The following is a 72,089-nucleotide window of genomic DNA, read 5'->3' on the forward strand; positions in this document are numbered from 1 at the left end:
CCCTATGATTCTATGTAAAATGTGCATTTTGGTTGTTCCAATAAAGGTATCACTGTTTTTTTGTAGTTTTTTGGGCTATGTGGCCATATTCTAGAAGAGTTTCTTCCTGACGTTTCACCAGCATCTGTGGCTGGCATTTTCTTTCTCTGAAGATGCCAGCCACAGATGCTGATGAAACGTCAGGAAGAAACTCTTCTAGAACATGGCCTCATAGCCCGAAAACCCACAAAAACCATGGATGCCGGCCATGAAAGCCTTTGACTTCACAAAGGTATCACTGTTTTGTGGGTTTTGGACAATGCTGTACTTTGCGACCCTAAGGCCCTATCGTTTGTATCTATTTATGGTGACCCTATTGTGGGTTTTCCTTGGCAAGAGTTTGTTTTTTGTTTGTTTTTTTAATTTATATACCGCTATTCCAAAGATCATAGCGGTGAACAGCAAGTAAGCTAATTAGCAAGTAAGCTAATTTGCCCCCAACAGTCTGGGTACTCATTTTAGCGACCTCGGAAGGATGCAAGCCTGAGTCGAGCTTGGGCCCTTTTGCTGGTCTTGAACTCGCAACCTTGTGGTTTTGAGTAAATGGCTGCAGTACAGGCATTTAACCACTGTGCCACTAGGGCTCAGAGCAGGGTTGCCATTTCCTTCCCCTGAGGCTGAGAGAGTGTGACTTGCCCAAGAAGGAATGGTACTGGGGCAGTAATAGAAATGTATTTAGAGAGATCTTGTAGCACTTTTGAGACTAACTGAAAGAAAGAGGTTGGCAGCATGAGCTTTCCTGGACTAAGTCTACTTCCTCAGATTAACACAGATATCTTTGAATAGAAATGTATGATTAGCCTCACAGCTTGTATTCATTAGACTAGAGTGGTATTGTTGTGTGTTTTCAAGTTGTTTCTGACTTATGGCGAACCAAAGGTTAACCTGTCATGGGTCTTGTAAAGATTTATTCATAAGGGGTTTGGCATGGCCTTCCTCTGAAGGTGAGAGACTGGGACTTGCCCAAGGTAACCCAGTTGGCATCCATAGGGCAGCGGGGATTTGAACCCTGGTCTCCAGTTGTAGTCCACCACTCATACCAGTACACCAGACCAGTATACAGGCTGCTTTCCATTTTGAAGGAAACTGGTACTATTCCCCTTCTAACAGGTAGATACTCATGACAAGGGAATGGAAGCAAAGGAACATGAAGTTCCTAGGTCATGTATATTAGGGGTTGTTTTTTTTTGCAGTGTCTTTGGTACTCTTTTGTATAGGTCACGTCAAGAAATTTAGAACTACTTTCTTTCTTTACTTTTTTCACAGGTATTTCCCATCTCTCTGTTAAAGCAAGCAAGGAGGACAACCTAATCTGTTTTTTAGGACTAAAAGACACATGAAAGATGGTGCCAAGGAGGGCAGCGAGGCCTGCCTGGGGCGCAGGAGGCGAAGCTGGAGGCAGCGCCTCCCCATGCGCCTGCGCCACCCTCCTCCTCCGCCCGCTCTCCCCCAGGCCGCGCGGAGGAGGTGAAGGTGGGCAGAGGCAGCACTTCCTCTGCGCGGGGAGGGGGAGAGGAGGTGGGGGAAGGTGGCACAGGCATGCGGAGAGGCGGGGGATTCCCCCGGGATTCCCCCCCCAGCGAGGCCCTGGATGGGGCTCTGCGATCGCGGAGTCCTCCGAGGCCTGGCATGGGTTTGGGAGACGCTGCCTCCCAAGCCCTAGCCAGGCCCTGGATGGGGCTCCACAATCGCGGAGTCCTCCCAGGCCTGGCATGGGCTTGGAGGATGCTGTCACCCAGGCCCCAGCAAGGCCTTGGACAAGGTTTAAAAATGTAGGAACTTTTTTTTTTTTAATTTCCTGGCCAGGAAATTAAAAAAAAAGTCCTATATTTTAAAACCTTGTCCTACATTTTTCCCGGTTTGGAGGTCCCCAGGGATGGCAACCCTACTTTTAACTGATATATATTACCTTCAAATATCTGGATGACAGTTACTCTTATAGATCTTAAATGAGTCCTTATTGCCAAAACCATTGAGGAAATTCCTGAGTTCTGTAGGAACCAAGGTGTTTTATCTCTGAAACTGTTAATGCAAACTTTGCCGAAGCCCGTCCAGAGGTTATGGACTTTGGGTTCTGGGCACTTCTTAGGATGGAATTCCATGTTTATCATGATTGTGAATTCCCTTGAAGAAACCAGAACATCTTGATCATTTCCTCAATTCTGTATTCTGTTCAGCTCTGCTAGTCAATTTGGTCTGATCTCATAATGTTTGTAAAGTATTTATCATTTGAAAGTCATTTACGCCTCCATTAGCTGTTCAGCTATATGATTTCCTAGACTAGGAATCCTCAGTCCTTCTGGCGCAAAGTTCTTCTGAAGTTCTTCCTTATTTTCTTGATCAGATCTTTTTCTCAAACTTAGGACCCAAGATGCTGATCGGTTGATATGGTTGCCCCTTCTGGAATTTAGGAGCTTATTCCTCACAATTGCCATATATATATTGTATATATATGGAGTTTCTGACAGTTTTACAATTGTGACCACACCAGCAGTTTCCCTTTTTTGATGTTCTGTGAAACAGGTTTTTCTTCTCATTGCTCTTACAAGCCTTGGTCTTTGTTATAAACTCTGGGTGGAAATCATGTATCCTTCCAGATAAAGTTGCACTGCAACTCCTAGCATTCTTCGCCACTGGAATATACTGGCTAGGATTGCTGGGACTTGTGGTCAAATGACATCCAGAGGGCCACAATTTTTCCAATGATTATAAAGCTCCAAAAGGAACAAGCTGTGGATTGGATATTGTGGTGCTTATGCTGGGGAAGACAAAGGTCTGTAACTGCTTCATTTTTGATTAATCTGAACTAGAAGTTGTCCTATCAAAAACAGAACATTGACATTGCACTCCTAATGTTCATATAACTGCTTTTCATGTGAGTGTTTCAGTTTCCTCTAGTGGAATGGATTGTAGTATTGTATAGTACAGTATACTAAAAGGTTGTTCCTTCATAATATGTTATGTAACCCCAAAAGGCATGAATAGTGTAGGTCATTTTATCCTGGAAGACAGGAATAAAAATATACCATATTAGATGAAATAATGCCTCCTGGCCTAGTTGTTTCTTTTATGAAAGTGATCTGAAGGTGAAATTCCACATGCAGATGGATAACAATGCAAAACCTGTGAGATTCCAGATGCTGTTGGACAATAATTCACCTCAGGGCTACCAGTCCTGAAAAACAGCAAGATGAAGACTCAGCAAATGCAAATGAGAAATCTCCCAGGGTCAGGGGTTATCCAGAAGACAATGAGCTCTAATAAAGCAGACATTAATCCTCCTTTACAGACCCTCCCACCCTGAGGCCTGTCATTAGTAACAGAACAATCCACATGCAAATCCCTCCTGCCTTCCCAGGTCACACAGTATATATATAACCAACTCCTTTTCAGGCAAGTATTCTCTGAAGATGCCAGATGCCACAGATGCTGGCGAAACATCAGGAAGAAACTCTTCTAGAACATGGCCACATAGCCCGAAAACACCCACAAAAAACTATGGATGCCAGCCATGAAAGCCTTCGACTTCACATTCACCTCATCCTTGACCACTAGTCATATTGATGGAACCTGAGTGTAGGATCATTTGGAAAACCACTGGTTTCTCTCCCAAGTCCTACCCTTGGTTAGGGGTAATGTGCTTCATCTGCAATATGTGGGCTATGTATCCAGTGTGAAGATATGCTGGAATTCTTTCCAAGGGTCCTGGGAAGAGTGAACTTGGGCTGTCTTGCATGAAACAAATGTAGCTTCCCTGTTAAACATGCAGTCTAGAGGCTCAGGTCCACACACACACACCCTTCCACTCTCTCATCCATCCTTATGAGGGCAAATATTTATATCTGCTGGAATTTTGTAAGTTCTTTGGCATTGTTTTCCGTTGCTTCATCCTTTACATCCTTCATTTACATGCCCCTTAGTTTTACCCTCACCTTATCCTCGGGTCGTATCAAAATCCATAATTTTAACCCCCAAACCTGCCCTCGACTCATACATGAGGTCGACTTATAGTCGAGTATATACTGTACATTTTTTTAAACGTTTATTTATTACAGTTCCGCAAAGAATAAATCAACAAACACAAAATGTTCAAATAGTCTTGGGATAAGAGGTAAGAGAAAAACACATATAGGGGACACCTAACAGGCAATTTCATTAGTGTAGTTAGGCAGGCAGGATTGTATGCTTAGGATGAATGCAAAAATTTGCTGAGGGAGCCTTTCATGATGGGGTCAGGTTCAAGGAGAAAGTGTCTCTCCATAAATCAGCAGTTCCTGACGTGAGTTAGCAGTAACATAATAAGAGTTAACCAGTATAAAAGGAGTGTGATTTCTTTTGTCCATTACAGCCATGTTGGCTATATAGCCAAGTACAGTATCATCCAAAATCCACAAAACAGTGATACCTTTATTGGGCCAACCAATATATATCCTGGAGACCAGGCTTCAATTCTCCACTCAATCATGAAACCCATTGGGTGACCTTGGGCAAGTCATACTCTCTCAGCCTCAGAAGAGAGCAATGGCAACTCCACCCTGTTTGAAGAAACTTGCCAAGAAAACCCCCACAGTGGCACAGCTTTAGGTTTGCTGTAAGTCAGAAACAACTTGAAGGCACACCACCACAACAACACACCTGAGGTAATAGAAAGCAACAGAGAAAACGACAATGCCTTGACAGGACTGAGACATCTCATAGGAAGTCCTTTTTTTTTGCTAATGGATTTTCAAATTCCTGGACTTTAAAATACATTTTCCCTAGTACCACAAGAGCCAGCATGGTGCAATGTTTGCACATTGGATTATGATGCTGGAGACCAGGGGTTGATTCCCTGCTCAAAACCCACTGGGTGACCTTGCGCAAGTCACACTCTCTCAGCCTCAGGGCAAGGCAATGGCAAACCTCCTCTGAACAAATCTTGTAGAGAAAACCCCAGGATAGGTTTGCCTTAGAGATGCCATCACTCACAAACGACTTGAAGGTACACAAATGCAACAAACCCAAGGTGATAGAAAGCAACAGGGAAGAAGGAGAAAACACCTTCATAGCAGTGAAACATCCTGGATCTCATAAGACATACCTGGACTTTAATCTGCATTGTTTGACAGTTCCACATGGCCAGGAGGAGAAGTGACCTGCCTGCATAGATATCCCTCCATACGCAGGACTAACATCTTGACAAAATGCAGGCCTGCTGAGACTAACATCATCATACACACACACACACACACACACACCCCTCTCCTGTATGGTTTTTAACACCTTTGCCTGATGAAGAAGCCAGTGTAACTTTGAAAGCTTGCAAGAGGTATAATGTGCATTTGAGTGGGTCCAATAAAGGTATCACTGTTTTGCTGATTTTGGGTGTTACTGTACTTTGGATTAGTATGTTGTTTGAGCACCTTTGAGACTAGCTGAAAGAAAAGTTGGCAGCATGAGCTTCCCTTGACTTCATTCTCTTTCCTCAGATGCATTTGGTGGAGTGGAAGCGAGGCACAGACATATATAAACGAATAAGATAAAGTAACGCATCTGAGGAAGTAGAGTTAAGTCTTGGAAAGCTCATGCTGCCAACTTGTTTGTTTCAGTTGGTCTCAAAGGTGCTACAAGAGCTCTCTGTATACAGATCCCACAGGCTATGTATCTTTGAATTCTGTACTTTTGGATTGTGGGTGTTATTCTATTTTGGATTGTGTTAACTGTACTTTACTATAAAGGCGACAAATAGGGCTACATCCACACTGGAGAGATAAACCGGTTTGAAATCTCTTTAACTCTTTGTTTCACTCTTTGCTATGGAATTCTGGGAGTTGGAGTTTGTTGTGGGGCCCAGAGTGCCCCACAACAAACTCCAACTCCCAGAATTCCATAGCAAAGAGCCAAGCAAAGAGTTAAAGCGGATTCAAACCGGTTTATTTATGTAGTGTGTCTTGGACTTATGTTTCCTTCACAGTCAGGGCTATACAGTAAAGAGAGCTGAGGAAGAGTCAAGCAAAACAACAGCCTTTGCTGTTCCCTGAGGGAAATAAAAAGCTCCCCCATTTTGAGTCCTCCTTGGAACTAAGCTCCAGTCCGCTTTAAGGCGAGAGGGGCGTGGCTTTGAGGGGGTGGCCGCTCTCGCGAGGCTTGGAGGCGGAGCTCTCGCGAGCCGTAGCCCCGGGCTCTGATTGGCTGAAGCGGGTTGAATGTAAGATGGCGCCCAGGGAGCTGTGAGGGGGAGAAAAAAGACGCGGGGCCTGAGGTGGCGGCGACGGAGCCGGGCGGCAGAGGGGCCGGGGTGAGGCGGAGCGAGGATGGGAGCCGGGCCAGGGAGGGCTGGGCGGCAGCGGCGACGACGGAGGGAGGGGGAAAGGAGGCAACGGTGGCTGGAAAGTAAGGAGCCGCAACAGTAACGGAGAAGAAGGGGAGGGGGGCCGGGCCGAAAGCGCGCTCCCGACAGCCCCGGCTGTTGTGTGGCGTCTGTGTGTATGTGAGGGGGGAGGAAGATTGACGGCTCGGAGGGCGGGGTTAGGCCCCTGCGGGGAGACCCCGTTAGCCTTCCGAAAGGCCCCCTCCCTTAGCGTTTCCTAAACTCTAGGTTTCTGTGTGTGTATATGAGAGAGAGAGAGAGAACGAGCGCGCAGTGAAGGGTATGCGCATGCGCGCGGCGGCAAGAATCCTGTGAGAGGAAAGGGGGGAAGAGAGAGAGCGAGACAGATCTTGTGTCTGCGCATGCGCACTCCTGGAACGGCGACGCTGGGAGAGACCGCGAGAGAGAAGAGTGCGCGCCCTCGCTCTTTCCCCAGCGTCGTCGTTCCAGGAGTGCGCATGCGCAGACACCAGGTCTGCGGCCCTTTCCCTCTTCGCCTTTTCAGCCCCTGGCAGTAAAGCTTTGTGAGAGGAAGAAGAGGAGGATGCTTCTCCCCCTCTTCCTCCTCGGCCAGGAGGCTGTCACATCCGCAAGGCAGGGTTCTCCTTTGATGCTGCGCGGGCCTCTGCCTTCCCAACCTCTCTGTAATTGAATATTTCGTCTCTTAAAGAGAGATTCAATGGCTGCTGGTTGCTGCAGTTTGCACTACTACGGAGTACAGTACATGTAAGGCCCCATTAGGCCTCCTGAATGGTCCTGGCAGGTAAGTACTGTTGCTGTGTAAGCCCATATATGCCATATATACTCCTCTTCATTATTATAATAATAGAATCAGACCCCAAGAAGGGCCATCCAGTCCAAGGCCATTCTGCCATGCAAGGACTCTAAGTCAAAGCATCCCTGACAGATGGCCATCCAGCCTCTGCTTGAAGACCTCCAAAGAAGGAGACTCCACCACTCTCCAATGAGGGGGTGTGTTCCACTGTCAAACAGCCCTTACTGTCAAGAAGTTCCTCCTAATGTTGAGGTGGAATCTCTTTTCTTGCAGCTTGCATCCATTGCTCTGGGTCCTGTTCTCTGGAGCAGCAGAAAACAAGCTTGCTCCCTCCTCAATGTAACATCCCTTTAAATATTTAAACAGGGCTATCACACCTCATAACTGTCTCATCTCACATCATATCACCCTTTAACCTCCATCATGTCGCCTCTTAACCTTCTCTTGAAGAGACCCCAAGAAGTCCAACCCTTTTCTGCCATGCAGGAACTCACAATCAAAGCACCCTGTGTGACAGATGGCCATCTGGCCTCTGTTTAATAACCTCCACAAAGAAGGAGACACCACCACTCTTTACTCAGAAGCCGCACTGCTGTGAGCACAAGCCCCATGCTATTGAATGGGGCTCAAGCTTATGCACTGTTTGCCTTACACGGGAGGGGGGAGTCCGGAACGGATCCCCGGGCGAGGCAAGGCTCCACTGTATATACAGTGGTACCTCGGGTTACGAAATTAATTCGTTCCGCGGCTAATTTCGTAACCCGAAAAACCTTCGTAACCTGAATTGCCATAGGCGCTAATGGAAAAAAAGCCGCGGCTCCGCCGCGGCTCCATTGAAAATAGCGCCGAGGTTTTTTCGTAACCCGAAAAAACCTTCGTAAGCCGAAACAATAAATCCCTATGGGATTTTTTCGTATCCCGAAAAATTCGTAAGCTGGGTAATTCGTATCCCGGGGTACCACTGTACATAGTTGTTTCAGCTCGTCACAGTTTTACAAGCAGGTTTCTAGATTTCACCTTTTTTTAAAAAAAGAAAAGGGACTATCCCCTGCACACTGTTGCTGCTGCTGCTGCTGTGTGCCTCCAAGTCATTTTTGACACATGGTGACCTTGTTGTAGGGTTTTCTTGGCAAGGTTTTTTTCAGAGGGGAGGTTTGCTATGGCCATCCTCAGAGGTTGAGAGAGAGTATCTCACCCAAGATCACCCAGTGGTTTTTTTTTTTTTATGCTAGAGCTGGGAATCAAACCCTTATCTCCAGAGTCATAGGTCAGCAGTCTAACCACTATGCCACACTGGCTCTGTCTTCTGCACATTATTCTGTCTCTAATGACTGGTTAAACCATTCATATGATCAGCATAGAAATAGGTGGAAAGAAACAACTGAGAGGCCTTTTTAGGCCTCGGTGAAACAACCTATCATGTTGATTTTATTTTTAGCATCCCTTGTAGCTTTGTGGTCCCATAAAGATGAACAGATTTATTGGGGCATAAGCTCCAGGTGACTAACTGCCATATTTTGGCCACATCATGAGAAGCCTTAAGAGTTTTAGGACACAAATATCAGAAATACAGTGTGGGTTCTTGGTGAGTCTAGATTGTTCTCATACTGCCAGTGTGTTTGTTTTTAATAATTTTAAGCACTCTGAATTATCTGATTTTGCTGATCAACATGATCTGACCTTACACACTTAACATTTACTGTACATGAAAGTACAGATATCTAAGAGTTGTTTTTAGGAATCCTTTATTTGTTTAAAAAATGAAAAAGCAACACAAAGCACATTTTGCAAAAGTCTAGTAAGGATGAAAAATCAAGAAAGAATAGCTCCAGTATTTTTTTTTTAAATCCATCTATATGTTCCTAGCTGCACTGGTACTGCTAATGCTATAAATGTATATGTATGTCTCTAAACATTGGTGATGGCAATAATGCATGACACAACAAGTGTGTTTTCTCCCTCTGAATGGTCTTCTTGAACACTAGACTACATCTTAGAATTTACTGGCAGTGGTTATAGATAACAAAACAAATGACTGTTCCAAGACTGGAAGATTTCAATGAGGTATGATAGTCTATGTTGGATCATCTTAGGTCAGCATAAGGGTAGGTAGTTTCTGAAAAATTGCCATGGTAGATTTGGCATTCAGAAGTTTACACACTTCTCCCCCAACCTAAGATGCTCTGCAATATTTATATTTGTAATCACCGTGGTGAAATTATGAAGGAGAAAGTACAGTGTATTTGTGAGAGAGACAGAGAGATAATATTAAAAAACTGCAATATTACATTTCTGATCTGGTGTTCTCCCCGCAGCAGTGCTAATGAGAATTGTGGGTTTGAAAATGAAAATTGCTCCCTGCTTGCAGGTTATCGAAGATACACATGCACAAGGGGAAAGTAATGGTACCTTTTGTACTCAATTGAAAAAAGAGAATGTAGAAGCAGTATAAAAGTATTCCATTTTAATATTGGTGTCTTAAGGATTCAGGCACACACAACATGATGTAAGTTTCTGTAATGCTGACTGGTAAACTAGTGCTGGCTGAAGAATTTGTCAAGATTTATGCCAAGGTAGACGATAGCTTTCCTGGATAACTTCCTGTCAACAAACATACATGTTCATCTACTCCTGTTTGGGGTGCAAATTTACAGAGCTTTACAAATAAAATGTAATAATAATAATAATAATAATAATAAGTCAGCAGAGATATACTGTTAGCCCAGATTTGTAAGTTTCATTTAAATGATCTAATATTAGTTCCCACAATATGTAAAAGGCTTCTTCCCCCTTGGGAGTGGGAAGGATTCTCATTTGGCATACCATGTGACCTGACTCCTCAGAATCAGCATAAATAGATGATTGTCTAGCTGATATGTATGGATTTTTCTATGCTGAGAGCTGTGTGGGGTAGTGGAATGTCCAGCCCTGTAGTTCACTGGAGTGTGTGCTTCAGTGCCCATGCTCTCTTTCCCCTTGCCTTATCTGAATTTTGAAGGGAAATAGCAATAGCAACTTCATTTATATACCACTTCATACTGAACTAAATACTCTAAACGGTTTACAACTGTAAGCTAATTGCCCCAATAAGCTGGGTATTCATTTTAGCAATCTCGGAAGGACACAATTCTGAGTCAAGCTTGAGCCCTGGCTAGTATTGAACTTGCACCCTTATGGTTTTGAATGAGTGGCTGCAGTACAGACATTTAACCACTGCACCACCAGGGAAATGATGAAGGATTGTTCCTTTCTTACATGGCTCAAGTCCACACTATTTGGTAGACCGTATCTGTCTGTATAACTGGCCCAGGCCCTGAGATCCTCTAGAGAGGCCCTTCTCTCCGTCCCACCGCCATCACAAGCATGGTTGGTGGGGGCATGAGAGAGGGCCTTCTCAGTGGCTGCCCCTGGATTGTGGAACTTGCTTCCCAGGGAGACCAGAATGGCCCCTACTTGTTGGCCTTCTGCAGGCAGACTAAGAACTACCTGCTCAGACAGGCTTTTAAAACAGAATGCTTGTAAAGGAACGGCTTGGGATGTTGTTTCATTTTTATCTTTTTAAAATGAGGGGTTTTATCTTTTTAAAATTTATTTTATTCTTTCAGTAGCTATCTGTTTTAACATTGTAATAATTAATTCCTTTTTAATGCACCTCTTTTCAATGTTTTTAATTGTACTGTTGGGTTTTTTTTTAATGTGAAGCCTCTCTGAGTCCCAGTTCTGGGAAAAGAGCAAGATACAGATAAATATAACAACAACAACTGGGCATATTCCGAAATGTCATAGCAAGTCTGTCTGTATCTGTTTCAGTGATGTTAAGATGTGGTTGCATGTGTCAACATTTTGTACTTGTATTATTTTTTTTATTTCAGCTATACAGTCTTATGCATTTTTTTAGTAAATGCCATTTCATTTTTATAGTGTTCCAGATTAAGATAACTCTTAAACTTTACTATCTGTAAATGCTAATTTGATAGTATTTGTAATTCTGCAAATAAAAGGATGTTCTTCACTCTTACCTTGTTAGTATTGGAGGCACCTAACTGCTGGATCTAAGGCCAGCCACCTCAGCCCTTAAATAGTACTACTTAACTTTTTTCAGTTCAACAGTGAGATACCCAGAGTAGTTAACTACTTGTGAAGACTATAATAAAATGTAAAGATAAAAATGTTATTTGAGTGACTTAAACTATACATTTGATTTATGAGAAGTAGCAAAAATAAAACAATGAACTGTTTTGTTAACTATTCAAGCATCTGTTTATATCTTTAGCTACTTCCTTAGATATGCATTCTTTTAAAGTAATTGGCATTTAGTAATATGTTTGGCATTAGGTTGTACTTTCCCCCCACTATGAAATCTAATACTCATTTGAAAAGATTATTCAAATCTGACAATACTGAGAGCATAATTGTGAAGTCTGTTTTTTAATGGCAATATAGCTTGGACTGCCCCAAATGCTTCTCTTTATTTCTGATTGTGGGGGGGGGGGGGAGAGAGCACCATGTCAAAGATGTTACATTTAATTTCTCTTGCTCTTGGGAATTGTGTTTACTGGGTCAGCAGCAAAGGGAATAGCATCATAGCACAGAAAGCAAGGCATCATAAGTTTGCCAACTGGAACCTTTATTGGAAAAGTAAGGATCTGTTTTTCTTTCCTCATTGGAGCATTTTAATTTTAAAATTCACTAGCTAAAATACAGGACCAATATGTTTCACTTATTATTTGTTCTGAAAAGTAGTGAAGTTGTAATAGTTAGCTATAATTTACCGAGTTTTGCATAAAATGTGTAATATGCCCCTGTTCCCAATGTTAACTGTTAAATAATCCCGATGTTAAAAACATGAAATGACTAACAATGAACTTCTGAGGTTTTCCCCCCAAAATATTATAATTGTATCCCTTATCTTTTGGATTCATGTGCATCTGGCATAGTATGTTTGTGGCAATTCCTGGCTGATCTTTACACCTATTAAACTTCATATACACTAAACAGATTCTTTTGGAGTTGGTTAATATAATAGTTAAGCCTAAAACAAATGTAAAGTTGGGCATGCCTGAGCTCACAGAAGTCATACCTAATACGTATTTTCCGGTGTATAAGACGACCCCCAACTTTTCCAGTTAAAATATAGTGTTTGGGATATAATCACCATATAAGACTACCCCTCTTCCAACGCACACCAAATAAAAACATCATATTTGATTTCAATCTGGTAATTTTAATTCAAATGCTTATGACATGCAGATACTTAGCAGGAACACTTGTTGTATACAAAGCCTGCTTAGATTGGTCAGCTCTCCCTGCCTGCCCAGCCCTCCCTGTCTCCAAGACTATCAGAGTGGTATTGCAAACACGGCTTTTTTCCCCATACCCCGGGTGTCCCGGATGCCTGCAGCTTGCTCCGCCCTTCAGTTACATATGTGGCAACTGCACATTCTCCAGTCTGGCTCAGATGTTTCAGCACCCGCCCTATAAGATGACACCCGGTGTATAAGACAACCCCCAACTTTTGAGAAGATTTTCCTGGGTTAAAAAATAGTCTTATACACCAGAAAATACAGTACTCTGTTTAAATAAGACATGAGGCCCCATTTATGTATTACCTGGCTTAGCGCAGGTGCTGCCCTCTAGTTATTGCTTCTCTATGGTTCTCTGGAATTATTACGTGTGTAGTGAGAATGGATCCTATAATTATTTGTGATGGCAATTTCTGACCCAGTTTAGGTGAACATTACTAGTATGGTTTGTGATCCAATCTTATAATGTGGTTTGAAGTTGCAGAAATGACCAGGAGTAAGTGTGAGAGCAACTGCCTTCTTGCTCTAAGTAATGTGTGAAAAGGTCCTGAATCTGTTTAATTTAACAGAAACAAGCACCAGAAGGCCCAAGATACCATTTGCTGCTCTCAGCAGAAGTTAGAATCTGAGGCCTTAATTTGATTCCTGCAGCAGTGGGATGAAGACATATAGCATTAATGCATGTATTGCTTGTAAACAGCATCAAAAATGACATATGACTGCACACATTTCCCTCTACCTTTGTAGAATAAATGCATTAAATTTCCAATGAAGAAATACATGTTTGGATGTTGAGTGGCTTTGAGGAAATGACTACAGAAGTGACTGATTTTTTGGTGACATAGGCTTTCTCATGATTCAATATATGTAGTGGTCGTTCTCTGTCTTTGAGGTTTTCTTTTCCTCTAATTGCACACAATTGTTGGTGATGGAATGCTTAGTGACTAAAAAATTTAGTATGTACATCACATCTTATAAACTGCAGCTTGTACATTTTATAATTCTCTAAATATTTCAGATTATTTGTAAGCATTAACTTGTTTTTATTTTGAGAAAAAATTCACACAACCTGAAAAGCTGAGTATCTAATAGGACTGTTGTATATGCTGTACAGCCTTCTATTCTCAACTCATACTTTGAATAAATAAACAAAAATCCCGGATACAAAATAAATAATTTAAGAACAACCTACTGTACATATATATTTACTTTGAGTTTATTTTCTTAGAATTTAACTTTGATGAACCTGAATGAGAGCTAGAATTGAAGGAGAACAGAGTGTGGAGATAAGGTTTAGGAGAACTAGATGGCAGGGAACGATGAAGATTATAAAGTTCTTGGTCCCCTTCTACCTGAGTTTTTGCCATGTATTGCTCATGGTCATATGTTTTTGCTAGCATGAGAGCTAGGAACCTTTTTTTAGAAAATAAATAAATAATTTGAAGTTTAGATAAACATGCTGTCTAGGTATAAGAAAAACCACGGATAGGGCATTTTCTATACTGCCAACTGCATAAACTCTGGGTCAGTAAGAGGCTGGAACCGTAAAGCTAGTGAGGTGGTTGCCAAAACAATTCATTTTTGTTTGGTGATTGGATAAATGAAAGTCCCATTAGTGGAGTATTCAAACAGTGACTGTACAGATGCATCTCCTCATTTTAGTGAGTGAGTGTTCTTCCATGTGAAGATCTCTTAATAGGTTGGACACATATTTAGGCATGAGAGACAAGGCTAATGAAAGTAGGTCCCTGCTCTTTCAGATCCTTGAAAATATTGCATAAGGCATCAGGACACTTTGCTGACTGGTGTCAAGCTGTGGTGCGAGGAAGAAGGAAATTGGTAGGAGCACCTTCTGTGAGCAGAGCTTTGTTAATGGAAGGTATCTTCACCTGATTTGGAGGAAAACCATTGCACCACATTCCACCCACATTGGTCTCCTTTCAGTAGGCTGAAAATGGGGCTGCGGTTGAGTGGAGAGAAAAAGAACTATGCTCCTTAGCTCCAGTTTATAGATACCTAAATCTGGATCCATCCCATTAGACCCCTGGTTATGTACAGGTTTTTTTTAAAAATGTAAATAGAAATCCCTATATGTAACTGGCCTTATTGCTATGTTTTGCATGCAGAAAATTAACAGGTAAAGCTTTTCTTGGTATAGGCTGACTCTCCCTTATCCAGAATTTCAAAATCCAAAATATTCCAAAATTGTCCACATGGGTGGCTGCAATAGTGACACCTTTGGTTTCTGATGGTTCATTGTACACAAGTTTCATGCACAAAATTATGAAAAATACAGCCTAAGTGTCTATGAAACATAAATGAATTTCATGATTAGACTTGGGTCCCAGTTCAGGTAAATATTCAAAACAGCTCTGAAATCCCAAACACTTCTGGTATGAACATTTCAGCTAAGGGAGGCTCAACCTATATAGAGACAGGCAGATGAATCTCTTCTAGTAATGGTGTGCATGCATGTATTTGAGAAGCACAGCCAATAGAAACTAACTTAGATATAAACACAGGTACACCTACACTGCCTATTTTGTCAGTATACCATTTTGGTTACAACTTTTAAACTGAGGCAGAAATTAAAAGATAATATAGTGTTCCTTCCTAAACTTCCCAGGTTTGTTTTATTTTGTGGGATGTTTTGGGGTGGGGGCAGGTTAAAAAAAACCTGTCCCATCTGTTCAAAACTAGGTATAATGCACCCTAAATAATAATCTGGAATTATAATACTAATTGATGAACCTGCCTATGTTAACCTGCTGTGCATAATTCTCCTCATCACAGGAATGTACAAGAATCAATGCAGAGCAGTAATTCACATCTCCCTCTTGCCACCATGAATACACCCAGTTTTGTCTGATTTTGGAGGCTAAGGAAAGTGTGGTCTGATTAGTACTTGGCTGGGAAACTACCAGCAATTTTCAAACAGGACTAAGAAGGACTGCTAAAAATTGTGGAAAGCCACTGCCTGCTCATGTTGATAATAGAGGGCTAGTTGAACCAGTCATTGATTCAGTATAAGGCAGATTTCCAAGGTCCTAGATCTTTGAGACTTACCTGGGTGTTCTGCATTCCACACTTTCAAGAGATAACTCGCTCTGTGTATGTTTAATGGAAGCTAAAATCCTTGGTTGTTAACTGCTTTCAAGTCAACTTTGACTAATGGCATCCTTATGAATGAGTGAACTCCAAGTCAGCCTATCATCAACCGCCTAGCTCCAGTCTTAGAGACTCAGGGCTATGGCTGCTTTGATTGAGTCTATCCATCTGGAATGCACTCCTCTTCTCCTACTGCCTTCTACCTCACCAAGCATTGTAGGCTGCGTCCACACTGCAGAAGTAATCCAGTTTGACGCTGCTTTAACTGCCATGGGTCAGTGCTGTGGAATTCTGGGAACTGTAGTTTGTTTGTGGCACCAGAGTGCTGTGGTGCCACAAACAAACTACAGTTCCCAGAATTCCATAGCATTGACCTGTGGCAGTTAAAGTGGTGTCAAGCTGGATTATTTCTGAAGGGTGGATGGACTCCATTGTCTTTTCTAGGGAGTCATGTTGTCTCATGAAATGTCCAAGATACAACAGTCTCAGTTTAGTCATCTAGAGAGAGTTAAAGTTCAGTTTGTTCTAGGATCCATTTATTTGTCTTGTCAGCAATTGGGGGTATCCATAAAACCTTTCTCCTTTACCACATTTTACATTCCTCTCTGCCAGGGTCCTTGTCTTCAGTCCAGACTTCTGGCTTCCAGATAATTAGGCCTTAACTGTGCAAATATATTCACATTCTCTTTAAATTCTGTGGGGATGTGCTTCAGGTTGTATTTCAGCGTGATGATTGGTTTAGTGTTCTTCAAGTTTATTCTAATTTTTGATATTATAGTTTATGGTCTGTATCACAATCTGCTCCTGAACTTGTTTTTTTCCTAAGAAATGAAGTCTCTCCATCTGCTTCCAATTAGGTGGTCGATCTGATTTCTGTATTGACCATCAGATGATGTCCATATGTCCAGTCACTTCTTGGGTTGCTTGAATAATGTGTTTGCCATGAACAAACTGTTAACATCTCAAAACTGAGTCAGTTGGTCTCCTGCTCATTTGTTGATTGTAGGCCAAGTTTCCCTCAGCCTTTGATTTTGCTCTTTTTCCTATTTTTGCATATATTTTTGCAGTCCTCTTTTAGTGTGTGATCAGTTCCCTTCTGGACTCCAGCATAACCTCTTCTCTCCTCCTTCCACCTCTGTAGTTGGAGCATAAACATGGATTAAGGTTATATTGATGGGGTTTTCACTGAAGTCTTATTAACATTATTTGGCAGACTTTGCATTATATCCTTTCACTGCTTTTCTACATCTCTCCTCACTATAATTACCACCTCATTTCTTTGTTGTGTTCCTTCCGATCTGGGAATCTTATCTTCTTGCATTATCTGTTTGTTAATTTTGATTTGTCTCATCATAGGCTTTTTGTGGTAAAACCCCCACTCTTTCATCTCTGAAAGAGCCTCCAGCAATGTCACTCCCCCACTACTGCTGCTGCCCAGTAGCTGTTTGGCACATTTAGTGTTTGGCTCCTAGGCAAAAGCCTGTTTGAAATGGGAGACCCAGTAGCAGCACTGCTGCTCTCAGCATAGCCTCTTCCCTCACAGGAGCATGTAATCCCACCAACCATAGAAAGGTTGTGCCAATGGTGGGTTAAAATCATCGGAGCACTGAATTCTTGTGCAAGTTTCTACTCCCCTAGTTGTATGCTTCTACTGTGTTTGTGTTGGCACTAGATTTTTGGTTTCAATTTTTTAAAAAAAATCCACATAAATAAGTCTTTTTATTGAAGCAGTGATGCCCACGTAGCAGTTGTAGTTTTTCATTTCTTTGAATTAGAATGCCTGTGCAGATTGTTTCCCATTTGTAATGTAGAAATTATGACAGAAATGTAGTAACCCCTGTTTTGTTTTTTCTGTCATTCTCTCTGTGTGTGTGTGTGTGTGTGTGTGTGTGTGTGAGAGAGAGAGAGAGAGAGAGAGAGAGGTAGCTTGTACATCATGTTTATTACTAAGAAACTTTTTGTTCATAAAAATATATTTCATTTTATACTATAAAGAGAATTGCTGTCTAGTGAGATGGTAGAAACTCTGTAAATATTTGGATTCCCAGTTTATAGGAAACTTTATGGCTTATAAACAGGGCTATTTGTTTATTTAAGATATTTCTATATTGCCTCTCAGCTCCTGAAGCGATGAACAAATAAAACAGTTGCATTTTTTTCAAAATTGCTTTATTTGGCTTGCTTTAGCTTGATTCACTTGAGGTCAAGATTCTTGTTAGAAGCCATTCACCTGAGGTTGAGATTTCTGTTGGAGGCCAATGGGAGAGATGAAAGGTAGCATAAGGGAAATTTAGCAGATAGCAGCATATTATCGTAAGCACGACTTTTTAACAGGTTAGGTGCTGCTTGGGAGTGGGTGCACTTGATGACCTGAATCTGATTCATAAAAAAAGTTACAAATAAGGTAATGGCTACTCAGTTGATAGCTTGGAGTTAGTAAATGTTTGCTTTTCTCTTCTAAGGAATCCTGAGGACCTTGCAATATGAATAATTCCTTGGAAAACACCATTTCCTTTGAAGAATACATCCGTGTAAAAGCACGAACAATCCCTCAGCATAGGATGAAGGAGTTCCTAGACTCCCTTGCCTCCAAAGGCCCTGAAGCACTGCAGGAATTTCAGCAGACAGCTGCTACTACAACCATGGTTTATCAGCAAGGTGGAAACTGTATTTATACAGATAGCACAGAAGTGGCTGGATCTTTGCTTGAACTTGCTTGTCCCGTTACAAGTGTCCAGCAACAAACCCAGCAAGAGCAGCAAATACAGGTGCAGCAACCCCAGCAAGTTCAGGTAATCTTAAAAAGATGTCTTAACTACTGTTTTCCATCTTTGTTCAGGTGTATGCAGATATTTGAATTCTAGGCAGTGTAAACAACAGTGCTAGAAACAACTGATCTTACATTTCCTTCCTTTGGTCTATGAAACAAAATAGTATAAAAAGTAGTACATTGTTTATGAGTAGTCTTCTAGGTAGGATAAAGACTGTATTGAGTTGTATATGTCATAACTGTATGAATCAATTGCTATACAGTGGTACCTCGGGATACGAAATACCCAGGTTACGAAATTTTCGGGATACGAAAAAATCCCATAGGGAATTATTGTTCCGGGTTACGAATGTTTTTTCGGGTTACGAAAAAACTTTTGGCGCTTTTCGGCGCAAACCGCGGCTTTTCCCCATTAGCGCCTATGGCAATTCGGCTTACGAAGGCTTTTCGGGTTACGAAAGCGGCCGCGGAACGAATTAAATTCGTAACCCGAGGCACCACTGTATATCTAATATGAATGGGAAACATGTTTTCAATCTTTCCATACTATTTGTTGTTGTTTTTTGTTCACAGTATAAAATTGTACAGTACAAGTAGCTGCATATCGACAAATGTGTTTTTTGATCCCAAGAGGAAGCTGCAAACAAGTCTGAAGCAATGTGTGTGGTTTGCAAACAGATGGATCTTAGAAGACTAACTTGATCATTATATAAATACATTTCTGAATTCACAAACTCATTTCTGAAGAACAAAGAAATAAGACCAGTCATTTAAGAAATATTATGTTTCAAATACCATTACAGCCGCCCCTCCTTTTTCGCGGGGGATCCGTTCTGAACCCCTTCGCAAAAATGGCTTGAATATAGGGGCGGGGCCATGGGAGCACGCCTTGGGCACGCACCCCACTGTTTCCTCCATTCATCCCTCACGCATAAGTGAGGGATGCGAGTTTCAGAACCATGAGAACGGAGGATGGACTGTATTTCAAAACGTATCTGCTTCTTTGCAGGAATGGTGTACCTGAATTTTCATCCCTACTGTGCTTCAGAATTGGGATTTGAGGTGCATTTCACACACATCTTGATTACTTTTAATGCTTTTAAAGATAAATAATAGCCATTATTCTGGTGACTAGATACACTTAGTCATAAACAACAGCTTACTGTAAATTCTGAAATATGAGGTATTAATGGGATACCTTAGCCATGAAGTAAAGATTCCATCAGGGCTAGGCTGAAGATCATCATCAATTTATTTAGAGACTATATGTGAAAGGGATCTGGGAGTCCAAGTAGACCACAAGTTGAACATGAGTCAACAGTGCGGTGTGGCAGCTAAAAAGGCCAATGCAACTTTAGGCTGCATCAATAAAAGTATAGTGTCTAGATCAAGGGAAGTAATATTCTGCTTTGGTCAGACCCCACCTGGAATATCATGTCCACTTCTGGGCACCACAATTAAAAAAGGATGTTGAGAAACTAGAGTTTATCTAAAGGAGGGCAATTAAAATGGTGAAGGGTCTGGAAACCATGCCCTACGAGGAAAGACTCAGGAAGCGGGGGATGTTTAGCCTGGAGAAGAGAAGGTTAAGAGGTGATATGATAGCTCTATTTAAATAATTGAAGGGATGTCATACTGAGGAGGGAACAAGCTTGTTTTCTGCTGCTCCAGAGAACAGGACCCAGAACAATGGATGCACGCTCCAGGAAAAGAGATTCCACCTCAACATTAGGAGGAATGTCCTGACAGTAAGGGCTGTTCGGCAGTGGAACACACTCCCTTGGAGAGTGGTGGAGTCTCCTTCCTCAGAGGTCTTTAAACAGGATGAATGGCCATCTGTTGGGTATGCTTTGATACAGATTTCCTGCATGGCAGGGGGTTGGACTGGATGACCCTTGTGGTCTCTTCCAACTACTGTATATGATTCTATGATTCTATCACTGTATATGGCACTTTACAAGAAAAATAACAAGAAAAGCAGTTCCCTTCCCTCAGACTTACATTCTAAAGACATGACACATAAGAAAAGGGGATGGCTGTGGTGGAGGGGATTAAGTCCAAAAGATATTGCCTCTTATTCTCTCCCTCCGAGGCCATGTTGATATCAGAATAGAGGAAGAGAAAGAACACTGAAGTTGAGGAATTGTTCGGCTACACAGGGAGCACATAAACTTCTTCTAAACCTTCCTGTTCATATGTGGAAGGAGTGAGAGATGCATACTTAAATTGTTTAGCAGACATGTATGTAATTTCTCTGTTGTCTCTCCCTCTTTCCATAGTAAGCTTTGACAACGTGGTTTACTTTCATTGCTTTGTGTCTACTGTCACAGTCCTGTCTCTTTTTTTTTTTTTAAGCAGCGCTGGCACAGGCAGCAACTGTCAATCTGTAGGCCAAATGCTACCTGTGGGCATCCACTTCTTACCATATATGACACTGTGGTTGATATCATTAGTTCTGAGTTGTGGAATCAGTTCTCGGAGAAAAGGCCTAAATGCAGTTGTTGGTGCAACTACTAGAGCCCTGTTGAACCATTGGAATGTAAATAAATGTTAGTCTATCAAGTTACTTTATGCAAAGGGAACTTGTAGTACATTTGAGACAAACGGTGAAAGAACTTGTAGCTACAGACTCTTTCACACAATTAGTCTCAAAGGTTCTACAAGATCCCTTTGCATACTGATATTCCAGATTAACACAACTGGGTTTCTGAATCCTACCCCACATTGAATTCCTGTTGATTCATTGGGCATACTCTAGTTGAACTAACTGAATTTTGATGTTTATCTTTATCTAAAAGGAAGAAAAGTGATACTGATTCTTTAGTACTTGAGTTTATCAATACCTAGTAACTGGAAACTTTTTTTAGCTATGAGTAGTGTATTCCAACCTTGGCTTACTAATTAATGCTTAGGGTTGTTTTTCCTTATAAAAGAATTCTACTGCTTAAGAACTAGTATATATTTTGGCCACTAAAAAAACTTTGAAGCATAGTTTCTGCTAACAGCTTAGGAGAAAATATTCTTACATTTCAGAACTCAGGATGTTGGTTGCAGTAATTGATGTTGCATGTGTCAGTAAAACTGAATTATAGTAGCTAAATGTTTCTGAATTTGGTTCAAAAACTCACAACTATTTTCTGGTGCCTGAATGGTGTTACAATAGAGCTCTCAGTTAACTTGCTTACAAAGGGTTTTGTTTATATTAGAAAAATGTTTCCTGTCCATTAAACCTGGGTGCTCTTGACACTTTAAAACACAGCCATTCCTAGGCAGAAGCACTTACAGCACTGAGGATTTTAGTTCCAACTGCTATATTGTTTGGATTCTACTCTTAAACATGTATATTACATGTGTGTGTTTGTGTGTCAAGCTGCTTGTTGATGTATGGCAACACCATGAATTTCATAGAGTTTTCTAGGCAAGGACTACTCAGAGGTGGTTTTGCCAGTTCTTTATAGTGTACAGCGCTGGTTATTTTTGGTGGTTCCCCATCCAACCAGGGCTGACCCTGCTTAGCTTAGTGACTGTATATTAAATAGTAAGCAAGTACACTCTGAATGCAACAGACATTGAATAACTGTTACTGAATTTATTGTACTGATAGAATGTATTCTACAGAATGCTTAATGTGCCTTCACATATAAATTAAATTGATTCAATCCTGTTTATGAATAGTAATCTGCATGTAGCAACAGGTTTCTGTAGACAGAATGTTGCTACTACCATATGTGCTAGAGGCTACTATAATTCTCACCATTCAACCATTCAGTATAGTGATGGGTGAGCAGTGCAGACCAGTTCAAAACAAGTTTTAGTATTTGTGGGCTGCTGACATGCTCCTTGAATGCTTGCATGTTAATGAATCATAGTGGGGCTGAGCAATAGCAATGACATAGGATTGTATAAGGTGAAGACGTCATCTTGGCCTAAACATGGCAGTGTATCACATTGGAAATTAAAAAAAAGCTCTATTCCTTTTAATCTCTAAAGGCACTAAACCAGTCCTACATATGCAGCCAACACTTTGGTGATACTCATGCACCTGAATAGAAGTTTTCAGTACTGAGCATATTCCACCTACATTCAAGTACAGCTAAAATGTTAGTATACAAAAGTTAAAAATGTATTTAAAACATAAATTGGCTGTTCGACAGTGGAATGCACTCCTTCCTCGGAGGGTGATAGAGTCTCCTTCCTTGGAGGTCTTTAAACAGAGGCTGGATGGCCATCTGTCAGGGATGCTTTGATTTGGATTTCCTGCATGGCAGGGGGTTGGACTGGATGGCCCTAGTGGTCTCTTCCAACTCTATGATTCTATGATTCTATGATTCTATGATTCTATAATAAAAAGATCAAAGTGCAGCACACCACATCAACATCATTAATATAATCAGTAAAAGAAAAAAAAAACTTCTCATTTTTAAGCTCTTGACTGAATGCAAGATTTAAAAAAAAGTGACATAAGATTCCTCCAGTGAGTCTGATGAGATTCTGAAGTATGAGTGAAGAGCCAAAGGCTTGCCTAAATACATAAGCATATACATAGTTTGCCTTTTCATTCTCAACTTTGCTGGTGTGTCTTGCTTGTATGCCTTTATGAAGTCCATTAAAAGGCATTGTTTGATGTGAAAGGAAAATCGTTTTGTTCTAATCAGTGGTGACTTATTTATGGATGCAGATTTGCTTGATGCTGCTCTTAAGTATGAAGTGTGCGTGTGTGAATCTCTTCTAAGTTGTTCTTTTGATGTCGCCATACCTATATGGTTTGAACTGGGTGGGCACCTTGTGGCCTTCTAGTTGTTTGTAGACTTCAATTCCTACGAACCCTAAACAGGATAGCCATTACTAAGGGTTTGTGGAAGTTGCAGTTCATTAGCATTGCCACGTGTAGGCTTCAGAATCTCATCAGAACAATTGTAGGCCCTTTATCATGTCAGTTTCCCTTTTTGTTGTTGTTATTGTTGTTGTTGTTTTTATGGTGTCTTGTATTCAGTTGTTGAAAATGAAATCTTGTTTATGAATATGTACAGTCTTCATTGAGATCATAGGTTTTTTTCCTTTCACTTCTTATTTATAAAAGTTACCCCTATGACCCTGCAGTAGAGTGGGGGGGGGTTGTTAGTTGAATATGTGGAAGCTATTATTCGGTCTCTGGCTGGCTTCATTTTTTTGACAGGAAGCATTATGATATATAAACTCTTTTGTCTAGTCACAGAGTCACTGGTGTAGGGATTTTGGAGTTAAGAGTGCTAACTGTTGAATCCTTGGTTTTTCTTTTCCCCAGGTGCAAGTTCAGGTTCAACAGTCCCCTCAGCAAGTCTCCACTCAACAGCTCTCCCCCCAACTCACTGTTCACCAAGCCACAGAACAGCCGATACAGGTCCAGGTGCAGATCCAAGGCCAGGCACAGCAACAGACATCCCAGACAATACAGGGTCAAGCGCTTCAGAGTCCTAGTCCTTCTCAGTTGCAAGCAGCTCAGATCCAAGTGCAACACGTGCAGACTGCTCAGCAAATACAGGGTGCAGAAATACAAGAAGAACACATACAGCACCAGCAGATCCAGGCACAGCTTGTGGCAGGACAGGCTATTGCTGGGGGCCAGCAGATCCAGATCCAAACAGTTGGAGCCCTTTCCCCGCCTCCACCTCAGCAAGGCTCACCACGGGAAGGTGAGCGGAGGATCAGCACCGCTAGTGTCCTCCAGCCAGTAAAGAAGCGCAAAGTGGATATGCCTATTACTGTGTCATATGCTATTTCAGGGCAGCCGGTTGCCACAGTCTTGGCCATTCCCCAGGGCCAGCAACAGAGTTATGTATCCTTAAGGCCGGACTTGTTAACGGTGGATAGTGCCCACCTCTATAGTGCCACTGGGACCATAACCAGCCCTACTGGGGAGACTTGGACCATCCCTGTTTATTCTGCGCAGCCACGTGGTGATCTACAACAGCAAAACATAACCCATATTGCCATCCCCCAGGAGGCCTACAATGCTGTCCATGTCAGTGGCTCCCCAACTACATTGGCCACTGTGAAGCTGGAAGATGATAAGGATAAGATGGTAGGAGGTGCATCTGTCGTCAAAAACTCTCACGAGGAAGTGGTGCAAACTCTTGCTAATTCCCTTTTCCCAGCACAGTTTATGAATGGCAATATCCACATTCCAGTGGCAGTGCAAGCAGTGGCAGGGACCTACCAAAATACAGCCCAAACAGTTCACATATGGGACCCGCAACAGCAGCAGGCCACCCCACAAGAGCAGGGGCAGCAACAACAACAGCAGCAGCTGCAGGTTACTTGCTCAGTAAGTAAACTACTCAACAAAGAAAATGTTTGCCATGTTTAATATTCTGACTGAGGAAGGAATGGTTGTGATCTTTGTGAAAGAGGCATTGAAAAGTCATGGGTGGAACTATCAATGTATTGTGTCCAGGATACCTAAATTATGTACACAGATCAATACATGAATTATTTTATGTGAAATCTTCATTTACAAACTACTCTGGACCAAATGTGTCTATGCTTTTGCGATATTTGGTGTCTTTGTAGAAAGAGGTGGACATTTGACAGGTTGGCATCAGATAGTCACACATGGCACAGATGATTTACTGTTTTCTACTGTACAAGATTCTGCAGAAACCCTTGTACATTTTTGCATGTGTCTGCAGACACATGCAAACAAATATTCCCTATATTCCCTTTGAGAATGGGCTCTGTTTTTTTGCACTGGAATGTTTAGGAATGTGGACTGTTTGATCTAATCCTGCATAATTGCAGAAGGTGAGTAGTATTTTCTGGGGTGATACTAGTAGGTGAAACAGTAAAGATTTCTTATTTTCCTTCTGCTCTCATTTCAACATTTATTGAATTACCTGGCAGGATAAAAGAGTTTTGTTAGGCTTAAGTCAGATCAGTGGTTTACAAAACAACTGCTCCCTAGAATTTTACATACTAATTCTGAGAGAAATGTATGCCTTGGTTAGAACCTGGATTTGTATGAAAAGGCATGTCTTTGTTGGAACTATTCCCACTCTAGTACATCTGAGTAAAATAGAGCTGTATGAATCAGTAGGGCAGAAGTGGACAGACTTGGTTCTGCAAGACTGACATAAGTGTAACATAGTGTTTTGAAAAGGTGGAAACAGAGTTGTGGGACAAAGTGCCTATAAGAGCAAAGGCTAAGTCAGAAGTTTGTTTCTAGTAGAACTCATCCACAGATCCTTTTGAACATGTCTACTCCTGTTCCTCTCAATTCTTGCTAGCTTAATTAGAGAAATCAAAGAGTCTTTTTACTGCTTTTGTTAAGCTCATTTTGACCCCCTTCTTGATCTACTGCTGATTACCTGGAGATCTGTTACTAGAGCTTTCTCTGCCTTCTGCCTACTGCTAGTGTAGGATGCAAGTGTTTTGGCTAAGATGGGATCATTAAAATACTTAGGAAGCACAATGTGTAGCTGAAGCAGATGTTGTTGAACCTAGACCTTGAATGTGTGCCCTTCCCCATAGATAGAATGGCATCGTCAATGTTACAATAAGATGTTCACAAGTTACAATAAGATGAGATTCTAGGGCAGTGATGGCGAACCTTTTAGAGACCAAGTGCCTAAACTGCAACCCAAAACCTACTTATTTATCACAAAGTGCCATGTCCGTCTGGCTTTATAATAATGCGAAATCTGTGCTGGGGCAACAACACATGAGCCCACAGGGAGGGCTCTGAGTGCCATCTCTGGCACGCATGCCATAAGTTCGCCACCACTGTTGTAGGGGATCACGGACTGGTTATTTACCAGCAACATAACAAGCCATAGTTTATACAGTACCTGGCTTATCATTGGAGATTGAAGCTAAACTTCCTGCTTCACTTTTCTCATTAAACAAAAAGGGAGGTGTCAGTTTATTTAGCTGCTCCTGCTTGCAGGAAGAGCCAGGTTGGAACAGTTGAGTGGAATGAGCCAAGATTATTTAGAATTCTGTCTTGTTGTATTATTGGGTATGCCCAGTGCTAGGAGCAGTGTATGCTGTTGAACTCTATTTGGAGTATCCATAAAGTATGGGCTAAGGATTGTGTAAAAAAACAAAAGAAAAAAATCTATAAATAAATAAATCTATAAATATTTGTCAAATAAATCGATTTGACTAAAAGCCCCAGATATGGTCTGTTTACAGGATTGATTATCACTGGTTACGCTTTTAAAGAAATGCATCAAATAAGATTTATAATTCCCCCCCCAAACCAATCCCAGGCGGGTTACAAACGGCCCTCAAGGGGCCATTTTCCCCAGCCGCCATTCGCTGCGTAGGGAAGCCCCAGCGGCCAGACCGCGAGGCTTCCCCGCGCAGCGAAAAAGGAGCGCCGAAATGGCGCTCCTTTTCGAAACGCAGAAGTGACGCCGCAAGGGGCGGAGCGTGCCCTCATGGCGTCACTTCTGCTGTGACACATCTGGACGCACAGCGTCCAAGACGTCAAAATGGCAGCGCCCATGTGGATGGGCGCCGCCATTTATGACGCGCTCCGCGCATGTTGGGGCTAGGGTGGGTTAGGAAGGGGCAACTCTTCCTAATCCTAACACACCCCTTCCTAACCCTAACACGCACGGAGTGCGTCATTAGTGGCGGTTTGTAACCCGCCACAGTTTTAAAAATAATTTGGTTTAAAAGAGTTTTCATTCTTTTGGAATTGACCATTTAGAATAGCAACTACACTGGTACCCCGGGATACGAACGCGCCGCGTTACGAATTTTTCGGGTTACGAAAAAAAATATTTAATTAATTATTTCCGGGTTACGAAGGTTTCCCCGGGTTGCGAAAAAAAGCCGGCGCTGTTTTAAATGGAGCCGCGGCGCAGCCGCGGCTTTTTCCCCATTAGCGCCTATGGGCTATTCGGCTTACGAAGTATCCCGGGTTACGAAAGCGGCGGCGGAATGAATTAATTTCGTAACCCGGGGTACCAGTGTACTATGTATTAATGCTAATTAGTATCAATCTAGCCCCAGTATTGCATGGAAAGGTTTTTATTTTATTTTATTTATTAATATTTCTTTATATAACTCGTCTTTCTCCCCAAAATGTGGCTCAAAGTAACTTATACAGTGTGCCCTTTCCTTATGCGGGGGATACATTCCGGGAACCCCCCCCACCACACACACACAAGGGAAATACAGTTTGCCCACATCATACGTGGGTGTGCTGTACGCAGCTTTTAGCTTACGCTGAAAACTATGCACCAGAAGAAGCAATGGCACGCGTGCACAAGCCCCATTGTTTTCAATGGGAGTCCAGCATACTCGGCATTTCCCTTACGTGGGGGTGCTTGTTTCCAGAACAGATTCCCCGCGTAAGGGAAGGGCACACTGTACCACATAAAAACAATGGGGCTTGTGTCCGTGGTGTGGCACGCATGCCATTACCTCTTCCGGTGCACGCCTTTCAGCGTAAGCTGAAAACTGTGTATGGTGTGCACATGTGTGACACAGGTGCACTGTAGTTAGATAATAAAACAGGTGCAAATATTTTAAAACTAAGCACAATTTAACGTACACAAACACACAAAGAAAATACAGCTGTCGCCTAGTTAAAAGTCCCAGGGAGGTCAGTTTCCCAAGGCTTGCATTAATAGGGTTTTTGCCTGCCACTGAAAAGGCAAACAGAGGAAATTCACCTTTCTTCCTTTAGGGGGGAGTTGCAGATTCTGGTCATGACCTTCAAAAAGCCTTTAGAATGTTTAAGCTAAATATTCAGTAAAAAGATAGGGAGAAGAAGAGATGCAATAATCTTTTTCTTGAAAAATTACTATATCCAATGTATACTCAGCTAACATAGAAAAGAGCCAGCATGTTGTAGTGACTGAGCATTACTAGAGGCATTGGACTGGAAAAAAGGGTTCACATCCCCACTCAGCCATGAAAATGCCCTGAGTGTCCTTGGGCAAGTCACACTTAGCCTCAAATAAAGGCAAATCTGAACAAATCTTGCCAAGTAAACCCATTGATGGGTGACCATAAGTTGGTTGGTAACAACTTGAAGGCGCACAACAACAACAGGCATAGACTCCTTGTCTCAGTGGAACTTATATAATGTGTGTACACGCACCATGTATTTACTGTAGATAGGACATTTGATAGGATTTTGGCTTATGTTCTAACACTTACTGTGTGAATGTACCTATTCTGACTATGGTTACTACAGCTGTCTTCGTAAATCAATAGTTCATTAAACCATGAGTGACTTTTTTAAAATCTCATTAGCTTAAAACAGTTTACTTGCTTCAATTTAATATAAAGAATAAATATTGGGAATTACTGATCCCATTGTGTGCTGGTGTTGTTGCTCTGTTTTTCCTCTCTTTCCAGACCAACTGGAAAGGAGGCAGACAAATGATATTGTCAGAATGTTTTAATAAAAGTTGAAACATGTTTTTAAAAAAAGAATGCTTATTGGAATAGACATTTCACTCATAGAAAGTGACTTTATGAAAGCAGAGTTATCCTGAAAAATTGCCATTCATTCTGCTAATGGTGGTGTCAGACTGACTGCAAATGATTCTTTTTCAGAGACACAGGATTTCTTAGCTGTTGATTGAGCAGAAGCTCTGCAGAGTTTTGCCTTCTGGGCCTTGCATCTTTCCAGTGTAACAGAATCTGTATATGAAACTCAAAGAAGGAGCCCCACAGGCTTTTCAGAGCCTTGGCGACTTAAAGGTGTATTACCACCTCTGCTAGAGCCAAATGCCACCATATAATTTGATTTGCTGCATTGAAATTGGCTTCTCTGCACCATCTTGAGGGGATGCTGGCCTTGAAAGTAGGGGTGACGTAATGGCAGGAGTATAGCCAACACCTTTGTCAGGCAAATTAGCTGTAAAAGACTGGGGGACCTGTCTGTCTACAGAAGTGGCATTTTTAAGTACCTTCTTACATTTTAATTCTTAATACCCATTTATTTCTTAATACCTGGTATATCTGTAAGGCAGTAGCTTGACAGCTTTTGAACTTATAAAAAATTCAAATGCAAGCCATTTCAGTTTAAGGACCGGGCTCTTACAAACTGGAAGCAATATTTAAATGCAGTTTCTGCTGTGTCACCAATAGCTGCTAGTCTCCCCTGTGATCCTTCTGGGAAGACTTCACTCATGTGCTTTTGAATCTCTTGCACTGAAGCATGCACTAGTCATGCTGGTTTTGAATGCTTGTGGACAGATTGGAGCTAAAAGGTCTTCTTAAAGGATCATAGTTACTGATATATCTGGTGGAAAACAGATTTGCAATTGGGTCACAAAGATCTCCCATTCATAGGGTTGTCTAAGTTGCAGCTGGCTTGATGGGCAAATAACAACAGCAACTATAGAAAAATCTAGTCTGTATGATGATGATGTTGTTTGCCTCCAAGTCATTTCCATTTTAAGATGACCCAAAGGCAAACTGATCGTGGGGTTTTCTTGGCAAGATTTATTCTGAGAGAGTATAACTTGTCCACCCAGCGGGTTCCCATAGCCAAGATGGAATTCTCTGATATCCAGAGTTATAAAACAGCAAGGAGATAATTTTATTCCTTCATATTCATGCATCAGAAATTGTATGAGTACATACATAGTTTGAATGTTGAACTGTGACTCAGGAGTAGTGAAGAGAGTACTGAAAAGCATGAAAAGTAAGCAGAAAGCAGTAATGGGACAAGCACCACATGTTCTGAGATGGTCATTCACCCCCCCCCCCACCTCTCCTCGTGATCGAGGCGGGATTACAGCCATAAAACAATAACAACATCTGAAATCCATATAGGAAAACAATAACATCGCTCAAAAAATACAGTTCAAAACAATAAAATCATCATTATGAGAACAGGTCTTCTTCATGGGCCTTTAGCAGAAATTACTGGAATTGAGAACCCTTTCCAAAACTGGACCAATGGTCCTATGTTTTGGAGAGTGTTCTCCAGTGATTTCTTGAAAAAGGCCTTTTCCTGCTGAGGCCAAAATGCGTTGAGCATTCTAAAAAACGAATAAATGGTTTACCATCTCAGAGGACGTGGTGCTTGTCTCCTTACTGTGATTCCTTGATAATATAGGTACACATATTTAGTTTAATAGTGAGTGTATCCACATTTAGTGGAACCTAAACCCAAAACACTCTGGAGAAATAACCTAGTTTGACACCACTTTAACTGCCATGGTTCAATGCTAGGGAATCCTGGGAATTGTAGCTTATTGTGGCACCAAAATTTTCTGACAGAGAAGGCTAAATGTCTCACAAAGCTACAGTTCCCAAAATTCTTTACTGCAGTATGTTTTGGACCCTAGTTAAGCTTGTTTTGCTTAGCTTGTAATGTCTGATGGCATACTGTAGAGTTTACAGCGGGCAGTACTTTGAAGTGACAGAGATTTGAGTTGATAGTTGTAATAGTTGAATTTGCACTAATAATTGTAATTTGAAGTGACATGTTTGTGACTTCAGAGGAAATTGTCGTTTTTTGTATATAGTTTTAATTTTCTTTGCCACTGTATTGGCTTGTTATGTGAACATTTTTTTGTAAATCCTCAGACAGTCATAATTTAATTGCTTGCTTTCCAACCAGATAAGGAAACTCTTGTTAAACTTGGTCTTTTGGGGTTTTTTGGAAACTAAAATGCAGTCTATTTCAGCAAGATTTTTCAGAGGCCTAAGTCATACTGTAAATTTGATTTCAAATGTTGAGCAAATCTGTTGATCACAGGTAGAGAAAATATGGCCCAAGACCATTTTTTTCCAGGAAAATCGTTTTGCAGTGCTATACAAAGGTTCACATAACCCTGTTGCATTGCGGTTTAGGATATTGGGTCAGGGGTTCTTAAATCTGCAGGGCCTGAAACAGGTGAGCAGATGCAAAATGCCGAGCTGCAATCCCTAGATATGTGTGTAAAAAAGCCTACTAGTGTAGATTAGGTAAATTAGCCTGTAAAGGATAAAAAAAAGATAGATCACCACATTTGTCTATCATTCCAATTGTTTTTATAGTAGGATGTTAATGAGGGTGGGCATTAAAAATATTCATAGCCTTTGTTTTCCTGTTATTGTCCTTGTTCCAAGTATTTTTAAAAGGTTGCAGTTGTAAACTTACATAGCTGTCCAACTTGTTTATAAGAAACCAGATAATTTATTTGTGAAACACTTCTACAAAAGTGTGTTTTACTGTAAAGTTTGCCCTTTAGCTATTGGCAGACAGATGATAATAACCATAATCATTTGCATTGTCTAAAGCAATTAGCATTTAGCTTTCCCTCAGTAAGAGACTTTTAAAGTCTCATTATTTCTAATTACTAAGGGAAATCAATTGCATTGGTCTTTAAGTTGCTGCTAGATACTGGCCTGGTTCAAGCATAACTGGCTGCTCCAACACAGAACTGTGTGCTCATGTGAAACAGACAACAGGCTTGATCTTTTGGCACCTATCAGCAATGGAGACTCATTTAAAAGAAAACAAACACACCAAAAACACTCCTGTAGGAATGGAATTCTAATTCAAGAAGATAGTTTCTCATAGATTATATGAGGTGGTGTATTTTACTACCATAACCTATAATGGTACAAAATAAGAATACAGTGAGCTCTCCACATTTGTGACATTGACTTTTGCAGCTTTGATTATTCATGGATTTGAGTAATATTTTCTCTCTAGGAATTTCTCTGTCCTCCAGCACTTCTCTGCTGGAAGTTGACCATAGAATTGTGATGGAGAACCTAGGGCAGTGATGGCGAACCTATGGCACGCGTGCCAGAGGTGGCACTCAGAGCCCTCTCTGTGGGCATATGTGCCGTCGCCCCAGCGCAGAGTTTGCCAGAGTTTGTTACTAGAAAGCCAGAGGGACATGGCACTTTGCAATAAATAAGTGGGTCTTGGGTTGCAGTTTGGGCACTCAGCCTCTAAAAGGTTCACCATCACTGAACTAGAGATTCCTAGAGAAAACACTACTCTAGGCATTTCCAGGTCCTCCAGCACAATTCTGCTGTCAGCCTCTGGTGGATTTGGATTAGAAATTCCTAGATAGGTGTTGTCTCAGGTTAAAAAAAGTTTTATTTTAAAAAAATTGCAGTTTTCCCACTTTTACAGGGTCCTGCGCCCCTAGCCACAGCGAATATGGAGGGCCCACTTTATATGTGCAAATCACACATTTAACATGCAGCCCACATATCAGACCTCAAAATATATAACATAAATACTTGAAGGGATGTCATATTGAGGAGTTGCTGCTCCAGAGACTAGTTCTCTTCCAACTCTATGATTCTATGATTTGTAAAATGTATGAGGAGGAAGATTATACAAGGTAATGCGGTTACAATTGTTTTTATGTAATCATTAGAGTAGCTTGTTGATACAGAGCAATGGATGCAAGCTACAGGAAAAGAGATTGCACCTTAACATTAGGAGCAACTTCCTGACAGTAAGGGCTGTTCGACAGTGGAACAAACTCCCCCGGAGTGTAGTGCAGTCTCCTTCCTTGGAAGTCTTTAAACAGAGACTGGATGGCCATCTATCAGGGATGCTTTGATTTGGATTTCCTGCATGGCAGGGGGTTGGACTGGATGGCCCTTGCAGTCTCTTCCAACTCTAGGATTCTATGATTTGTAAAAAGTATGAGGAGGAAGATTATACAAGGTAATGATGTTACAATTAGAATCATAGAATTGTTTTTATGTAATCATTAGAGTAGCTTGTTGATACTTTCAGTTCTCTAGAGGTACATTTTAGTTAAAAATTAACCCCAAAAACCTGTGTCGACTTATCCATGGGTCATTGTAAATACTGTACTGCAACTCATAGAGAAAGGTACCATCACCTAGTGATAGGCAAGAGTGTAATGTGTCCTGGAAGCAGTGAACCCCCCCCCTCTCTCTCATCCATCCAGCCTTTAGGGTGAATACAGATAGTTATGCCTGCCAACATTTTGTAGGTTCTTTGGCGGCATTTTCATTTGCTTCATCATTTAGATCCTTTGTTGCATGCCCCTACGTTTTGCCCTCAACTTATCCACGAGTCATAAAATCCATAATTTTGTCCCCCAAACATGCGCTCAACTTATGAGGTCAATTTATCATCGAGTATATACAATCATCTAAGCCTTGATGACTTAGCAAGACCTTCTGCCCAAGGCAGAACTGCTGGGAAAGTAGAACCGTCTCAGTCAGTAGTGCAGCAGGAAAAAAGGACTTTCTCCTTCCCAGGTCTACTACATTCCCCTTACAACCTATAGAGGGAAAAACATTTATAATTTAAAAACAGTCACAAACATATTTTTTACAATATGCTCTCTTCCTCCACCAATGGATTTTAAAATGTCTTTGGAAAGAGTTGCCCATTTCAAGAAGGGAAAAAACCTGTTCTGTCCAGACCTCAACAACAGAGGCAGGTCTTTGTAGTTTTGCAGCATTGTAGAGTCTGCTGTAGTCTGTTGAATGGATGTGGGTTGGTGATTGGTTGGATAGCTAGATGAAAATCTTGTTTTCTGTTAGCCTACCCCAAGTAAAAGTTTAAATACTAGACCCCCATGATGAGATGACATAACTATCCCTTTCCTGTGATTCCTGAATTGAGAAATTGGATTAAAAGCTACCTACAAACTAGGATTGTAAACCAGAACATTGCAGAAAATATTGTAGAAAACAGAGAAACAGGGGGGAAAGTTGCGTTTATCATATAGTCATGTTGCAAAAATCTTGTGGTTTGTTAAGAGTGGCTTGCTAGGCTTGAACTGGAGACTGCAGCAAACTGACTTTCATAGTAGAGTAAAGTATATATTTAAAAGCATGAACCTCCATTGTTGCCCTCAAAGGCACCCATTTTGCATCTCTTAAGTAAAATGACTGTTTCTTATGTCTGCTCCAAAGCAAGGAGGAACCCTGCCCCAGGAGGATTTTCCTATTAAATTTTGAAAAGAAGGAAATAGGTTTGGAAGAGACATGTTAGCTGTGCTAAGGAGAGTTGGCTCATGAGAGAATTGTTGTCCTTTTTTTGTCCCTACTTATTCCCACATTAACAGGTGTGTGAATGTAAGTAAAAGACACTCAGGCTAAGCAGTTTTATACACTCACTTCATTCAAACAAAAATCCATCAATGATACCTTTATTGGCCAACCAAAATGCACAATATACAAGCATTCAAAGTTCCATGGGCTTCTTCATCAGGCAAGATGTTACAAACCAAAAAGGAGGGGGGGGACAATTAGGAGGTGTTAGTCAGATGTCTGTATATTATTTCAGTCCTTCCTAAAGATGTTATGATGGGGAGGATATATTTTGTGCAGGCAGGCTTCTCCTCCTTCTGGCCATGAGGCAGTAGGGAGATTTTCAAAGTCCAAGAAATTTAAAGTCTATTTTGATCTCAGCAGGGACCCCTCTTTTGCCGTCCACTATGTCTCCATGCCAGTGAAGTCACAGGCCTCTTTGTAGGCAGACTCCCATTCATTATTGTTCATAAAGAATACAAAATGGGAAATTGCATATAGGGGAACTGAGTTTTTTTCCAGTATTTTTGATGAAATTAAGAGGAGGCGTGAAGAACTGCTGTGTATTGGATGGCTAGACTTCAGACCTCAAGGATCAACTTTGTGTTTGTTTTTTTCTACAATCTCAAGATGTGTTAACAGTTCCGGTTCAAAATATGTACAGTTATAATTAACAAAGTCTGGCCATGGGAACTTGTTTTCATTACCACATCTGAATGGAGCTAACAGGCCTTCCATTATACACACACACAAGAAAGAGAGAAAGAAAGAAAGATGCTTTTCTTGTTACCCAGACTGTTTTCATTTTAGCAGCATAGTGGGATTTGGGGGAAATAATTTTGTTACTGTTGGTGTTAAAACAGTTGGTTCAAAAATCTTTGCTGTACTGCAAATCAACCAGAGATCTGCTGGTAGGTGGGGCACCTACCTTCTGTTATCCTGCTTTACATGAAGAATAAAGAGCTAAAACAAGCTGAAGAATACTCTTTTCCCATGAAGATTGGTGCATGTGTGCATACATGGACACACCCACATGTATGCATGCATATGTTCATGTGGCTGTTGAAATATTAGTTCCCTGGAGCATTGTTTGATCAAAATGCTGTTTATATCAAAATAGATCAGAATAGTATAATCCTGCTAATTAACTGTGTGGGTGGCAGAATAGTTTTGAAATGTGATTGAAAATGTACTAATACAGTATTAATAAATTATACAAAACTTACTTTTACTTTTACTGATTTAAGTGACTGGAAATAACTTTTCCCCACAGGCTCAAACTGTTCAGGTTGCTGAAGTTGAGCAGCAGTCACAGCCTCAGCCTTCACCTGAACTCCTCCTTCCGCAATCTCTCAAGCCAGAGGAGGGGCTGGAGGTGTGGAAGAGCTGGGCACAGACTAAGAATGCAGAGCTGGAGAAGGAGTCTCAGAACAGGCTTGCACCTATTGGCAGTAAGTTCTATAGGAAGAAGTAGTACTGCTCTAACTTTTCCAGCTATGGAAAAGGAATTCTTGCTTATACTGGGCGAAAGTTATCCTTTCCCTTTAGGCAGCTCATGCCAGGTTTTCAGTTGTGTGCTGACCCGCCTCACTCTTTTTGCTGATTTCATTTTTACTTGTCTTGTTAAATTGTTAAATTAATTTTAATTATTTTGCTGCTGTGTTCCTATAGATTGAGAGCTTTTTTTTGTTTTTAATTAGTTAAAAATGAGTCTTGATAACTTAATGGAACAACTAACCTTGCATGTGTCCTAGGTTTTCTGGCCTCTAGAATTTTTTCTGCATTGGCACATTACCACGGTTAGACAAAACACTAAAGTCACTTGTTTATGTTTGTTGTTAACCGTCTTCAAGTTGATCTTGTCTCATGGCAATCCTGTGGATGAGACACCTCCAAGAACCCCCCCCCCCAAATCCTCCACTGCTCTGCTTAGGTCCTGCAAAATTATACCCATGACCTCCTTAATAGAGTCCAACCACCTAGCATGCAATATTTCCCTCCACCTTTCCTAGAATTACTGTCTTTTACAATGAGACATGCCTTCTCATGATATGGCCAAAGAATGACAGCTTCACCTTAATCGTCTTGGCATCCAGGGAGATTTCAGGCATGATCTGTCCTAGGGCCCATTTGTTCATCTTCTTGGCCATCCATGGTATCCTCAGTACTCTTCTCCATCACCACATCACAAATGAATTTATTTTCTACTTATCCACTTTCTTCACTGTCCAGCTCTTGCACCCATACATGATGGCTTGTATGATTCTAACTTTTGTACTCAGTTGTATATCTTTACTCTTTAGGATCTTTTCTAGTTCTTTCATAGGTGCCCTTCCCATTTCTAATCTTGTTCTGGTTTTTTGACTACTAGGTGCTTGGGGACAAATCCTTTCTTGGAAATGCCAGTGTATTCTTACTGGGAAGATAGTGAAGGAAGCATGATTAGATCTAGAAATGGCCTTCTGAAAAATGTCAGTTAACAACTTTTTTGTTGTGGTTTGTAGGACGTCAGCTATTGAGATTCCAGGAAGATCTCATATCATCAGCTGTAGCAGAATTGAATTATGGACTGTGCTTAATGACCCGTGAAGCTCGTAATAGTGAAGGCGAGCCATATGATCCAGATGTTTTGTACTATATCTTCCTGTGTATTCAAAAGGTATGATATCATGGAAAACAAGTGATTAGAATTTATAGCTATATATTTGTTGTGATTAGAACGACTATGTTCAAACAGCATATTACTACTCAGCTCTGTTTTTGTTTAAGAAGTGAACTAAGGGTACAAACTGAACAAAACATAAGTTTTATGCCTGCAAACTGAACAAAACATGGATCTTATGCCTATGTAGCTTGTCATAAAACAAGTTGCGTACAGTGAATTTTATCTTAAACATAGATTTAGAGATACACACAATATATCATACATTAGAAAGCACATAACCATGAATCCACCCATGAAATGCCAGTACTTCCATTTTGACAAATACAGTGGACTTTTCTCATCCATAGCAGTTTGGTTCAGTCCCCCCCCCCCCGGGCTAGGAAAAATTCTGGTGCTAAAGCCCATATTAGTCAATGGGCTTTATTAATGTGGGTGACTGTGTCAGCATGCCTATGGCCCTGCCCCACCATTGGTTAATATGGGGCAAGGCACCATTGATTAATATGGGGCAAAACTCCAGCCTGTAGATGGTTAGCCTGCTGATATGGCAGGCTCATTATAGTTTGTTTCACGCTATGTAATTTAATTACAATTACTGATGTTTCACTGCCAGTGCAATTGAATTTTGTTCTTCTCCTTACTGCTGTGCTTGAGATTGCCTCAGAACTAATGCTAGAGGGTTTCCCAGCCCTCTGAAGCAGATTTTGGGGGTGCATAGTAATCTGCAATAAAAAGGGAATACCCTATCTCCCCCATTTTTTGGAATCTACTATGGCATGTCAGCATGACGTGGTGGTTTAAGTGATGGACTAGGAGTCTGGGAGACCAGGGTTCCAGCCCCTACTAGATCATGGGAGCCCTCTGGGTGACCTTGGGCAAATAAAACTCTCTCAGCCTAAGAGGAATGCAGTGGGAAACATAAAGAAATCCTGCTGAAGGAAATCCTATCTTACTGTAGCATAAGTTGGAGTAATTTTGAAGGCTTTTAAGAACATCACTTTTCCTCCAGCAGAAGTACAGCACTGTGTGTTAAGTCCTTAAGAGAAACACTTCTGTGTTGGTGTCATGTATATAATAAAGCTGAAATCTTCACACTTGTCCAGTTTTTATTCTTTACCTTTTATAAACCCACTTATCTCTTTTCCAAACACCACAACAACTTAATATACAATTATATTGCTTTCATTTACATATGTGTATAATATTGGAATAACATCCTTTTGCAAATTGTCCCCTTAAGCCTCTTGGGAGCCTGAGAGGTACTTTGAGACAATTTTTAAAATCATCTTCAAGTTTTAGGGTGCAGGGAAAGTGGGGGTGGTGTGGGCTCAGGAGGTCTGAAAATGGTCCTGGTATGGTCTGCACATAGTCTGCAGGCCACATTTTTTCCATTCCTGACAGTATTACTATACTCCAGACCCTTCGTGACCAAGCTTTATAGACTAGTTATTTAGATACATGGAATTGTTGTGCTCTGTGGATTTTTCACAGAAGGACTTGGAGTAGGATTAGAGGTATAAAAATTCGGAGATTCTGAAGCCATGAAGGGGAAAAAAGTCTGTGGGGAAATTTAAATTAATGCTGTACTTTTTATATTAAACCCAAACATGTTTTACTGTTTGTGCACTAAAAAGTGCTCCATTGGTTAACATATAAAATTGTACAGTTTGACATGTTTTTTTAAAAATTAACATGTGAAATTGTGGGCGTTCTCTGTGCTAAAGAGAGAACAGTTGAAAAGTAGGTTACTCAGATTTATGTGTAGTAGATAGTGTATTGTCAGCAAATCGTGCAAGTAACCAGTGAAGCTTTGGACTACGAAGGAAAGGTTCAGTGTGTAAGTGACTTGACTATACATTTAATATACTGGTTCTGTTTTTAATAATTAAGAAAATGTACATACAGGCACATCACTTTAACTCTGAAGGCAGCTTGCAATAAAATGAATATCTTCAGTAGCTGTTGAACAAACAAAAACAGTAAAAACAGATTTTATGGGTGGTAGCCATTGTCCAGAGCCAGCATGGGGTACTGTTGGACTAGGACTCTGGGAGACCAAGGTTCAGAACCCTGCTTAGCCATGGAAACCCGCCAGATAACCTTGGGCAAGTCACTTTCTCTCAGCCTCAGAGGAAGGCAAATGCAAATTTCCTCAGAATAATTTATATCAAGAAACTTGGAGAGGGTTGCCACAAGTCAGAGTTGGCATGAAAGCACATAACAAATACAAAATCATTGCTGTCATTTTAGATTTTTCTTTACATTTATTATTGACATTAGGTAGATCTTCTAGCCACTATGTATTAAATGCAGTCGTTAAAACATGTACACTTTGACTACTGTCTTGATGTTTCATTTTTAAGGACTAGATTCCTGTGGAGAAAGTTTTGTCTCACCCATGCTACTGTTTTTTGCAGTATCTATTTGAAAACGGGCGTGTTGATGACATCTTCTCTGATCTCTATTATATACGGTTCACTGAGTGGTTACATGAAGTTCTCAAGGATGTCCAACCTCGTGTCACTCCTCTTGGTAAGATACTCTTCAGCCCATAGTAATTGTAGAAAAATACAGTGGGTCCTCGCCTTACGCGGGGATCCGTTCTGGATCCCTCCGCATAATGCGAATTCCGCCTATGCTCAAGCCCCATTGGAAACAATGGGGCTTGTGCGTGGCGGCGCGTGGGGCGCAACGGGTGCGTGCGCCCATTCAATTAAATGGGACGCACCACCCCTTCCGTCCCCGCGCGTGCCCCGTGGCTTGAGCACATATACTCAAGCCGCGTAAAGCGTGCCCGTGTATGACGCGAGCGCGCTGTAATGTGAAACATGATGGAGTTTGATTTTTTAAAAATACAATAATTTAATATGAAGTAGGCAGCTGGTGTTTGGGCAATGATCGTCTTTATAGTGTCCCGTTCTTGATTTTCAGCTGAAAATCAGGTCTTACATTGACTAGGTGGGCAGGTTGGAAGATATGTGGTTAATGGCAATGCCATTCCATGTGATTTCTTTTATCTTATTTGCATCTTGGGGTCACTTTTTTCACTGAAGACAGAATTAAAAAGATGAGAGAGCTTGAGGCGGGGGCTGCAAAAAGATACTGGAAGTTTGAGTGTTGGATTAGGACACTGGGAGAGAAACCAGGGTTTGAATCCCAGCTCGGCCATGTAAACCCATTGGCTGACCTTGGGCAAGTCATACTCTCTCAGCCTGAGGCAACAGCAAACCCCCTCTGAAGAAACTTGCCAAGAAAACCCTATGATAGGGTTGGTTTAGGGTTGCCATAAATCAGAAACGTCTTACAGGCATTCAGCAACAATAAAGCTGCATGCATGTGGGCTATGAGCTGCACTTTGATTTAATAGAATAATTAACTGAACAGTTAACTAGATTTGTTGTAAACTAAAATACATGGTAGTAACTACCAACTCACTAATCAAACTGCTGTTAAACTGAGAAAAAGTTCTTTCATTATTTCTTGTATGTAAAAAATCTGGTGGATGGGTGGAAATGCTGCTTGATTTCTGTGCTTTTGGTGATGCTGTCATCTGGTCTTCTCAGGCTATGTTCTCCCGAGCCATGTGACGGAAGAGATGTTGTGGGAGTGCAAGCAGCTGGGAGCTCACTCTCCTGCCACCTTGCTTACGACTCTTATGTTTTTCAACACAAAGTATGTACTGCTGTATGAGTTTTGTTTCCAATACGTATAAATTACTTTAAAATAAGTAGAATCCTATTGTTTACTGAGTCCTGGATTGTGGTGTGTGGAAGTGGAAGGAGGTGGATAAAGAGAAAACAAACAGACAGGAATTACTTTAATGGGTCAGATCAAAATGCATCTAGAGTTAGTGAATTCTAATTACTCAAAAATAAAAAACCCACTTCATGCCTTGTCTCTTCCACTGATTTGTTAGGTGCCTGTAGGTAAGTCATTCTGCCTTGTCCTTAGCTCTTCTTCAGTATTGGTACTGATCTGTTTTAGATCTTTGTTTTGATATTTTCTAAGATAAGTTGTATGTAAAGAACACTTAGCTGTTGTTTTGTTTGTTATTTTGTTTTCAAAGTCATCAGCACAATGTTGCTGCAATATCTGTCAGACCACACCTCTGCCCACAGCATTTGGTGTTGGAGGGATTCTGTCTTGAAACAAGGGGGTGTCATTTCACTAGCACAGCTAAATGTCAGTGATAGGCATACACTGCATGAATTTGGCAAAACCCCTTCTCAGCTCACATTGTAGATGTCTGAAGTAGACTGTTCTTTGTGCAACTTCATGATAAATATGTGAATTTACTGTGAAGGCACCACAACAGTGTTTGCTTACTGAAAATAAATGGCTTTTTTTTTAAAAAAAAATGTATATTTCCCTGATTATGATGACTAAATGTTGGATTTTATGACTCTCATTTAGGTCCTGTTAGATGCAAAATTGTTACTTCTCTCAGTATGATTTTTTTTAAATGTGCATCTTTAACTAGCATGTGTGTCCCTCCTTGTACAGATACTTTCTATTGAAAACAGTGGATCAGCACATGAAGTTGGCATTTTCAAAAGTCTTAAGGCAGACTAAAAAGAACCCTTCTAATCCCAAGGATAAGAGTACGAGTATCCGGTATCTGAAGGCACTTGGTATACACCAGGCTGGACAGAAAGGTAGAATTTACAGCTTAACTTAATTTTGCTTCTAATGGCTAATCCTATTTGTTCTATAGTGCTGTCTTTGTGAAAGATTGCTGATAGGTTGCAAGACAAACAAGGAGAGAAATGGGGTTTTATGGTATCTTCAAACTGGCATTTTATTGATTCATTTATCATATTTTTATACTGCTCTTCCATGTAAAGCATCCCCACAATAGTTCACAGAGTAAAACTTTAAATCAAGTACACTTGAATGAGAGTGGGCAGAACTTGAGTCTTGATAGTGGTGCTGTTCCTTCATGTTCTGCACATAAAAATGTTTCTTTCTATACAGATATTTTGCCTGCACTTTTTTGCAGTCCTGTTTCTACTATTTTTGATAGTTGTAGGTGTTTTATTGGATTAACAGGGTATGTCAAACCTACTTCTCTGGGAATTTAAATAAAATGTATCAAAACGTTCCTGCAGGTTTGTGGGGCCTCTGAAGTAGCATTGGAAGTTTTGTCTGCTTCCTTCTTTTAGAACCAGAGGTCCTTTTCAAAGTCCACTTCTTCGTCAGTGACGCTGCTGTGGATTTAGGCAGTGTCTATTGAGCCACAGTTTTGACCAACTATTCACGTTTTAGATTTGATTTTTACTGAGAAAGGATTTCTACCTTTTTGCCAAAAACTGGATAGAAGATTGAAAGTTTTTATATATGACTGTAAACAAGAACTACTGAAACAAATAAAGATGGTTCATCCCCAATAAGAAAGAGATTGGTGCTTATGTTCTAGTTTCCCTGGAAAGTGTCTGATAGGCCTCTGTTGTTGGGGTTAACTTGCAGTTACTGATGACATGTATGCAGAACAGACAGAGAACCCTGAGAACCCTTTAAGGTGTCCTATAAAGCTCTATGACTTCTACCTCTTCAAATGGTGAGTATTTCTGTCATTGTCATTGAGAGCCACAGAAGATAACTGGCTGGATTAAAGGAGTTTGTGTTTAATTATAATTACTTTAATGTGCATCTCACTAGAAGCTCATCCAACTAAACTACATTCTGTCTAGAAATTAAGGTGTGTAGGTCAACCTATATAAAAATGAACTGGCAAGAGAGGTAAGTGCATGCTGAATAGTACCCATCACTAGAAAATACTAATTCTGTCCGATTTCTTTGTCTGCAAGATACATAGCCACCTTAAATATTAGTAAAATTAAAGTTGAAACTCCTGGGTTTCCATGCCATATTCAGCACATGTGGAGCCTGTAGTAGTAGAAGTAAATGGAGTCTGCATTACTAGGATAATGTTGGTAGAAATTTCAGGGTAATTGCTTAATGTTCAGTCTGTCTCTCCCCCTCCCTTCTCTCTCTCCACAGCCCCCAGAGCGTGAAAGGCCGGAATGACACATTTTATTTGACTCCTGAACCAGTGGTAGCTCCCAACAGCCCAATCTGGTATTCCATCCAGCCAATCAGTCGAGAGCAAATGGAGCAGATGCTCACCCGAATTTTGGTGATACGAGAGATTCAGGAAGCTATTGCTGTGGCAAATGTCAGCACCATGCACTAAAGCATCCCTGCCAGCTCAGAAAAAGGTGGGTGGGGCGGGAGGGTAGGCCATGAGGCCAGGATCAATTGTACAGCCTTTTACACTAAAGGAGATGCCTAAGTTTTTTTCTTTTGGTTCTTTTTTTTTTTTAATTGGTGTAGTTATGAAGCCCTTTTAGGCTTCCTCTGTTTAAAAAGAGACCTTTCCCATTGTGTATCTGACCCAACTGCATCAGTCTTCTAGACACACTGAGGGCTGTGTTCTCTCTCTCTCTCTCGGGGAGCTGTGAAGTGCCGGAGGTTGACTTTGGGGGTTTTTATGATATGGAAAAAAAGGAAACAAATTTAACTAAGGGACTTGGCCAGGCTGGGCCGCTACTTTGGCGCTCATGCACTAGGAAAGAGCAGAAAATGATCTAAAGAGAAGCAGTTTGCAGTTTTCTTCAAGCTCACACGGAAATGTCTTGGAAAGGAGAGAAGACTGTCCTGGAATTATGATTTATAAGAAGAAAAAGAAGAAAATCAGTTTCTATTAAGACCTTAAAAGTGACATTTTTAGATGTTAAGTACAAACTACCACAGTCCATTCTCTTTCTTTCTTTCTTTCTTTCTTTCTTTCTCTTTCTTTTTCTTATCTTTTATTTTTTTTGGCCTGATATTGAGGCCTTAAACCCTTGAGGCTCCTGTGCCTGATGGAATTCTTGTAACATACACTTGTGTATCATATAAAGATACCGCCCTGTTTCTCTTATGTATTCTTACGCTAGTTGTTTATTAAGAATGACGAGCACGTCTTTTCAACATGCTATTGAACAATGTGTCTTTATTTATGAGAAATTTTCAGAAAAGATTAGTAGTGTGGTAGGGGGCATCCCACTGATCCAGTGACACACTGTTAAATTCCTTTAGAAATTCTTTGCTGTTGGCTTGTAGCTTTCATAGTAACTCTGATTGCAGAATAATTTTGGATTAAATGAGTTTGGAGTGAGGATGACATACACTGAGGCCAAGAAAATTCCTTCTTTTTCAGGTACCCAACCTCCTGGAAAGTTCAAACCTGTTAACAGATATACAAATTGCACCAGGATTTAGAGAGCATGTTTTCCTATAGCTCATTCTGTCCCCTTTCCATCTGGATTTGGTGTTGCCTTTGACCACTGAGAATTGGTTTTTATTCTGGATTGGCAAAGTACTTTTGGGAGCTATTCTCACCTCACTGACTTGGCAACAGTTGGCTATAATGGTAAACCTGGGAAGAGGTGAGAAGTGAGGAGTATGTAATCCCTTGTATTTTACTTCTACATTTGCCTCATGAAAGATGATTTTATTTTAAATTCTTTGAATAATATGTCATTGAACAGCTGAACCTATGTGCAAGTTTTCATTTATCATAGACTCCTGTTCTTACCATGAGAATCTGCGTTTCTGTTGGGACAAGATTTCTGCAATAGTATCAGAATCGTTAGGCACAAACTAGGCACTTCCCTTCAGATTGGTCCTTGGTCTTGTCAGCTACACCACATCTAGCTGTAGTAGATAATAATAATAATAATAATAATAATAATAAGAAGAAGAAGAAGAAGAAGAAGAAGAAGAAGAAGAAGTTTTATTTATATACCGCTATGCCAAAGATCATAGCGGTGAACAGCAAGTAAGCTAATTAGCAAGTAAGCTAATTTGCCCCCAACAGTCTGGGTACTCATTTTAGCGACCTCGGAAGGATGCAAGCCTGAGTCCAGCTTGGGCTCTTTTGCTGGTCTTGAACTCGCAACCTTGTGGTTTTGAGTGAATGGCTGCAGTACAGGCATTTAACCAGATGTGGTGTTCCATTAATTCTTGATTGTCTAGAACTGGAAAATGGTATGCTTTCCCTAACTCAACATTGATAAATTTCTTGTTTCCCCCATTTTTAACATGTTGACTGGGTTTTAGGATTAAGGTCTCTAATTCTATACCTCTCTCTATATTTATACAGTGGGACAATAAAGTATTTAGTCAGCCACCAATTGTGCACGTTTTCCCACTTAAAAAGATGAGAGGGGCCTGTAATTGACATCATAGGTAGACCTTAACTATGAGAGACAAAATGAGAAAAAACAAATCCAGACAAACTTTGTCTTGATTTGGAAAGAATTTATTTGCAAATTATGGTGAAAAATAAGTATTTGGTCAGTATCAAAAGTTCATCTGAATACTTTGTTATATATCCTTTGTTGGCAATGACAGAGGTCAAACGTTTCCTGTAAGTCTTCACAAGGTTGGCACACACTGTTGCTGGTATGTTGGCCCATTCCTCCAGGCAGATCTCCTCTAGAGTAGTGATGTTTTGGGGCTGTTGCTGGGCAACACGGACTTTCAACTTTCTCCAAAGGTTTTCTATGGGGTTGAGATCTGGAGACTGGCTAGGCCACTCCAGGATCTTGAAACACATCTTACAAAGCCACTCCTTCATTGCCCGGGCGGTGTGCTTGGGATCGTTGTCATGCTGAAAGTCCCAGCCACGTTTCATCTTCAATGCCCTTGCTGATGGAAGGAGGTTTGAACTCAAAATCTCACAAGACATGGCCCCATTCATTCTTTCCTGTGAACGGATCAGTTGTCCTGGTCCCTTTGCAGAGAAACAGCCCCAAAGCATGATGTTGCCACCTCCATGCTTCACAGTAGCTATGGTGTTCTTTGGATGCAACTCAGCATTCTCTCTCCTCCAAACACTACGAGTTGTGTTTCTACCAAACAGTTCTACTTTGGTTTCATCTGACCATATGACATTCTCCCAATCCTCTTCTGGATCATCCACATGCTCTCTAGCAAACTTCAGACGTTCATGGACATGTTCTAGCTTAAGCAGGGGGACACATCTGGCACTGCAGGATCTGAGTCCCTGGCGGCGTAGTGTGTTACTGATGGTAGCCTTTTGTTACGTTGGTCCCAGCTCTCCATAGGTCATTCACTAGGTCCCCCCGTGTGGTTCTGAGATTTTTGTTCACCATTCTTGTGATCATTTTGACTCCACGGGGTGAGATCTTGCGTGGTGCCCCAGATCGAGGGCGTTGATCAGTGGTCTTGTATGTCTTCCATTTTCTAATTATTGCTCCCACAGTTGATTTCACACCAAGCTGCTTGCCTATTGCAGATTCAGTCTTCCCAGCCTGGTTCAGGTCTACAATGTTGTTTCTGGTGTCCTTTGACAGCTCTTTGGTCTTCACCATAATGGAGTTTGGAGTGTGACTCTTTGAGGTTGTGGACACGGGTCTTTTATACTGATAACAGGTTCAAACAGGTGCCATTAATACAGGTAATGAGTGAAGGACAGAGGAGCCTCTTAAGACGTTACAGGTCTGTGAGAGCCAGAAATCTTGCTTGTTTGTTGGTGACCAAATACTTATTTTCCTCCATAATTTGCAAATAAATTATTTAAAAATCAAGACAATGTGATTGGCTGGATTTGTTTTCTCATTTTGTCTCTCATAGTTGAGGTCTACCTATGATGTCAATTACAGGTCCCTCTCATCTTTTTAAGTGGGAGAACTTGCACAGTTGGTGGCTGACTAAATACTTTTTTGCCCCACTGTATATATTCTAACACAGAACCTGAGCAAATGTGTCAACAAAGCCTGCAGCTACAGCTAGATTGAAGTAGAGGCTGTTCCAGATCTTAAGGTTGCTCTGACCTAAAGAACTTGGAATAACAGAAAAGAACCCTTAACTAACCAGACTGTGAGGGAAGATGCAGTGTTCTTAAACCAGTATTCTATCCTATACAAGCTGAAGAACAGATTGTGAGGAAGAAGTAAGCAGCCTAGTAGAGAAGGGAAGCTGCCATATGCCAGGAAAAGGTTTTGCTTTTCCAAGGTGAAAAACATAGAATCATAGAGTTGGAAGGGAATATGACTCTTTCCACAAGAAATTTTGTTACAGTCCACCCTCCTTATCAGTGGAGTTGCCACCCACAGATTTAACCATCTGTGGACTTCAAGCCCCCAGTTTGGGTAATAGTGCCACATACATGTGACAGCTGCACCGTCCTGCCATTTCTTAATGGGAGTTGAACATGTGCAAATTATCATCATCTCTGCTGGGGGGGGGGGTCTGGAATGGGTCCCCTGCAAATATGGCTCGACTGTATATATTTTTTTAAAAAGTAATTATCTAGCAGATGTCTCAGTCAGTGTAGAAGCCTGGTGTTGCTGGGCTGTGTACAAATATATCTATATACAGCAGTATATACAGTGGGGCCTTGCTATCCACAGGCTTGCCATCCATAGATTTAAGCATCTATGGATGGCAAGCTACGTTGTCCCTAATGGTGCTGCGTGCGCACATCATGCCGCCATTAGAGACAATGGGATAAGGTCCCACGTTTTTCCGTATCTGTGAGGGGGAGGGTCCAGAATGGATCCCCCACAGATGCAAAGGTCTGAGTGTATTATATGCTGCTGTTAACTGATAATACTATTTCTAATCCTGAAATTTTCAAAAGGGTGGAAAACCTCTAACCAGTCCCTTGTTTCCTGATACTTTCAGCAACAGCACATCACTTACGTAAGCATATATAAGATGGCTAAATTCCATAACCTAATTTGAATATGGGATATTTGAGTGGTAACAAATATATCTTGCTTGGGCAGATTTAATGTGGCAGCAACCTGTGCATCTGCCCTATTACTGCATTTTCTCTCAGTGGTTAAATTGGCCACTTGGAATCTACTTCTCATAGACGTAAGGTAGCTGATGTATGTAGTTACCTTCAGCTGGACAAAATCTGTTACTGATTTATAAATTTTAATGCAGGAAGATAGGAGATGAGTTGCGCTGCTGGCAAGCCCAGCTGAATTAGCCCCTGCTTATTTAGAATGTGCAAGAAGCATAGCCATCCTGACTCATAGCTACTGATAGCCTTATCCTTATAAATTTGTTATACCTCCTTTTAATGCTGGCCAGTTTGGCCATAATCTATATACTTCTGTGTTTCCCCCTTTTTTCTAAGCAAAGCCAGTCACAAAATATTGTAACCCTTCCTCATGGCGGGATTGCTCTAGCCCCTTGTTGATTTTGGTTGCTCTTCTCTACACCTTTTTGAGTGGTACAGTATTAGGGGCAGTGGTCAGAACTTTACACAGTATTCCCAGTGTGATTTCACCACAGACAGAGATATATGTGCAAATTTATTTTGACTTCTATTTATCCCAGCATGGCATTTTCCTTTATTGTATCAGCTGGACACTAGCTATCTGAGGCAAATCAAAAATGCGCCTTTCCTGGTCAGTCATTGCCAGCTTTTCCTATAAGATGCCAAAATATGCTTCCTTACATTGAACCACATTTTGTAGTTTAAGGCCCATTTCTTCCAGCATGGAGAGATTCTTTTCAAACTGTTTGGCAAACGTGACCCACATTACACCCCCCCCCCCCAATTAATGCAGATATTTTCTCCGTAGATTAAAAAGCACTAGGCCCAATACAGATCTTTGTTGAATCCCAAGGTTCACACTGTCCTCCCTCCACTGCTATGACCATTTTTTTTATCTATTCCAACACTTTTCCTATTTAGCCACTGAGTTGCGTATTACTTCTGGCTGATAATATGCAAAGGGACCTTGTAGCACCTTTGAGACTGTGCCAGAGAAGTTATAGCATTACCTTTTTTATCTATTATGTTTTTATTTCGGACCAAATTACAAAAGGAAAAGGGGGGAAATACACATAATTATGTATAGCTCTAGCTTTTGTAGACTTGGGTCCAAAACACAGTGCAGAAATAACCCAGTTTGAGACCACTTTAACTACCCTGGCTCAGTGTTAGGGAATCCTGGGATTGTACTTTGTTGTGGCATCAGAGCTCTCTGACAGAGAAGGCTAACTTTCTCACAAAACAAAAAAGTTCCCAGGATTCCCTAGCATTGAGCCAGGGCAGTTGAAGTAATCTCAACCAGGATTATTTCTGCAGTGTGTTTTGAACCTTGGTCTACTTCCTCAGCATCTGAAGAAGTAGACTAAGGGCCCATACAGACAGGCCAAAATAAAGCTGCTTCGGGTCACTTTGGAGGTATGCTATTTAAATGACACACACATCTTAAGAAGCCAGAAGCTGCGCCAAAGCTGTGCTGCAGTCCTTAAGACAGGAGCATGGCTTTGACATGGCTTCTACCCTCTTAGGACACATGCATCATTTAAACAGCATACCTCTAAAGTGACTCGAAGCAGCTTTATTTTGGCCCGTCTGTATGGGCTCTATCAATGCAGAAATAATTCAGTTCGAGGCCACTTTAACTGCCCTGGTTCAATGCTAGGGAATTCTGGGAACTGTAGTTTTGGGAGACATTTAGCCTTTTCTGTCAGAGAGCTCCGGGGCCACAATAAGCTACAATTCCCAGGATTCCCTAGCATTGAGCCAGAGTAGTTAAAGTGGCTTCAAACTGGGTTATTTCTGCAGTGTGTTTTGGACCTCTTAGTCTCAAAGTTGCATGCTGACCTATTTTACAGTGTCTTCACAGACGTAAACCCACTTCTTCAGATGCTGTGCTAAGAGTGATAGGTGCTCCTATATTCCACTTATTTGGCTTTTATTAATACTAAATAAACTATGAATAAATATTTTCCTTGTTGGTTTTACAAAGAAAAAGCACAAAGATCCAGGTGAAGAGTGTGCTGTAAAACCGAAGCCCTACTGAGGCTGCATCCACACTGCAGGAGTAACCCAGTTTGACACCACTTTTAACTGTCTCCATTGTATGTAATCCTGGGATTTGTAGTTGGAATTGAACTCACAACCTTGTGGTTTAATGAGCGCGTGGCTGCAGTCCCGGCCTTTAACCCCTGCGCCACCAGGGCTCCACTTAAAGCGCTTGTCAAGGGGGATCATTTCTGCAGTGCGGTTTCAGGCTCAATTAAAGCGCTCGCCGGAAGGTGGCGCTGTGGTCAGAACGACCGCGAAAGAGAAGAAGAAGGCGCAACGGCCGGCTCTTGTTTTATGACTTGGCGTGACCCTTCGGGGCCTCCGTACGCAGAAAGAGGGGGCGTGTCGGTAAGGGTCTTCTTACACAAGGCAGCCGCGTGGAGCTGCGGGTGACGTCACGAGGAGGAGGGGTGGGCGGGGCTGACCTCGTGAGAGAGCCGCTGTTCGCTTAAGTTTCGCGCCGCGCCGGCATTTGGCCCTTTCCGGAGCGAGACAGAAGAGCGAGAGGACGAGGAGGGAGAGAGAGCGGCGCGCGATCAGGCCTCCTTGTGCGCGTGCGCCAGCGCAAGGCAGCAGCGTCTGGACTGGCACGCGGCGGCGGCGGCGGCTCCAACGGCTCTTGGCGGCACGCGCGGCAGCAGCAATGGCGGATTACCTGATCAGCGGAGGCACCGGGTACGTCCCCGACGACGGACTCACGGCCCAACAGATGCTCAACTGCGGAGACGGACTCACCTACAAGTAAGGCCCTCCAGGGAGCCCCGGTCCTGCACCCAGGACACAATATGTTATATTGCCTGTTATTTATTTATTTCCAGGATATAGATGTAGATATAGATACATTTATTTATTTCCAGGGTTTATATGCCGCCTTTCTCCCACAGTGGGAGGGATTCAAGGCGGGTTACAAGAGAGATATAGATATATAGATATATATATATATATATTAAAAAGACAAGAACTGAAACATGGATTACAAACGTTTTTTAAAAATAATAAAATACTTAATTAAAAGTTAATTAAAATTAATTATTTAAAAACATTAAAGCATTAAAATGGAAAGGGCATACTCCCATTGCTCACATAAAATCTTCCCACCCAACGCCTGCCTCTATAGAAATGTCATAGGTATCAATATATGGTACGTAGCGTTCAGAGATATGGCCGTGTTGCTCTGTACAGTCAGTACATAGAGAGATCTTGTCCCACCTTTGAGGAGCTCTTTCTTTCCGTTGGGCCCTGGATACAGCAGCCTGAAAGGCCAGCCTGGTCCCTTCTCCACATATCACTATATGCAAGTATGGATCTGTAATCGATATCTGTATACAATACATATCTACACACATATGCATATGTACACACAGATAGATAGATAGATAGATAGATGCATACAGACAGATGCATAGGCATACTCACACATGGGCACCTTATTAAAAAGAAAGCCAGTGAAGGGAGTGAGTGGGACCATTGTCCTGGACCTGTGGCTTTTGTCGTTAAGCAGAGGCTGCATGGCCATCTGTCCAGGATGCTTTGATGGAGAGTTGCTGCATGGCAGAATGGGGTTGGACTGTGTGGCCCTTGCGGTCTCTTCCAACTCTATGATCCTATGATTGCCTTTCTATAAGAAGAAGGAAGCTGTGGACACCAGAATGTCCCTCTGAGAGCAACATGTGCTAGTGTTTCATGCACTTTCCTCTTAGAGTTACATACCTTTGTATTTTGGCAGACGTCTCAGCTAGGAGTCTTCTCCTTCCTTCTCCCAGTAACCTCATCTCCAGGTGGAATTTCATGTGAACCCTGATGCATTTGCACACATGCTTCACAATCTCCTCTGTGGCTAGATATGTAATATGAACCATTTGAGAAACTACTCTGGAAATAGTCCTTGCACTAGAAAGCTGACTCTTTCCCCTATGCCAGAGAACAGGCATCTATAAATAAACTATGTTTGAAAACAGACTTTGCCATTGGGAAATAGCTCCTTGGGAAAGATATGAACAGCCATAGTCTACCCAGTGAGAGATGCGATCAAACACAAATTGTCAGGAGGCTTCTTACATCACAGTCACAAAATATACTTCTTGAAATGTTACATCCCATCTAATAAGATTGTGATACAGAGCATGACTTTCTTTGCCATTTTAATGTCAAATATTACCAATGTATTATTTCCACAGAGATTGCCATAGGACACATACGTCTGTCTCTACACCAAAATGAGTGTAAATCTGATATAAAACGGCAATTCAGGAATTAGTATTTTCTGTTGCTAAAGTCAGTCACCATTCTTCTGCAACAGAACAAAGAGGGAATCTTACACAATATTGCTGAATATTGTTTCTCTGCAAGGTTGATTTTGTGCAGGTCTCCACTTTGGCTGTAATACAGTAAATATAACCACAGCAAAGTTCATATAATCTTGTTATTGCCAGTTACCAGCAGATGGTCATATGATTGCGTTGTGAATATTTCAATTCTTCTTGCAAATGTCACATGGAGGTTTTTTTATTTCCAGATTTCATGCCTCTCTGGACCCACTTATATTTAGATATATACTATGTAGGAGTCTTATCTGTCAGAGTTTATTCTCACACACATGAGTGTATGTCCCCAAACAGTGTTAATCTTTAAGATGACATAAATCGTTTTGGTTGAAAATACAGCATTGCAGAAATAATCCAGTTTGACACCGCTTTAACTGCCATGGCCCAGTGCTATTGAATTCTGGGATTTGTAGTTTTGTGAGATTTAGCCTTCTTGGTCAGAGAGAGGTCCGGTGGCACAGCATACTACAAATCCCAGGATTCCATAGCATTCTGCCATGGTAGTTAAAGCGGTGTCAAACTGCAGTGCAGATGCAGCCATAGCTGTGATTGCACTGACTATGTTCCCCAGAACAAGAATCATGGTAATAAATGAGTGATTATCGGAAGGAGAATTACACATGCATGTTTACAGGTGCAAAGGAAATGGTTTGTGGTTATTTTTTGAAGAGTGGTATTAATAGTATGGTGGAAGGCATGTGCAGATAGATAAGCCTGTGTCGAGAAAGAGACTACGGTCAGACAAAGTATTGGTGGACAGGTCTGTCAGTGATCATTGGCCATGGCCACATAGTAGGAACCCCACATTCAAAGGTGTAGGTTTCAGAATACTAGATATTGAGGACAAATAAGTAAAGAAGAATGTTGGCCTCGTTCTTTACATTCCTAATGGCATTTAATTGGCCATTTTTAGAAACAGAATATTGGATTCAGTGGCTTGATCCAGAAAACTCTTATATAAATTTTCATTTGTCTTCTGTCAAGTCAAGAATATATGGGTCAAATACTAATTTTTATAGATAGAGTGGGTTAGATTAAATTTAGAGATTGATAGATCTCTTCGTATTTCTTGACATCTTCTGTCTATAGAACTTTAATTTACTGCCCATACAGCACACCCTTTTAGTTTTCACTGATAGTAGCTATTGAGAGAAGAAGAGTTAATACAATGAGAAGGTCTCGGCAGGTCTTCTGGAAGGTTTCCAAATCAGGGACAAGGTCTTGGTTAAACATCAACTGACATTTTTGAACGTTTGATTAATGAATTTCACAACTGTTTTCCTTGGAAGTTTCCACAGTGGCGAGGGGAGAAGAATACTGAGTATAAGTATGGGGAACTTCTAAAGATTTCAGTTGTCCGGTCAGGTCTTCCTCTGTGTCTTCCCTGGGGCCAGGGACTCTCTGAATCTGGGTATCCATAAGGCGCCCTTTTACTGCCGTACTACTGGGTTCTTTAGTTCAGAGAATTACTCTCACGGTTCTCTATTGTTTCAACACTCAGTCTCATTATCCAAGATCCTTTTTACACAAGATGCTAGCAATTGTGCTTTACAGTTTTTGTACGTGAAACTGGCAGTATCATTGAGTTTCAGATCCTGCCCTAAAAAGACTAAAATGAAAAAGATATAGTCTGGTAGGGAGATGACTGAAATTACTGCAAACAGAAAGAAATTGGTACAGCTAAGTTATTGCAGTGCAGCAGATTTCTAGCCATTCCAGATATATAGGTTTACTGTCCTTGAGCTCTTTGTTTCATAACAGTTTTGTAGGTTGCACTGTAGTCCTTAAAATAGGCTCTGAAACTAAACTCAGACTTAAATTGATCACCTTAGTCACTGAGCTTGCTTGGTTTATTCTGCAGAGGTACCTGGCTTTTAACTTTTCTTGGGTTTTATTCCTTAGATCTGGTGACTTAGTGTTAATGTTCAGTAGTTAATGTCACCATTCTAATAATTATAGTCTCTATAAGTGTGACTCCTCCCTGGCAGTTTTATGTGCCCATTCCATCTTCTTTCTAACCGAGAGGAATATAGGAATAATGATGTTGGCTTGCATATAGATTCAAACGGTCAAACTGGTAGTTGGGTGCATGAAAGTTGATCCAGACTGGTAGCTGGATTATATGCAGAAGGCTTGGCTGTGGCAGTTTTTTCATATTCCCATTAGCAGCTGGAAAATACAGGGGTATACAAATCCATGGATCCGAGCAAATTTGGCAATGTGTGCTCTTAAGTTCAGGAGTTTCTCTAGAAATGAAACTTTGAATTGCTTTCTCCCACTGTATCACAGCCTTAATACAGTGCCATTGTGCCCCACAGATGGTGCTTTTTGAAGAAGAAAATTATGGAACTTCCACCTAGAGAGCGCTGAAATGTTGTGTTAGGTCTTAAGCTCACAGTCTCTGAGATATGAACAGACGTTGCCTGTAGGTTCACTGAATCTCTTGAGGATCCATAGAATACATTGGGTGGTATTCAGTGGTAGACTTTAGTTGGTGGAATTCAGCAGAAATGGGGTGTGTGAGATCAGCCCCCCCCCCCCCCGCAGTCTCCTGTGCCCATTGTGACATTTTCAGGCAGCATGGAGAGCAACAAGAGAGAGAGCACAGAAATGCTGCCATTGTGGTATTAGTTTTCAGTTATTATAAAGTTCTTTACCAGTAAAAAAACCAAAAACCTCTTTGGTATCCAATAACATTTTTTTCTTTTGTTTCCATTATTCAGTGACTTCCTAATACTTCCTGGCTACATAGATTTTACTGCAGACCAAGTGGTGAGTATAAGGCTTAAGCTTGCATGATATATAAAATTAATGTTGTGAACTATTCAACATCTTTATCAATGACCTGGATGACAGAATTGGGAGCATACTTATCAAATTTGCAGATGACACCAAATTAGGGGGAATAGCTAATACCCTAGAAGACAGGATCAAGATTCAAAATGACCTGAATAGACTAGAAAGCTGGGCCAAAGCTAACAAAATGAAATTCAACACGGAGAAATGTAAGGTATTGCACTTAGGGCAGAAAAATGAAATGCACAGATATAGGATGGGTGACACCTGGCTGAATGAAACTACGTGTGAAAGGGATCTAGGAGTCCAAGTAGACCACAAGTTGAACATGAGTGAACAGTGTGATGCGGCAGCTAAAAAGGCCAATGCTATTTTAGGCTGCATCAATAGAAGTATAGTGTCTAGATCAAGAGAAGTAATAGTGCCACTGTATTCTGCTCTGGTCAGGCCACACCTAGAATATTGTGTCCAGTTCTGGGCACCACAATTCAGAAAGGACATTGAGAAACTGGAGCGTGTCCAAAGGAGGGCGACAAAAATGGTGAAGGGTCTGGAAACCATGCCCTATGAGGAACGACTTAGGGAGCTGGGGATGTTTAGCCTGGAAAAAAGAAGGTTAAGAGGTGATATGATCGCCCTGTTTAAATATTTGAAGGGATGTCATATTGAAGAGGGAGCAAGCTTGTTTTCTGCTGCTCCAGAGAACAAGACCCGGAACAATGGATGCAAACTACAGGAAAAGAGATTCCACTTGAACATTAGGAGGAACTTCCTGACAGTAAGGGCTGTTTGACAGTAGAATGCACTCCCTCGGAGGGTGATAGAGTCTCCTTCCTTGGAGGTCTTTAAACAGAGGCTGGATGGCCATCTGTCAGGGATGCTTTGATTTGGATTTCCTGCATGGCAGGGGGTTGGACTGGATGGCCCTAGTGGTCTCTTCCAACTCTATGATTCTATGATTCTAACTAAGAACAACTTTCACTATAGGAGATTCTTTTTTTGCCCTTTTTTGTGGCACCGTTTTAGGATCTTGGAATTATCAGTGTTTTTTATTGGTTAGAAAATATTTGTTATCAGTATTATTATTTTCTTATATCCCGCCGTTCTCCCAATATAGGGACTCAAGGCAGCAAATAACAAATTGAAAACAATACAACTTAAAAATAGTACAACATGAAAAAATATATAAAAACAGTTAAACAATTTTAAGAGTCAAAACAATTATAAATATATTATAACATCTTAAAATACAAACTTTAAACTTTAAATTGCACATCATTTAAAACCCAGCCCTTATTCACTTGAAAAGGCCTGACAGCAGAAGAATGTCTTTATCTGCCACCGAAAAGATAGCCAGGATGGTGCCATCCTGGCCTCTCTAGAGAGGGAGATCCAAAGCTTGGGAGCAACCACTGAGAAGGTCCTCTCTCTTATTCCCACAGTGCAAAGTAACATGAAGCAACAATACTTGTTGTTTTTTTTTTTTTTTTTTTTTTTTTTTTCATTTAAAAAACACCTTTTCTTTCCTATAGTTACTAAATCCACATGTTGGTAGAATACTTGAAAGGCTCAGAAGTGAAAGTAGCATGTAGTTACCACCAAGTTGTCTTTATTTTAAGGACCTTACCTCTGCTTTGACCAAGAAGATAACCCTGAAGACTCCTTTGGTATCCTCCCCTATGGATACTGTAACAGAAGCCAGCTTGGCCATTGCAATGGCGGTAAGTAAACTGAGATGGCAAGGAAGGAGGGATTAACCTAATCTAATATGTGTTTCCCAGGGAAACATAGTTTGATAAATTGGAAGGTACCTATGAAGAGCTAAACTATCCTGCTTTCCTTCATTTAGACAGCACTGCTAAGCATATATGCTCAGTAGATAGATTCATTCAACACAGCAGGGCTTACCTCCGATTAACCTTGTATGGGATTGTGTTTTTAATCGTATTCAGATGAACAATAAATTTAATGCTGTATGGAACTTGGTTAGCAGCCAAGCTTACTGTCATATTCTAACTTTATTCAAGTTGCCTCCAATATGGAACCACTTTCCGTAGTGGCTTTCAGAGAGGTTTAGATTAACACTGTAAATTTACAGCGCTTCATAAATAAAGGTTAATAATAATTAATAACAGCAGGAGAAATCAGGGAACATTTCTGCTAGGCTGTATTGCCTCAGCCTTGAAACTATAAAAGCTTTTCTTGTTTTCAAGCATCTTGCCTGAAGTAAGTTTCTGATGCCTATTATAACATTTCCCCTTTGCACCAGTAGCTTTCTTCTCATTCCCTGAACCTTTTGTCATTCTCACTTCTGTGTGCTTGTTTATCAGCTTATCTTGCCACTTCTTTCCTCTCTTAACATCCATGCCTTCTAAATTGCTTGCTGGTTCCAGTGCAGCACTCTCTTTTCTCTTCACCATCCTGTTCCACTCTCTTCCATACCTTTCTTAAGAATCCATTCATTTATCCTCTGTACTTCAACACTTCTTTTCTCTCTGAGTCCTATATTTGTCCATGTTTGAACTTCCCATTTAGTCTAGTCCATCTCTTGCAAGTTATGTGCCTTCTTGAAACGAACAATTTATTGAAGTTAGAAAGTTTTCTGGGGTAACCATTCACAAGGAGCACTCTACTTGAAAAGATGAGAAATCTAGTTTAAGTATACAGATTATATAATTAACAATTAGGTGTCCTCATATAATGTAGCAATCTTGGTGTACACCACGGACTTATCAGATTTTTCCCTCTCCAACTACCTCCCCTTTCTCTATAAACTGCCAGTACTGAATGACTGACTCCTGTTTGGGGAAACAGCTAAAAGCTGAGTCTTTGCATACTCCCAAGAGGTATTTACACTTGCTTTTGTTGTTTTGCCTCGTTTGTGTTCATTACAACGACTAGCATGCTGTTGCTAATGACTAAATGTTAGCAGAAGTAATTTTGCCCCTTCCAGTTTTGCTTTTGTTTTGTCTCTACTGCTCTCATGTTCACTTTTAGCAGCATTTTTTTTTGTAAGGTAGAAATTTACAAAATTGTTCAAACCTCGGCCATTTCTTGCAGCCTGTCCCAGCTTCTTCATTGATAGCAAGAAATAAATGTTATTGTTGTTACAATTTATTACTATTATTATTATTATTATTTTCTCAGCTCACAGGTGGGATTGGATTCATCCATCATAATTGTACTCCAGAATTCCAAGCCAATGAAGTACGGAAAGTTAAGGTAAGAGTCACTGGGGAGAAAAAAATTGGTAATAAATTGGCTATTGGCCAGAAATATTTTGGTCTGAGTAAGTTGATTCAGGCATAATTTACTTGCCTGGACCTTCACCAGGATTATATGATTGGGAGCTGCATGTATTATTGTGTGCACACTCCATTCTTGAACACAAAATTCCCCTGCAAACTCTAATTTGGTTAAGAGTTGTTCCAGTATTAATTGCGACTATTGCCAACCAGGGTTCATTTGTAATGGTGTTTTGAAACATCAGCTCTTTACTTATGTGGAATGTATACTGGTGGACCCTAAAGGTACCTCACTAGAAATGGTTTTAATTAGTGCCGGCCTGAGCAGAACTATAGATATTACTCCAAGTACCTTCAGATTGGGATGCTTTGGTCTCCACTAGCTTCCTGTAATAATAATGAACTCTGCATAGCAGGCTGCCTGTCTTTTCCCAGACATATTTGTACAGTTCCAGGTTCCTTGATCATGTTTGCATTTGTAGACATTACTCATTACTTGCAATAGTGCTTTTCTACCACTGGGTTTTATCTATCCCTTTCCCCCACCTAGCTTTATGTGACTGTTGCCTCCTTTGCTGAAAATTCTCCTTTTGATTATGTATTGCTCCAGAAATACGAACAGGGATTTATCACTGACCCTGTAGTGCTGAGCCCCAAAGATCGGGTCCGAGACGTTTTTGAAGCAAAAGCCCGTCATGGGTTTTGTGGCATCCCCATAACAGACAATGGGAAGATGGGCAGCCGGCTTGTGGGGATTATCTCATCCCGAGACATCGACTTCCTGAAGGAGGAGGAGCATGACTTGCCACTTAGTGAGGTCTGTGAAGGTCTTGTGCGTTACAACAGATAAACTTGGAAAAGATTTGGATTTTTTGCTGGGATAATTGGAGAACCTCTGTAGGGCTTTGGCAATGGCTATACACGGCTTTGAGCACACCACTCAAGCCGTGGGGAGCTCGCGGGGCACAAGGGACGGCGCATTGCATTCGGATGAACAGGACGCGTGCCTGTGCATGCAAATGAATGAGACTCTAGCATAGGCGGAATTTGCCTTACGCGGGGGGGGGGGGGGGGGGGTCTGGAACGGATTCCCCACGTAAGGCAAGGGTCCACTGTACATATAATGTCTTGGGGAGTACTATTGAATAGCATTTATGTTTGCAAGTTAACATTTTGCATTTCTCTTGGCTGATTTTCTCCCCGTTGCATAATGAAAGCCTTCTGGCATTGGCATTAACTGGGCATCAAGTTTCAGCACTGCAGTGTTCTGCAACGCCTTGGAGCCAGCTATGCTTTCATGTGCTATCTTTAGCTTGTGCTGATGAACCCGTCAGTATTTGCACCCCCCAGGAATGATCTGAAATCATCTCTCATTGTCCTCAAATAAGAGTGTTGTGTGACATGCTTACAGAAAAGTTCAGATGAGATGTGTGCTACAGAAGGAGAGAGGCTGAACAAAATTCAACTCTCTGAATTTGACATTTCAGAACTAGGGCACTACCTTCCATTGTTGTTGCTTCACTTCTGTGTCAAAATGAAGCTCCAAGCATAAGATTCACAGGTTGATTTCTCTGAAGCAAGAAGACTGAATTTGTCCAGTTATGTTGAAAGTAGTTAAGCCAAGAAAATATTTCCTGAACCATCCCCAGCTATTAATTCATTTCACAGAAAAATGAGGCAACACAAGTGTTCATCTGTTAACTTAAAATAGCTAGACTACCAGGTATAAACCTATGTTCTGGACTGGACTACAGTGGTACCTCGGGATACGAAATACCCAGGTTACGAATTTTTCGGGATACGAATAAATCCCATAGGGATTTATTGTTTTGGGTTACGAAAGTTTTTTCGGGTTACGAAAAAACTCCGCGCTGTTTTAAATGGAGCCGCGGCAGAGCCGCGGCTTTTTTCCCCATTAGCGCCTATGGCAATTCGGCTTACGAAGGTTTTTCGGGTTACGAAATTAGCCGCGGAATGAATTAATTTCGTAACCCGAGGCACCACTGTACTTGAAATTGCTGATGAAACCTTGTGGTGATTAAATACTTCTCCATTCAGAAAATTCTGCTACATATAGAAAATTAGATGTCAGGATTCTAGCCTGCTACCTGATATAGTCATTATCTTAGTTGTAAAGCTTGTTTTTGAAGCTGTAAAAAATAAATGAAACAAGTTATACAGAATTGCTAAGGATAGTGACTAATTCAATTTTGTCCTCATCTTTATTTTTAATAAAGAAAAATGTATTGCCCAGTTCTGTGATTCTATAGGATTTCTTTGCTTTTTGTTCTCTTGTATAGAAGCAGATGTGTTTTGAGGATTCAAAAATTAATGCAAGATTAATAAATCAGAACTTGAACATGATAATTTTCAATGTTTAAGATGTCTTTTTATGCAAGCCCCTCACCTTCTTTAACTGAAGTGATATAATAGCATAATATAACTGCTATGCAGTCTTGGATGAGTACTAGATCATAAGCAGTGGGTGCACAAACTGTAGGTAACATGCAGCCCTGAAAGACATTATGTATGTTGTCCCATGGTTGGCATCACATCCATCAGGGTGACAAAACCTGTCTTGGTCTTGAATCTATTCCTGAAATCAGATTGAATATTTCCACTCTGCCTGAATGTTGCTGTGGTTGATAAGCAAAACAGTAGATCAAAACTGTCTATAGAGTTGCACTGGTTCTGTGTTCTGGAAAGTTATGATTCGAAGTATCAAAATTACTCTCTCCCTTTTAGAAAATTGTACAAGCTGTGTTTAATTAAGAATTCTTTAGACTTTCTGTAATAAATAGTAAAATGGCAGTGCGTACATTTCTTGTAGCTCCCTTAACTGCAGGAGACCCTAATCTGAGATTTATCTGGCTGCTAGATGGCACTACTGCTTAACCTGGCCCAGGCAGAAAGGTTCTCTTCTTTACTTTGCTGTCTTTTTCCACTAGATCATGACCAAACGGGAAGATCTGGTTGTGGCACCAGCAGGAGTTACATTAAAAGAAGCCAATGAAATCTTGCAGAGGAGCAAAAAAGGTCAGTGCAAATAGCTGTGTGGTATTTTGTGTGTTTTAATGCAAATCTCAGGTTTATTTTCATAATTTGATGTGCCATTTATGATGGCTCACTACTTTCCATGCATGGAGCATGAATTCCGCTAATCTGTGGAGTAAAGGGACTGCAGTATCCAAAAGATTTCGTGCATTTCCAGGTTTGTTGATCTAAGATTATCTTGTTTAAAGTGGAGAAGATCCTGAACTTAAATAAATACAGTCAGCCCTCTATATTCGCAGGGGTTAGGGATATAGAACACCCATGATAGTGGAAAAATGCAAGTAGCTCTAGGCCTCCCCAAACCACTTCTTCCATCCTGCTATCTTGTGGCATGGCGGGAGTTGATAATAATCAAAGTTAGACCTGTGACAGTTGAAATTTGAGTGTAATTAATCCAATAATGCTTTGGGCCAGTGATGGTGAACCTTTTAGAGACCAAGTGCCCAAACTGCAACCCAAAACCCACTGATTTATCACAAAGTGCCATACCCCTCTGACTTTCTAGTAATGAACTCTGGTGAACTCTGTGCTGCGGCAATGGTGCATATATCTACAGAGAGAGCACTGAGTTCCCAATCTGACATGTGTGCCATAGGTTCACCATAAGTTTAGGCAGTGGAAATCTGAGCTTTTACACTTAAATCCCTATTCAGTCATGGAGTCATTAAGTAGTAGCCTTGATCAAGCAAGTTACATATAACATTTATGTTATGGAATATTGTATTGTATATAAATACTGTAAGCTAAATTAAATAAATAGGTAAATAAACGTATTTTCCAACTTGGGTTCCCAATATGTGCAGCAGTTTCCCTTGTATTTTGGTCAATTCTTCACTTTCTGTACCTTTGTTAAGTTACATTTTATGAACTGGTTCTATCCAAAGTTCCAGAATGATTGTTGAACTGCAGGATTTTAGTTTGTAATTGTTTTCCATTGTCCTTGTTTAATTTATTTTTATTTTTCTACTTTAACTTTTATTAAAGTTATAACAGATAGGTAAAAAAAATAAAAGTATATAAGAATGTTGAAAATTAGTGTTGATTTTAAAAAACAAACTTGGTTTCCTATTTTGTAAAATGAGAATTGCTATAAAATGAGTATTACTATTTTTTTTAATTTCAAGGGAAATTGCCAATTGTTAATGAAAAAGATGAGCTGGTGGCCATAATTGCTCGTACAGATCTGAAGAAGAATCGGGACTACCCCCTGGCATCCAAAGATGCCAAGAAACAGCTGCTTTGTGGTGCTGCCATTGGAACCCATGAAGATGACAAATATCGTCTTGACCTCCTGGTGCAAGCTGGTGTGGATGTTGTTGTGTTGGTAAGTGCTAGGAGATCACATGTGCAATAGCTGCATTTGGGGCGATCCCTGGCTAGCTAAACCTGGATTTTGGAACAGTATGCTTTAGTACCTATATACAGTGGGCCTTGGGTATCTGCTGGGGTTTGGTTCCAGGACCCCCTGTAGATACCAAAATCAGTGGATGCTCAAGTCCCATTATATGCAATAGCGTAGAAAAATGGTGCCTCTTATATAAAATGGCAAGTGTGTTTGTGTGTATGTGTATGTATGTGTATATTCAAGCCATGGATGCTTGAATCCATGGATACAGAGGGCCAACTATATAAACTGATCAACATTTTTCATAACTGTCCAATTTTTTTCATAACCATTGAATGTTGTTATCAGCTGTTCAATGTTATTTGTATTCATGTTTCTTAAAAATGTTTTTGTAAATTGCCATCTGTGGTTGGCAGAGTGTAAATGTTCTATGTAATTTGGGTTACCAGACTGAAAACCGGAGAGGGTGTCTGTCTTTTAATGGTTGTAAGAAGAGGGAATTTCATCAAATGTTGGTTATGTGACAAGCAATATCTCGGCTCATACCTGACAGGACACGCCATAGGATTTATCTTAAATCCTATGGTGTGGCGATAGATGCAGCTAAGAAGTCTTTCTATTCTGCATCTGTTGCGTCTGCGAAGTCTCTTCCAGCAGAGCTATTCCGGGTGGTTAGGGATTTAACTCAGCTATCCCCCACCTTGAATCCTTTGCTAGAACCTACAACAGCCTGCTGTGACGCTTTTAATAATCACTTCGCAGACAAAATCTCTCAGATAAGAGCCGACTTGGATGCCGACTTTAAACTGAGTCGTTAGGAGGGGTATCCAGCATCTCCGCCTATACTGTTATTCTGGATCAGTGAGTTTGTCAGTACCAAGGATGTGGACAAGCTTCTTGGTTGTGTGAAAAAGACGACTTGCTCTCTCGACCCTTGCCCGTCTTGGCTGGCCATCCAGGGGGGTAATGCCATTGGGTTACTATTAAAGAACATAATCAACACATCCTTTAGGGAGGGCTATCTTCCATCTTGCCTTAAGCAGGCAGTGGTTAAACCACTTCTAAAGAAGCCTTCCCTTGACAGAAACAACTATAGGCCTGTTTCACTGTTACCATTTTTGGGTAAGGTAATTGAAAGAGCAGTCGCCATTCAACTCCAAGCAATCTTGGATGAAACGAATTATCTAGATCCATTTCAAACCGGTTTTCGGGCAGACTACGGTTGAGATGGCCTTGGTCGCCTTAGTCGACAATCTCCGTCTGGGCACCAACAGGGGAAGTGTGACCCTGCTGCTGCTATTGGACCTCTCAGCGACTTACGATACCATCGACCATGGTATCCTTCTGGAACGCCTGAGAGAGTTGGGAATTGGAGGCCAGGCTGGTTACTGGCACATCTAGATTTGCCCACATTACACCAGTTTTAAAAGCCCTTCACCGGCTGCCTGTTAGTTTCCAGGCAAAATACAAAGTGTTGGTTTAAACCTTTAAAGCCTGCATGGCTTGGGTCCTGATTTCTTGCGCCTTCTCCCATATCATCCTCCCCACACTCTTTGTTCTGCTGGGAAGAATCTGCTTCAGCCAAAGAGGACTAGACTTTCGGCAGTGACCCAGCGCTTCTTTTCAGCAGTTGTTCCTAGACTCTGGAACGACCTGCCGAATGAGATCCGTCAGATCACCACATTGGAAACCTTTAAGAAAGCTATTAAGACGGATCTCTTCCAGCAGGCCTTTCCAGACTAGGTTCACCTCTATTTTCCTGCCTCCCAACCCCCCACTTCTCTCCCCTTTTCTCCATCCCTTTTTCCGTCCTATCTGGTCCCCGCTATACATTTCTTTTCTTTTCTTTTTCTATTTCTATTATTATTATTATTATAAACAAATCTTCCATTGATTTTAACTGTGATTTTATACTACTGTTTTAATATCTGTCTGGTTTAATCTCTTTTTAGTATTACTATGTTTTTATACTGGGGGGGAGGGATAGAGGTTTTAGAATTTTAACTGTATTCTCTTTTATTGTTCTAATCCGCTTGGATTCCAAGTGATTAAGCGGAATATAAATAATTTTTTTTAAAATTAATATCTACACAATCATTAAAGGTGTAGGTGCAGCCCTGGCAGCCCTATAAGTATACAGAGTTGAAGGGATAGTGCAAAATCAGACAAGCCAATTAGACAAGTACAAGTACTGAGTATATGTTGGGGTCTAGTCAAGAAATCTGAAAGAACTGTTCCTCATCACTAGGGATGTAATTCAATTATTTCAGTAGTTTTCAAGTATATTTATTTTAATCAAAGACAAGCTTCTAAACCATGTTGTTATGAATCAAATCCTAGTTAATACAGAGGTAGTGTTAGCTCAAGCCCAATAATAACTAGGGTTTGTTGTCATGTCTTTTGGTGACCCTAAAGTGTTTTCTTGCAAGATTTGTTCAGAGGAGGTTTGCCTTTACAGTACTTTCTTCTGAGGTTGAGAGAATGTGCCCTTCCCAAGGCCACCCATATCTAAATTATTCCTACTCCTTTAGATGTATTCATCTCCTAAATCTTCCTGCTCCCTTTCTTTAAGACAGTCCTCCCTCCCAATTTATGAATGATTTGTTGACACCATTTATGTAGTAAAAGCAGTTGAAAGCTCTTTTTCCTTTAATAACTTTCAAGCACCATTGTTCCTTTTTGTAACAAAACCCAGACATGTTGCCTTATTAGTAAAATTGGGAATCACTGTAGAAAAAACACTTTATGCATAGAATTGACTCAGTTCAAATTCCATATTAATGGCTGGAGGAAAAGGTTTGCCACTGATTTTCATAAAGTGACTCCATAATGTTTCAGGTGGATTGGCTTAAATGATATGCTTCTCACACAAATGTACACTTTTTCAAAACTATTAACACAGAATTTTAACTTGTGTTTTTGTTTTTATTCCCAGGATTCCTCTCAGGGGAATTCCATTTTCCAAATCAACATGATCAAATACATTAAGGAGAAATACCCTGAGTTGCAGGTCATTGGTGGCAATGGTAACATGTTCTTTATTGTTTAACTAACTATTAAAATGTTTTGTTTTTCTTTCTTTCTTCAGGTTGTTGATTTATCAGGATGCTCTGGTGATTGTCTTTGCTTATGTGCTGTTAGACTCACTTTGTAAATGCGCATTAGGTGGTGAAGGCACCACAGAAGTGGGGCTAGAAACATCTCTTAGCTACCAAGAGCTCTCTTTCATGGTGAGGCCTTGGAAATCCCAGCCATTCTGTTTTTAGGCAGTATGTTGTATGTCTCCTCCTCAGAATCTTGTTGGGCTAAGAATGGAGAAGGTGTTCTTTTCAGATGTTGTTGGACCTCAGTCATCAGCCCTAACCAGCATAAAATAGGGTTTTCACCTAGAGTTTAAGGGATATAAATCTTAAACAGAGATACATATTTTAAAATAAAGAAGGAGGAGGGGGAAAGAATGGGCAGCGCTTTTAAGACCAACTGGTTTTTATTTTTGCTTGATGTTATTGGCCCCTGCATCTATTATGGGAATGAGAGAGGGTTGCATTATTCTTTTTTATGTGACCCTGCTACAAATACAGATGCCATCCCTGTGTCCATATCTGCTCTTAGAGCAACATTACAGCAGTCAGTAACATCACCCACAACTTCAGGGATACATTTACTTGGTCTTCTTCCAATGTGATATATGCCATCACATAAAAGCAAGATAGGAGAAGGCTCCACCTGCTGATAGATGGTCCTTTCTTTATTTTCTTACTACTTTAAAAGCCTACAATAGACACAAGCAAAGTTGTTTCCATTGGTTTGAAAGAAGAATGTCTTGCTGAAAGCTGATGGGTTGAGGTTACTATGTAGCTGGAGGCCAATTTTCTTTTTCTCCTCCTCACTTTTAAAATATTTTCCTCTTCTTCTAGTGGTGACAGCAGCCCAGGCGAAGAACTTGATTGACGCTGGGGCTGATGCCCTGAGAGTTGGCATGGGCAGTGGCTCCATCTGCATTACACAAGAAGGTAAAGAAAAAGAAAAAATGGGAGGAATATCAACCCAGACTTTCCCAGTGTCTTGTTTAAAGGATGTGAGCTTATCCTGCAGAGGCACATATCCAGTATGAGGTATGGGGGTTTAGATCCAGTCCATTGAATCATTTTTATATGTCTGCTTTTGCCATGCTTGCAGCCCAGGTTAGTACTTCAATGGGAAACCACCAACAGATACCTATAAGCTGTAGGCTATATTTCAAAAGAAGGAACTGACAAAACCACCTGTGAGTATTCCTTACCTAAGAAAACTCTGAAATTCAAGGGGTTGCCATGTCAAAACAGGTGACACATACCCATATCCATGCAAAGTATAATGACTGAAAAATTTCTACTGCAGGAGCCTGGCTCTCAGTATTCAACAGTTCAGTTGTATGTCCAGCCAACATTAGAACAGAGAGGACAGGTGTATCAGGTGGCCAGGCCAGGGCAATGTTGTACTAGCGAGGTCTATTGGGTTCATCCTCTTTTGAAGGGAATGGAGTGCAGCCTGACTGTTCAAACACCAGCTGGTGTGGTGGTGTTGCATCAGTGTTCAGGGTGCCCTCTGGTTCTTGCTGCTTCCCTCTTATCTCTAAACTGTGTATGTTTTTTGTCTTGTTTAGCTGCTCCAAAGATCCCTCCAGACCTAAAGTCCCACAGCCCCAAATGCCCTTCCACAGTCACTGGCACCTATAGTAAGTCATTAGTAAGTCATATAGCATATAGTAAGTCCCCCTTAATTTTGTGTCTTGGAGCAAGGCTCTGATTGGCTGCCCATTGCCCCTCTTCCTGCCCCTGCTTGTTTGAGAATAATCTAGTTGTAGATGCACTTGGGGTTTTGTGGCTTTGGATACTGGTTGTTGAAACTGAGAAGTATTCTGATCCTGAATCTTTTCTAAAGCAGGGTTCTAATACTGTCCTTTTAAAATATATTAGTTGGATGTCCTTCCTCCCTCCCTCAAACTAGAACTTGCATTTAAAAAGATTCAGTTGCCCACATCATTGGTGTTATATACAAAGGGCCACAATCATATATTGCGCTTGTGAGAGCACCATGAAACAATTCTGAGGTTAAATTAGCTAAATCCTTTCAGGATATGAAATACAAAATAGGTAAAGTGCCCTCTTTTAGAGATATTTAACTAAATTCTTTTGTGTTGTTGAACGTGTAAAAGCTTTGCAACTGTTCTGATTGAGTACATGTAATATGTAGCTTAAAATCTTCATTTGTACAATTTTAAGCTTCTGTCATACATAAATTAGGGAGTCCTTTCTAGATAGCCTCTTAAATGCTTGAAAACTATTATCCTTATGTGTTCCTCCTCCAAGACATTTTTCTTCTTACTTGGGGTTTGTTCACACCACTGTAAAGTGACCCCCCCCCCCCCGTCCTTTTTTTGGAAATTGACTTCAAGCCATTGTTCTATCCTTAGTCTAGCTAGGTGAATGGAGTGTTCCTTTTTAAAGCATGGATTGTTTTTTGGGAGGAAGAGTCTTTTTTTCAGGACCGTTGTGAATGTTGCATCATGTATATAACTGGGAGTGCAGCTACCTGTTTGTAAGATCTTGCATAGGGTAAATGCACACAGTTTTAATTGCCCATTTTGACTTACAGGATTAGCTGATTCTGCTCTTCAAAGCAAAATTGGGGCAACTTGTTGTTTAAAGTAAGATGAGTAATTTCACTTGGCTTGGTTTGAAAAACATTTTGCTTTTGATCACAGAAAAGAAGGATCGTTTTCCTAAGGAAGGGTTCTCATGTTGATGTTTTTGGAACCAACTGGGGTGGGCCCAGTGTTGCCTCTGTGCAACCTGTGGCTTACAGATCTCCTCCCAAATTTGGCCTCCAGTGGCCAGTTGTGTCCCTGAGGAGACAAGATTGGCTGTTCCACCCTATTACCCATCCCTGCCTGTGTTAGGCTATTGGTGGTTTCCCTACTCAAACTAGAAGTGATTAGTCAAGGGATTGTGTTTTTGTTCATATATTCTCCTTCCTGTCCCCCAGAAAACATCCTGAATTAATGAAAAGTTTAGTTCTGGCAGTTGACATTATCTCTGTAGGATGTCCTGATGTTTCATCAAGGATAAGACAATTTGTGAATTTTCTTTACATCCTTGCAGTCAGCAACTTGATTGTAGATTTTATTTTCTTGGCATGTCTTTGAAAAAAAATTGACAGATTTCCAGGACATTGACAGGTTGATCCAGAAGCAAAAAGTACAACAGCTTCTAGTCTGATTTTCTTCCTCTAAGGTTGACATGGCAACAATTACCAGTCAGCTTTTTTCTGGTGTAATATTAACTTGGATGGAGCAGATCTGCCCCCAAATAGGTCACTGATCAAGTGGAAAAACAGCACACATTTGTCCACACTTTGACCCTTGCTGCTTCCCAAGCTTACATTTTGGATAAGGGCACCCCTCTATTTTCTCCTTATAAACCTGACCTCCCACATGTATGTGACACTAAACATGTACTTGGTCCTTCCCACTCCACCCCTTATCAAGTATGCTATCAATCATGTTATGAGCTAGTGCTTAGGAAATGATAACAGAATGATAGGTTCTTCAATACAGGTTGTTGCCTTTCTCTCTTTGGCATTTACGTACACCCTTTCCCTGGTGTTTTTTCATTGTCACCATGGTCTAGGTTCTCAAGGGGTTGTTGTTGTTAACTGCTGTCAAGTCTGACTTTGACTTATGGTGACTCTGTGAATAAGAGACCTCCAAGTCATCCTGTCATTAATAGCCCTGCTCAAGTCTTGCAGACTCAGGATCTAGGCTTCCTTGATGGAGTCTATCCATCTGGAATGCTGTCCTCCTCTTTTTCGACTGCCTTCCACCTTGCAAAGCATTATTGTATTGTCTCAGCAGTCATGTCTTCTCATGATATGGCCCAGTAGCCTCAGTTTAGTCCTCTTTGCTTCTAGAGAATGTTCAGGCTTGATTTGCTTTAAGGTCCATTTATTTGTCTTTTTAGCAGTCCAGGGAACATGCAAAACTTCTGGCACCACATTTGAAATGAGTTGATTTTCTTCCTATCAATTTTCTTCACTGTCCAGCATTCACAGCCATGCATAGAAATTGAAAATATGATGGTATGGACAATCCTAACTTTAGTATTCAATTATATATCTTTACACTTCAGGGTCTTATCTAGTTCCTTCATAGCTGTGCTTCCAGCCCCTAGTCTTTTGATTTCTTGAGTGCAGTCTACACTCTGGTTAATGATTTAGCTTAGGTATGGAAAATCTTAAACTATTTCAATGTTTTCATTGTCCACCTTAAAGTTATGTAGATGATCTGTGGTTATTATTTTTGGTTTCTTACTGTTCAACTGTAAACTTTCCTTTGCTCTTTTTTCCTTGACTTCCTTCAATAATCATTCCAAACTTTGCTATTTTCTGCTAGTATTTGCATTTCTTAAACTTAATGTTCCTTCCTCAGAGGCTAATTCTGCTTTACAAATGATATGTTCAGCATGTATGTTAAACAAATGAGGTGATAAAATGCAACCTTGCCAATTCGAAATCATACTCTTGTCCTAAGTATCAAGGGACACCAAATAGAAAATTATGGCAATTTTATCTGGATTTTTCCCTGGTTTGAATAACATATCAAATGTACTTTAATCCCATTGTTAAAAGTGTTAACATTTTAGTTGTTTAGTCAGCCCTGGAATAAGTAAAAACATTTAGACTTCATTTGAAATAAACTGCACTTTCTCATACATCAGAGAACCATCTTCCTTTCTATTCTGTTAGAGGTAGAACGTGAAATTCAAAAACTTGTAAAATCATCCAGTGACCTATTTGAAATCCATAGTTCAGTAGCAGAATTTCCATATTTTTATTCCAATTATAGTCCTGATATCTCCAGTTGAAGGTTCTTAGAAAATGGACTGAGGAAGTCCTTTTTCCTGGGATTCTAGAGAACCCCTGCTAGCCAGTACAGACAACAAGATGTCTAGCTAGAACACTGATCTGTCCCAAGTGAGACCGTTCTTTGAAATCCCTAGTAATGGTTTGACTAGCTGTTCAGCATGATTGCTGACTGTTTTGTGGTGGTTCAGTAATTCCTCTGCATGTGTGTTCTTTAAGGAAGGTTGCAGGTTTAGCACAATGCTGAGTTTGTGTAACACAAGGCTAGATTTACCTATTTTGCATCTCTTATTCTCTATCAAAATGCCAAGAGTGGTTGTCATACCAGAACTACTATGGTAAATTTCAAACCCTGCTTTGGAAGCCATTGCCACCTGAGTGAGTTGTGATGCTGGAAATTGGGATAGTATGATTGTGTTTCACTCTCTGATAAAATATGCTAATTCATAAAGGGCTGGTCTCAGTGTACTGTGTACAATACATTACATTAGTGTACAGTGTACTGTACATTACATTGCTAAGCTTGTTTACCAAACATGATCTGATGCCTATTTGCAAGGGGTGCAAGCAGACCTATCTTGCTCCAGAGCTTTTCCATAGAAAAGCTGCTGTTAATGCTTTGCAGCTTTGATGTTGTCTTAGCAAAAATGAGACCACCTCTTTAATGCTAACACAGTTTCATTTTGTTGGCAGCCCATTTCATGGCCAGTTTGAATTCCAGTTCAATGCAGCTGATTTCAGTGATATCAAAACTAACTTTCCCTTGCCTAGAATAAATAAAACTCTTTATGTGGAGCTGTCTCTACCAAGCTCTAGAAACTGTGAAGGAATGAAATAACAGATGAGCTGGTGCCAAAGTGTTTGTATCAGGCTCATTTTGTTTTAAAATGAAGCACTGGGTTAGCTTTGGCAGTGCAGATAGCAAGTCTGAAACCCTGCATTAAACAGGAACTGTGCACTCTTGACTAATTTTGCATGGTTATGATCTCACGGGGTACATTGTACTAACCATGGCAGAGAAGAGCCTCTCAGTAAAGGGAAATCTGTTGAGCTGGGACACTTGTGGTAGAGTTTGTGCATGTCCATGGCAGTACAGTGTGCATCACTTTCAGGATGTACATCCACAAGCGTGAAAAGCACTAACAAATCTGGGACAAATGATTAATGTTAAAATACTAAATACAAAAGAGCCCCTGTTGACACTTAAGTATGTTCCTTTGTGACTGTTTTCTGTCTCCTCTTGAGGTTTATATAGTTTCCTGGGCATGGGGGGGGGTGGATTTTGCTTCAGTTCCCGTTTGTCAGGAGTCAGCTTGATAGGAACTTCCTGTTGAGCCTTTGGATCTTGGCTGTTGGGTACAAACAGAGCTTTTGTTATGCTCAAGAACATCTCCAGTGCTCTGGCCGGATGCCACATGGAGTCAGGATTGGAGGAACCCAAAAGTGAGCAGTGTGCTTGCATGGACATATGTTTGCTCTCTGAGCTGCTTCCCTCTGAGCTCTGCCAGCAGCCTCTCGCAGTCAGTGGAACAGCAGACATTCCCTAGATGCATTTTAGGAGGAAGATCTCAGGATACTCCCTCTACTGG

The 72,089-nt window shown here is 40.9% G+C and overlaps 2 protein-coding genes across 6 annotated transcripts in view; both read left to right on the forward strand.

The window, feature by feature from the left end:
- Positions 1-6,209: 6,209 nt before the first annotated feature.
- On the forward strand, positions 6,210-44,524 carry QRICH1 (glutamine rich 1). 3 transcript variants are annotated; one of them, XM_042452397.1, is made up of 12 exons: positions 6,216-6,316; positions 7,059-7,151; positions 18,037-18,366; positions 23,629-24,648; positions 35,596-35,773; positions 36,827-36,981; positions 39,405-39,519; positions 40,551-40,659; positions 41,491-41,642; positions 42,454-42,544; positions 42,988-43,205; positions 44,189-44,524. In XM_042452397.1, the coding sequence occupies exons 3-11, from the start codon at positions 18,058-18,060 to the stop codon at positions 43,178-43,180; spliced, it is 2,322 nt and encodes a 773-aa protein (XP_042308331.1). In that variant the 5' UTR covers positions 6,216-6,316; positions 7,059-7,151; positions 18,037-18,057; the 3' UTR covers positions 43,181-43,205; positions 44,189-44,524. The 3 variants fall into 3 exon arrangements, with proteins under 3 accessions (XP_042308332.1, XP_042308331.1, XP_042308333.1); XM_042452398.1 differs by lacking the exon at positions 7,059-7,151 and having other exon boundaries at positions 6,210-6,316; XM_042452399.1 differs by lacking the exons at positions 42,454-42,544; positions 44,189-44,524 and having other exon boundaries at positions 42,988-43,135.
- Positions 44,525-50,294: 5,770 nt separating this feature from the next.
- IMPDH2 (inosine monophosphate dehydrogenase 2) overlaps positions 50,295-72,089 on the forward strand; it is a 27,485-nt gene continuing 5,690 nt past the window's right edge. Inside the window, exons 1-10 of one of the 3 annotated variants that reach the window (XM_042451427.1) lie at positions 50,295-50,575; positions 54,882-54,930; positions 56,574-56,675; positions 58,102-58,176; positions 58,810-59,016; positions 61,148-61,235; positions 62,378-62,577; positions 65,534-65,624; positions 66,516-66,611; positions 67,244-67,315. In XM_042451427.1, the coding sequence (XP_042307361.1) occupies positions 50,478-50,575; positions 54,882-54,930; positions 56,574-56,675; positions 58,102-58,176; positions 58,810-59,016; positions 61,148-61,235; positions 62,378-62,577; positions 65,534-65,624; positions 66,516-66,611; positions 67,244-67,315 (1,078 nt within the window). In that variant the 5' untranslated portion in view covers positions 50,295-50,477. The remainder of the gene's footprint in view (positions 50,576-54,881; positions 54,931-56,573; positions 56,676-58,101; positions 58,177-58,809; positions 59,017-61,147; positions 61,236-62,377; positions 62,578-65,533; positions 65,625-66,515; positions 66,612-67,243; positions 67,316-72,089) is intronic. The other 2 variants (XM_042451425.1, XM_042451426.1) reach the window with 2 other exon arrangements.

Source organism: Sceloporus undulatus, chromosome 2, assembly GCF_019175285.1.
Source record: "Sceloporus undulatus isolate JIND9_A2432 ecotype Alabama chromosome 2, SceUnd_v1.1, whole genome shotgun sequence".
In the NCBI taxonomy this organism is placed as follows: Eukaryota; Metazoa; Chordata; class Lepidosauria; order Squamata; family Phrynosomatidae; genus Sceloporus; species Sceloporus undulatus.

Bases quoted from the DNA above. Each gene is read 5' to 3' on its own strand.
- QRICH1 (XM_042452398.1), top strand. From the start codon at position 18,058: ATGAATAATTCCTTGGAAAACACCATTTCCTTTGAAGAATACATCCGT. The intron at 18,367-23,628 runs GTAATCTTAAAA...TCTTTTCCCCAG, and splicing joins AGCAACCCCAGCAAGTTCAG to GTGCAAGTTCAGGTTCAACA. The intron at 36,982-39,404 runs GTATGATATCAT...TGTTTTTTGCAG, and splicing joins TCTTCCTGTGTATTCAAAAG to TATCTATTTGAAAACGGGCG.